Source organism: Moschus berezovskii, chromosome 3, assembly GCF_049115385.1.
Source record: "Moschus berezovskii isolate FMDL1 chromosome 3, NW_MosBer_1.0, whole genome shotgun sequence".
In the NCBI taxonomy this organism is placed as follows: Eukaryota; Metazoa; Chordata; class Mammalia; order Artiodactyla; family Moschidae; genus Moschus; species Moschus berezovskii.
In genome coordinates this window covers 7098976-7171064 of record NC_142462.1, presented here as the reverse complement: position 1 = coordinate 7171064, position 72089 = coordinate 7098976, and positions in this window count along the sequence as shown.

Here is a 72089-nt window from a genome sequence, read left to right as displayed (position 1 = left end):
ACAATAGCTACAAATATTGATTGTATGATTCATCATCTCTATTTTGTGATTCTATTTCTTTCTATACAGAAACAAACAAACAAACTGCCCGTTTCTGTAAACAAATGTGATGCTAAGATAACATTCATTTATGTCACTAAATCACAGATCTCCCAAAAACCAATTCCCAAACTTTTAAAGTAAATTTAAAATAAGATTTACAAAAATATCTGATATGGGGGAGAGAAGATGACAGAGGAATAGGATGGGGAGACCATTTTCACTCCACAAATACATCAAAAGAACATTTGAACACTGAGTAAATTCCACAAAACAACTTCTGAATGCCGGCAGAGGACATCAGGCACTTAGCAAAGCAGCCCATTGTCTTCGAAAGGAGGTAGGAAAAAACATAAAAGATAAAAAGAGAGACAAAAGAGGTAGGGACAGATCCCCGTCCCTGGAAGGGAGGCTTAAAAAAGAGAGAAGTTTCCAAACACCAGGAAACACTCATTGGCGAGTCTGTGGCGAGCCTTGGAACATCAGAGGGCAACATAACCGGAAAGAAAAAGAAATAAATAATTAAAACCCACAGTTTACGTGACCAAAGGTAACTCCCAGCAGAGAAGCAGTGCAGACGCCTGCATCCACCATTAGCAAGAAGGGGCTGGGCAGGGAGGAGCCAGCTGCATTGCTTAGAGTAAGGACATGGCCTTAATGCTGTGACTTAATGCAATCTGAGGGAGCTAACTGGAGATAGCAAAGCAGTCTGTCGGATAACTACGGAATTAAAAGGTGAAAAGCCCTAACCTAAGACACTGCCAGACCCGCTCACACAACAGAGGACTGAGCAGAGCTAGCCAGCTGTGGATAGTCCATCTCCCACCGAGATAGGAAGGGGAGGGCAACCAGAGCCGGAAGGGGGCAATCGCGGCCACAGAGAGGCATCCGATACAAAAATACAAGCAGGCTTCTTTGCTAACCAAGACTTTTTTGGGTTTCTGGCAGGTCATCATCCACCTGAGAAGGTGCGCCAGTTGTACACCTAGAAAACCGAGAGGGAGGGACTGGGAGGAAATAAGTCGCAGTGACCGCGATCGCCAAACACCTGGTCACCTGAGCCGCTTAGATCACAGAAGGGCACAAAAGGCAGGTGCAACCAAGTCTGTGCCTTTGTGGAGTACCTGAGTACCTGAACCTGAGCGACTTAGACCTGGGATGTGCATGCAACGCAACGCTGGCCTCAGACAGTTCCTGGCATTGCAACCTAGAGCCTGTGCAGTGTAGACTGGGATAGCACACACGCCATGAACGGGGGCAAACCCAGTGTGGCTGAGACACTGTGAGCACTCCCCACAGATGCCAGAGTAATTTGTATGCAGCGTTCCTCCCTCCCCACAGAATGACTGAACAAGTGAGACTTAAAAAGTGTCCACACACACACACACCCCAGTGTCAGGGCAGAAAATAGACACTGAAGAGACCATCAAACTGAGAAGCTAAAACAGAGGGAACCAACTTGGAAGTGAAAGATGGAGAAGTCTTGAGGCTACTGCAAGAATAAGACTGAAAACCAGAGGAAGGAGGCTTAAGTCCAAATCCTGAGAACACCAGAGATCTCCTGACTCCAGGGAACATTAATCGATAGGAGCTCATCAAATGCCTCCATAACTACACTGAAACCAAGCACCACCCAAGGGTCAACAATTTCCAGAGGAAGACATACCACCCAAATTTTCCAGCAACACAGGAAAATAGCCATGAGCTTCAATATACAGGCTGCTGAAAGTCACTCCAAACCCATTGACATCCCATAACTCATTGCTGGACACTTCATTGCACTCCAGAGAGAAGAAATCCAGCTCCACCCACCAAAACACTGACACAAGCTTCCCTAATCAGGGAACCTTGAAAAGCCACCCGTCCAACCTCACCCACAGTAAGGAAACTCCACAATAAAGAGAACTCCACAAACTGCCAAAAGACAGAAAGGCCGTCCCAAACACAACAATGTAAGCAGGATGAAGAGGCAGAAAAATATGCAGCAAATAATTGAACAGGATAAATGCCCACCAAACCAAACAAAAGAGGAAGAGATAGGGAAGCTTCCTGATAAAGAATTCCAAATAATGATAGTGAAAATGATCCAAAATCTTGAAAATAAATTGGAGTAACAGATAAATAACTTGGAGACAAAGATAAAGAAGATGCAAGAAAAATTTAATAAGGATCTAGAAGAAATAAAAAAGAGTCAATATACAAGGAATACTGCAATAGATGAGATTAAAAAAACTCTGGAGGGAACCAACAGTAGAATAACGGAGGCAGAAGATAGAGTAAGTGAGTTAGAAGATAGAACGGTAGAAATAAATATAACAGAAAGAAAAACGAAAAACGAATTAAAAGAAATGAGAACAATCTCAGAGACCTCTGGACAATGTTAAACGTCCCAACATTTGAATCATAGGAGTCCCAGGAGAATAAGACAAAAAGAAATACCATGAGAAAATACTTGAGGAGATAATAGTTGAAAATTTCCCTTAAATGGGGAAGGAAATAATCACCCAAGTCCAAGAATTCCAGAGATTCCAAAACAGGAAAAACTCAAGGTGAAATACTCCATGACACATAATAATCAAATTAACAAAGATCAAACACAAAGAACAAATATTAAAAGCAGCAAGGGAAAAGCAACAAATAACACACAAGGGGATCCCCATAAGGATAACAGATGATCTTTCAATAGAAACTCTTCAGGCCAGGAGGAATGGCAGGGCATACTTAAGGTGTTGAAAGAAAATAACCTACAGCCCAGATTACTGTAACAAGTAAGGATCTCTTTCAAATATGAAGGAGAAATCAAAAGCTTTACAGACAAGCAAAAGCTGAGAGAATTCAGCATCACCAAACCAGCTCTCCAACAAATGCTAAAGGACCTTCTCTAGACAGGAAAAACAGAAAGAGTCTATAAACTCAAACCCAAAACAATAAAGTAAATGGCAATGGGATCATACTTATCAATAATTACCTTAAATGTAAATGGGTTGAATGCCCTAGCCAAAAGACAAAGACTGACTGAATGGATCCAAAAACAAGACCCCTATATATGTTGTCTACAAGAGACCTACCTCAAAATGAGGGACACATACAGACTGAAAATGAAGGGCTGGAAAAAGATATTTCATGCAAATAGAGACCAAAAGAAAGCAGGAGTAGTGATATTCATATCGGATAAAATAGACTTTAACACAAAGACTGTGAAAAGAGAGAAAGAAGGACACTACATAACGATCAAAGGATCAATCCAAGAATAAAATATAACATTTATAAATATATATGAACCCAACATAGAAGCACCCCAATATGTAAGACAAATGCTAACAAGTATGAAAGAGGAAATTAACAATAAAACAATAATAGTGGCAGACTTTAATACCCCACTCACACCTATGGATAGATCAGCTAAAAAGAAAATAGACAAGGAAACATAAATGTTAAATGATGCAATAGACCAGTTAGACCTAATTGTTATCTATAGGACATTTTACCCCAAAACAATGAATTTTACCTTCTTCTCAAGTGCGCAGGAAACCTTCTCCAGGATAGATCACATCCTGGGCCATAAATCTAGCCTTGGTAAATTCAAAAAAATTGAAATCATTCCAAGCATCTTTTCTGACCACAATACATTAAGACTAGATCTCAATTACAGGAGAAAAACTGTGAAACATTCCAACATATGCAGGCTGAACATTCTGCTGAATAACCAACAAATCATAGAAGAAATAAAAAGTAAATCAAAATATGCATAGAAACTAATGAAAATGAAAACACAACAACCCAAAACCTCTGGGACACTGTAAAAGCAGTGTTAAAGGGAAAGTTTATAGACTGCAGGCATACCTCAAGAAACAAGGAAAAAAATCAACTAAATAACCTAACTCTACACCTAAAGCAAGTAGAAAAGGAAGAAATGAAGAACCCCAGGGTTAGTAGAAGGAAAGAATTCTTAAAAATTAGGGTAGAAATAAATGCAAAAGAAATAAAAGAGACCATAGCAAAAATCAACAAAGCCAAAAGCTGGTTCTTTGAGAGGGTAAATAAAATTGACAAACTCATCAAGAAACAAAGGGACAAAAACCAAATCAATAAAATTAGAAATGAAAATAGAGGGATCATAAAGACAACACAGAAATACAATGGATCATAAGAGACTACTATCAGCAGTTATATGGCAATAAAATGGACAATTTGGGAGAAATGGACAAATTCTTAGAAAAGTACAACTTTCCAAAACTGAACCAGGAAGAAATAGAAAATCTTAACAGACCCATCACAAGCAAGGAAATTGAAACTGTAATCAGATTTCTTCCAGCAAACAAAAGCCCAAGTCCAAATGGATTCACAGCTGAATTCTACCAAAAATTTAGAGAAGAGCTAACACCTACTCAAACTCTTCCAGAAAATTGCAGAGGATGGTAAACTTCCAGATTCATTCTATGAGGCCACCAACAACCCTAATACTAAAACCTGACAAAGATGTCACAATAAAAGAGAACTACAGGCCAATATCACTGATGAACATAAATGCAAAAATCCTTAACAAAATTCTAGCAATCAGAACCCAAATACACATTAAAAAGATCATACATCATGACCAAGGGGCCTTTATCCCAGGGATGCAAGGATTCTTCAATATCGACAAATCAATATTATGCACCACATTAACAAAATGAAAAATAAAAACCATATGATTTTCTCAATAGATGCAGTGAAAGCCTTTGACAAAATTCTACATCCATTTATGATCAAAACCTCCAGAAGGCGGGTATAGAAGGAACATTCCTCAACATAATAAAAGCTACATATGACAAACCCACAGTACACATTATCCTCAATGGTAAAAAATTGAAAGCATTTCCCCTAAAGTTAAGAACAAGACAAGGGTGTCCACTCTCACCACTACTATTCAACATAGTTTTGGAAGTTTTGGCCACAGCAATCAGAGCAGAAAAAGACATAAAAGGAATCCAAATTGGAAAAGAAGGAAAACTCTCACTGTTTGCAGATAACATGATCTTCTACATGGAAAACCCTAAAGACTCTACCAGAAAACTACTAGAGCTAATCAATGAATGCAGTAAAGTTGCAGGATATAAAATCAACACACAGAAATCCCTTGCATTCCTATACACTAATAATGAGAAAATAGAAAGAGAAATTAAGGAAACAATTCCATTCACCGTTGCAACGAAAAGAAGAAAATATTTCGGAATATATCTACCTAAAGGAACAAAAGACCTATATATAGAAAACTATAAAACACTAGTGAAAGAAATCAAAGAGGACACATAGATGGAGAAATATACCGGATTCATGGATTGGAAGAACAAATATTTGAAAATGAATATATTACCCAAAGTAATTTATAGATTCAATTCAATCCCTATCAAGCTACTAACAATATTTTTCAGAGAGCTAGAACAAATAATTTCACAATTTGTATGGAAATAAAAAAAACCTCGAATAGCCAAAGCAATCTTGAGAAAGAAGAATGAAACTGGGGGAATCAACCTGCCGGACTTCAGGCTCTACTACAAAGCCAGTTATCAAGACAGTATTGTACTGGCATAAAGTCAGAAATATAGATCAATGGAACAAAATAGAAAGTCCAGAGATAAATCCATGGACCTATGGACACCTTATCTTTGACAAAGGAGGCAAGAATATACAATGGAGAAAAGACAATTTATTTAACAAGTGGTGTTGGGAAAAAAAAAAAAAATTGGAGAAGGAAATGGCAACCCACTCCAGCATTCTTGCCTGGAGAATCCCAGAGACGGGGGAGCGTGGTGGGCTGCCGTTTGTGTGGTGGCACCGAGTTGGACACGACTGAAGTGACTTGGCGGCGGCGGCGGTGGCGGCTGGGAAAATTGGTCAAACACTTGTAAATGAATGAAACTAGAACACTCCCTAACACCACACACACCAAAATAAACTCAAAATGGATTAAAGATCTAAATGTAAGACCAGAAACTATAAATCTCCTAGAGGAGACCATAGGCAAAATACTGTCTGACATAAATCATAGCAGGATCCTCCATGACCCAACACCCAGAATATTGGAAATAAAAGCAAACATAAACAAATGGGACCTAATTAAAATTAAAAGCTTCTACACAGCAAAGGAAACTATAAGCAAGGTGAAAAGACAGCCTTCACAATTGGAGAAAATAATAGCAAATGAATCAACTGACAAAGGATTAATCTAAAACATATACAAGCAACTCCTACAGCTCAATTCCAGAAAAATAAACGACCCAATCAAAAAGTGGGCCAAAGAACTAAACAGACGTTTCTCCAAAGGAGACATAGAGATGGCTAACAAACACATGAAAAGATGCTCAACATCACTCATTATCAGAGAAATGCAAATCAAAACCACAATGAGGTACAATTTCACGCCAACCAGAATGGTTGCTATGCAAAAGTCTACAAGCAATAAATGCTGGAGAGGGTGTGGAGAAAAGGGTACCCTTTTACACTGTTGGTGGAAATGCAAACTAGTAATACCACTAAGGAAAACAGTGTGGAAATTCCTTAAAAAACTGGAAATAGAACTGCCATATGACCCAGCAATCTCACTCCTGGGCATACAAACCAAGGAAACCGGATTTGACAGAGACACATGTACTCTAATGTTTATCGCATCAGTGTTTATAAAAGCCAGGACATGGAAGCAACCTAGATGTTCATCTGCAGACGAATGGATAAGAAGGCAATGGTACATATACACAATGGAGTATTTCTCAGCCATTAAAAAGAATACCTTTGAATCAGTTCTAATGAGGTGGATGAAACTGGAGCCTATTGTACAGAGTGAAGTAAGCCAGATAGAAAAATAGCAATACAGTATACTAATGCATATATGTGGAATTTAGAAAGATGGTAACAATAACCCTGTATATGAGACAGCAAAAGAGACACAGATGTATAGAACAGTCTTTTGGACTCTGTGGGAGAGGGTGAGGGTGGGATGATTTGGGAAAATGGCATTGAAACCTGTATATTATCATATGTGAAACGAATCGCCTGTCCAGGTCCAAAGCATGATACAGGATGCTTGGGGCTGGTCTACTCGGATGACCCAGAGGGATGAAATGGGGTGGAAGGTGGGAGGGGGCTTTAAAATGGGGAACACATGTACACCGGGGCATATTCATGTCAGTGTATGGTAAAACCAATGCAATAATGTAAAGTAAAAATAAATAAATAAATAAATATCTCACATAGTACCTTTGAATTGTTTAATAAATATCCAAAATATTATTTTCATCTAATTAATTGGATAAACCTATTTCAATTATATTTTGGAAGTACCTATTTTTTTAATTTAAAGCATTGGATTAAAAGCTGGCATCATTTAACTATCAGTATTAGTGAAATTCTTATTTTACTAAGAAAAATAAGATACTAGAGAGGGCAGAATGTCAGACCAAATTCACAAGCATCAGACTTTTTACTCACTATCAAATTTTACTAACAATTCAAATGACACAGATAGCTATAAGATACAGAGTAATTTTGGAGCAGTCTAGAGCTACGTTAAACAGCTCTGTTTTTGGGGACCATGATAGTGCACAGCTCAGCTTTATTATGGAAAGCAGGGTTGACCTAGGCAGTCTCCCTTCTGACTTTGTCGCTCTGTTTACATTGAATTCACTTTTCTCACATTGACTCTTCTCAACCAATGACTGAGTGTGTCAGGGATGCTCATAACGGCCTGTCTTGGCAAGATGGAAGACACCTCTGGGCAGTAATTACCCAGTGAGCCCCCCATCAGCATAAGTGAACATTTTGCCTGTAGCCTTAGACACTTTTCAATTAATCTGTCTGCCTATCTTGTTTTCACAAATGTTAGATCTGCATAAGGAGTAGGAAGTCTTCCACTTCTCTGACTCCCTCCTCTTTTTCTTAGGCATGATTTCATTAAAATCCTGCATACTTAATTTGATATTAGTGCCTGCTTTTCAGAAAACTCTGACTAATACATATAACAGATGTCAGTAGTTATCTAAGAAATGGTAAGATGGGCTTGTGACTCACTCCCTGTCCAGGGGACAAAGAAGATACCTCCCAGAAGTGTAAGTGGAGCATGAAGATCCCCTGTTCCAGGCAACAGGACAATTGGTATTATTTCACCACTAGTAACTTAGGAAAAAAACTCCTGTAAAGCATAATACACTGGATGATGTAATGATTCAAACATTTGACCCAGTGGGACAACAACATAAGGATATTGGTCACTGATTTCAGGGATGCACTGCAGACAGCTAATCAGAAACTGGTGACCATGCACAGTTAAATAAATGCACAAGAGCCGTGGATCCTCTTTTGTTGCTTAAAAAAGGAATCTCTTATATCTGACAGAGGTCAGAAGAAAATTGGAGACCTGATAGGATCAGAAAGCTACACAGATATAATGCTGAGACAAGACACATTAGGCACTTGAGGTCCTACTTGGGAAAACTCACAAGGTTGGGACATTTGATACTTAGGATGAGAGCACCTGAATAGATTTTTGTGATGGCATTGACTGCACAAACCAGTAGATAGATCGTGCAGACTTAAAACTAATAAGAAAACATTAGAATTAATCTAAATTTTAGACTAGATGGAACTGACAGACATACACAGACAATTTCACCAATAAAGCAACAGAATACACCTTCTTATCAAGAGCACGTGGGACATTTTTTCTGAATAAATATTATGTTGCCACAAAAAAGTCTGATCAAAATTAAGAAGAAATTGAAATTATATAAAACATCTGTTGTGACGAGAAGAGTATAAAACTGGAAAGGGAGGAAGAGAGGGAAACTGAAAATACCGCACATATGAAGAGATTAAAATAACATGTTTAAGAACAGTCAATAGTATGATGAAGAATTCAAAAAGGGAAATAAAAAATATTCTCAGATAAATGAAAATTAAAACACAACATATGAAAACAGAATGCAACATGAATATTTCTAATAGAAACTGTAAAGTGATAAATGCTTAGATTTTAAATTATCTCAAATAAACAATTTAACTTTACACCTCAAGAAGTGGAAAGAAGAATAACTATCTAAGCTTGAATTTAAAAGAAGAAAGAAAATAACAAAGATCAGAACGGGAGTAAATGAAATGGAGACTAGCGACAATAAAAAAGATCAGGGACAAGTAAGAAGTAATTTTTAAAAGATAAACTTAACAAATCTATAGTTAGACTAATTATGAAAAAAGACTCAAAAATATCAGAAATGAAATAAGAGACAATACAACCAATAACAAAGAAATACTAAGGATCATAAGAAAATACTATGAACAATTGTATACCAACAAATTAGATAACCTAAAAGAAATGAATAAATTCTTAAAAGCATACAACCAACCAAGACTGAAGAAACAGAACATCTGTACATATCAACTACTAGCAAAGATATTGAATCAGTGAACTAAAATTGCCAACGAAGAAAGTTTCAGGGACAAATGGCTTTATTGGTGAATTCTACTAAACATTTAAGGAGTTAACACTGACACTTTTTAACTCATTTTCAAAAAATTAAGAAATAAGGGACTAATTCCAAATTAATTTTGCAAAACCAGCAATACTCTGATTCTTACACAAATCTGTAACCAAATATTAGCAAAGGTAATTCAACAATACATTAAGAGGATGCACCATGATTCAGTTCAGTTCAGTTCAGTCGCTCAGTCGTGTCCGACTCTCCGCGACCCCATGAACCACAGCACGCCAGGCCTCCCTGTCCATCACCAACTCCCGGAGTTCACTCAAACTCATGTCCACAGAGTCGGTGATGCCATCCAGCCATCTCATTCTCCGTCATCCCCTTCTCCTCCCGCCCCCAACCTTTCCCAGCCTCAGAGTCTTTTCCAGTGAGTCAACTCGTCGCATGAGGTGGCCAAAGTATTGCAGTTTCAGCTTTAGCATCAGTCCCTCCAATGAACATCCAGGATTGATCTCCTTTAGAATGGACTGGTTGGATCTCCTTGCAGTCCAAGGGAGTCTCAAGAGTCTTCTCCAACACCACAGTTCAAAAGCATCGATTCTTCAGCGATCAGCTTTCTTCACAGTCCAACTCTCACATCCATACATGACCATGGGAAAAACCATAGCCTTGACTAGATGGACCTTGGTTGGCAAAGTAATGTCTCTGCTTTTTAATATACTATCAAGGTTGGTCATAACTTTCCTTCCAAGGAGCAAGCGTCTTTTAATTTCATGGCTGCAATCAGTATCTGCAGTGATTTTGGAGCCCCAAAAATAAAGTCTGACACTGTTTCCACTGTTTTTCCATCTATTTCCCACGAAGTGATGGGACCAGATGCCATGATCTTTGTTTTCTGAATGTTGAGCTTCAAGCCAACCTTTTCACTCTCCTCTTTCACTTTCATCAAGAGACTGTTGAGTTCCTCTTCACTTTCTGCCATAAGGGTGGTGTCATCTGCATATCTGAGGTTATTGATATTTCTCCCAGCAATCTTGATTCCAGCTTGTGCTTCTTCCAGCCCAGCACCATGATTAAGAAGACTATATTTCTGAGATTCAAAGATGATTCAAAACACACAAATCAATATATGCACTGTATTAACAAAATGAAGTTGATAAAATTCATATGATCATCTCAATAGACACAAAAATGACAAAATTCATCATTTATGATACAAATTCTAAAAAAAAATACGATATAGAAAATGTGAACCTCAGTACACTAAAAACAATCTATAATAAGCCCAGTCTAGTATCAAACTCAATGGTGAAACATTGAAAGGTTTTCCACTAAAATAAAAAACAGGACAAGGATGTCTATTCTTACTATTTTTATTCAAAATAGTATTGAAAGCCCGTCCGAGCAATTAAGCAAGAAAAACAATAATAAAAGGGAACCAAATCAGAAAGGAAGAAATAAAATCAATTTTTGTTTACAGATGATATGTTCATATAGGTACAATACCCTAGTGATCTAACAAAAAAAACATTAGAACTGATAAACAAATTCAATAATGTTGCACAATAAAAAGCCCACATAAAAAATATCTTGGATTCTGTGGAAGAGGGCGAGGGTGGGATGATTTGGGAAAATGGCATTGAAACCTATATGTTATCATATGAGAAAAAAATCGCCAGTCCAGGTTCTTTGCATGATATAGGATGCTCGGGGCTGGTGTACTGGGATGAACCAGAGGGATGGGATGGGGATGGAGGTGGGAGAGGTGTTCAAGATGGGGAACACATATACACCTGGGGCAGATTCACGTCAATGTATGGCAAAGCTAATACAATAATGTAAAGTAATTAACCTGAATTAAAATAAATAAATTTAAAAAATTAAGTCACATTTCAAAAATATCAGTCACAATCAATGAACTGAAAAAGAAATTAAGTAAACTATGTCAATCACAATTGTTACTTAAAATTAAAAAAAAAAAATTAGGAACAAAGATAACCAAAGAAATATGCTGAAAACTTTAAACCATCTGAAGGGAATTATAGAAGACATGGACAAGTGAAAAGGAATTCCATCTTTATGGACTGGAATGATTAATATTGTTAAAATATCCATAGGACCCAAAGATATATGCAAATTCAATGCAATTCCTATCAATAACCTAACAGTAATTTTTCACAGAAATGAAACAAACAAACAAAAAATACCTTTAAAGTCACAGATCTGCAGAATATCCTGAATAGCTAAAGCTATCTTGAAAACAGACATCAGACTTCCTAATTTCAAAATACAATGCGAAGTTTTAGTAATTATAACAGTATGTATTTGGCATAAAGATGAATGTATATACCAATGATACAGAATAGTAGTAGTTTAGTCACTAAGTTGTGTCAGACTCTTGTGACTCTATGCACTATAGCCTGCTAGGCTCCTCTGTCCATGGAATTCTCCAGGCAAGAATACTGGAATGGGTTGCAATTTCCTTGTTCAATGATACAGAATAGACAGCCCCAAAGTAAATCCATGAATCTGCGGCCAATTGATCTTCAATATTGATGCCAATAATACACAATAGTGAATAAATTGTCTCTTCAATAAATGATGTTGGGAAAATAGATGTCCATATGAAGAAGAATGAGACTGGATTCTTATTTCATACTAGATACAAAAATCAACTCAAATTATTCAATAGATTAAAGTCTTATGCATTAGGCATGAAATTCTAAATAACCAGAAGAAAACATAGGGAAAAATTTCTTGGCTTTGATCTTAGCCATTTTTTTTTTCACTTGATAGCAATAGCATGTAAAAATGGACAAATGAAATCACATCAAATTTAAAACCTCCACACAGCAAAGGAAACAATAACAGAAAATGCAACATACAGAGTTGGAGAAAATATCTGAAAACCATACATCTGAAAAGAGTTTGCACATTTAAAGTATCTGGGAAACTCAAATGACTCAGTAGAAAACAAACAAGAAAATGATTTCCTTTAAAAATGGGATAAAGACCTGAATAGACATTTCTCAGAAGAAGGCATTGTTTTATTTAATGCAAACTTTTAATTTTATTTTTAAAAAATGTGTAAAGAATTTAATTTCTGAAAACATATTTGAAAGGAGCAATTTTATAGGTCTATCAGTAAAAAACCCTTATGGAATACAACCTTGTACTGGTGAAGGTGCTTGCATAACTCAATGAAGCTATGAAAGATGCCATGCCACGCTGCCCAAGACTAGTGAGTCATGGAGAAGAGTTCTGACAAGATGTGTTCCACATGAGGAAGAAATGGCAACCCACTCCAGCATTTGTGCCACAATAAACCCATCAGTCAGTTCAGTTCAGTTCAGTCGCTCAGTCGTGTCCGACTCTCCGCGACCCCATGAATCACAGCACGCCAGGCCTCCCTGTCCATCACCAACTCCCGGAGTACACTCAAACTCATGTCCACAGAGTCGGTGATGCCATCCAGCCATCTCATTCTCCGTCGTCCCCTTCTCCTCCCGCCCCCAACCTTTCCCAGCATCAGAGTCTTTTCCAGTGAGTCAACTCGTCGCATCAGGTGGCCAAAGTATTGGAGTTTCAGCTTTAGCATCAGTCCCTCCAATGAACATCCAGGATTGATCTCCTTTAGAATGGACTGGTTGGATCTCCTTGCAGTATAAGGGACTCTCAAGAGTCTTCTCCAACACCACAGTTCAAAAGCATCGATTCTTCGGCGATCAGCTTTCTTCACAGTCCAACTCTCACATCCATACATGACCACGGGAAAAACCATTGCCTTGACTAGACGGACCTTGGTCGGCAAAGTAATGTCTCTGCTTTTTAATATACTATCAAGGTTGGTCATAACTTTCCTTCCAAGGAGCAAGCGTCTTTTAATTTCATGGCTGCAATCAGCATCTGCAGTGATTTTGGAGCCCAAAAAAACAAAGTCTGACACTGTTTCCACTGTTTTTCCATCTATTTCCCATGAAGTGATGGGACCAGATGCCATGATCTTTGTTTTCTGAATGTTGAGCTTCAAGCCAACCATTTCACTCTCCTCTTTCACTTTCATCAAGAGGCTTTTGAGTTCCTCTTCACTTTCTGCCATAAGGGTAGTGTCATCTGCATATCTGAGGTTATTGATATTTCTCCCAGCAATCTTGATTCCAGCTTGTGCTTCTTCCAGCCCAGCGTTCCTCATGATGTACTCTGCATATAAGTTAAATAAGCAAGGTGACAATATACAACCTTGACGCACTCCTTTTCCTATTTGGAACCAGTCTGTTGTTCCATGACCGGTTCTAACTGTTGCTTCCTGACCTGCATACAGGTTTCTCAAGAGGCAGGTCAGGTGGTCTGGGATTCCCATCTCTTTCAGAATGTTCCACAGTTTATTGTGATCCACACAGTCAAAGGCTTTGGCATAGTCAATGAAGCAGAAATAGATGTTTTTCTGAAACTCTCTTGCTTTCTCCATGATCCAGCGGATGTTGGCAATTTGATAATTTGATCTCTGGTGCCTCTGCCTTTTCTAAAACCTGCTTGAACATCTGGGAGTTCACGGTTTACATACTGCTGAAGCCTGGCTTGGAGAATTTTGAGCATGACTTTACTAGTGTGTGAGATGAGTGCAATTGTGCGGTAGTTTGAGCATTCTTTGGCATTGCCTTTCTTTGGGATTGGAATGAAGACTGACCTCTTCCAGTCCTGTGGCCACTGCTGAGTTTTCCAAATCTGCTGGCATATTGAGTGCAGCACTTTCACAGCATCATCTTTGAAGAGTTGAAATAGCTCAACTGGAATTCCATCACCACCACTAGCTTTGTTCATAGTGATGCTTTCTAAGGCCCACTTGACTTCACATTCCAAGATGTCTGGCTCTAGGTCAGTGATCACATTATCGTGACTATCTTGGTCGTGAAGATCTTTTTTGTACAGTTCTTCTGTGTATTCCTGCCACCTCTTCTTAATATCTTCTGCTTCTGTTAGGTCCATACCATTTCTGTCCTTTATCGAGCCCATCTTTGCATGAAAAGTTCCCTTGGAATCTCTAATTTTCTTGAAGAGGTCTCTTGTTTTTCCTATTCTGTTGTTTTCCTCTATTTCTTTGCATTGATCACTGAGGAAGGCTTTCTTATCTCTCCTTGCTCAAACCCATAAACAGTATAAAAAAGCAAAAAGATATGACACCGGAAGATGAGTTGCTCATGTCAGAAGGTGTCCAATATGTTACCAGGGAAGAGCAAGTGCAATTACAAATAGATACAGAAAGACTGGAGTGGCCGGGCCAAAGTGAGAACGATGCCCAGCTGTGGATGTGTCTGGTGCTGAAAGTAAACTCCAATGCTGAAAAGAACAATGTTGCACAGGAACACGGTCCATGAATTAGGGTAAGCTAGACATGGCCAAGCAGGAGATGGCATAATTAAACAGTCACATCTTAAGAATCATTATGCTCTTTGAAGCTGAAAATGGAGAACTTCTACACAATCAACAACAACAAAAAGACCTGGAGATGACTGTGGCTCAGAGCATCAGCCCCTTACTGCAAAATGCAGACTTAGATTGAAGAAAGTAGGGAAAATCACTAGTCCATTCAGGTAGGATCTAAATCAAATACCTTATGATTATATAGTGGAGGTGACAAACAGATTCAAGGGACTAGATCTGGCAGACAGAATGCCTGCAGAACTATGGACTGAAGTTCATAATATTGTACGGGAGGCATTGACCAAAACCATCCCAAAGGGGGAAAATAATGAAAGAAGGCAAAGTGGCTGTCTGAGGGGGCTTTACAAATAGCCGAACAAAGAAGAGAAGAGAAAGGAAAGGGAGAACAGGAAAGATACCTCCAACTGAATACAGAGCTCCAGAGAAGAGCAAGGAGAGATAAGAAGGTTTCTTAAATGAACAATGCAAAGAAACAGAAGAAAACAGTAAAATAAAAAAGACTAGATATCTCAAGAAAATTGATGATATCATGGGAATATTAAATGCAAGAATGAGCAAGAAAAAGGACAGAAACTGTAAGGACCTATGAGAAGCAGAAGAGATTAAGAAGATGTGGCAAGAATACACAGAACTATATAAAAAAAAAAAAAAAAAGTTCTTAAAGATCCAGATAACCGTGATGGTGTGGTCACTCACCGAGACCCAGATATCCTGGGTGTGAAGTCAAATGTGCCAAAGGAAGCATTTCTAGGAACAACAGTAATGGAGGTGATGGAATTCTTGCTAAACCATTTAAAATCCTAGAAGACGATCCTGTTAAAATGCTGCACTCAATATGCCAACAAATTTGGAAAACTCAGCAGTGGCCACATGATTGGAAAAGGACAGTCTTCATCCCAATCACAAAGAAGGGCAATGCTAAAGAATGTTCAAACTACCATACTATCATGTTCATTTCACATGCTATCAAAGTTATGCTCAAAATCCTTCAAGCTAGGATTCAACCGTATGTGAATCAAGAACTTCCAAATATAAAAGAAGGGTTTAGAAAAGGCAGAGGAGTCAGACATAAAATATCCAATATTCATTGGATCATGGAGAAAGCAAAGGGATTTCTGAAAATCTCTAGTTCTACTTCATTGACCATGCAAAATCCTTAGACTCTGTGGATCACAACTAACTGAAAAATTCTTAAAGAGATGGGAGTACAAGACCATTTTAATGACTCCTGAGAAACCTGTATGTTAGTCAAGATGCAACAAGAAGTGAACATGGAACAATCGACTGGTTTAAAATTGGGAAAGATATACAAGAAGGCTGTATATTTTCACCCTGCTTATTTAATTTATATGTAGACTAGATCATGCAAAATGCCCAGTTGGATGAATCCCAAGCTAGAATCAAGATTACCTGGAGAAATATCAACAATCTCAGATAAACATATAATACCGCTCTAACAGAAGCATGTAAGGAGGAACTAAAGAGCCTCTTAATGAGGATGAAAGAGAAGAGTGAAAAAGCTGGGTTAAAACCCAACATTCAAAAAACAAAGATCATGGCATCCAGTCCCAACACTTCATGACAAATATAAGGGGGAAAAGTGGAATCAATGACAGATTTTCTTTTCTTGGACTCCAAAATCACTGTGGATGGTAACTGCAGCTGTGAAGTTAAAAGATGCTTGCTCCTTGGAAGGAATGTTATGATGAACCTAGACAGTGTATTAAAAAGCAGACACATCACTTTGCCAAGAAACATCCCCATAGTCAAAACTATGGGCCTTCTTGGATCACTAAAGGGTTAAGAATCCACTTGCAATAGAGCAGACACAGGTTCCATCCCTGTGTAGGAAAGATTCCCTGGAGAAGGAAATGGCAACCTACTCCAGTATTCTTGCCTGAAAAATCTCATGGACAGAGGAACTGGCAGGCTATAGTCCCAAGGGTGGCAAAGAGTCAGACATGACTTAGCAACTAAGAAGAAGCACAAGAGTGGTTTTTCCAGGAGTCAGGTACAAATGTGAGAGTTGGTCCATAAAGAAGATTGAGCATCAAAATTTGATACTTTTGAATTGTGGTGCTGGAGAAGACTCTTGAGTGTCCCTTGGACTGCAAGAAGTTCAAACCAGTCAATGTTAAGGGAAATCAACCCTGAATATTAATTGGAAGAACGGATACTGAAGCGGAAGTTCCAATACTTTTCCCATCTGATGCAAACAGCCAGCTCATTGGAAAAGACCCTGATGCTGGAAATTATCGAAGACGAAAAAGGGAGTGACAGAGAAGTTAGATAGCATCATTAGAGCAAATTTTGGGAGGTAGCGGAAGACAGAGGAGCCTGGCATGCTTCCAACGCGTGGGACATGGCTTAAAGAATACACAACAACTATTTTATATAATACTTTTTAAAATGACATTTGGAACACAATGTTAGCATATTTGTGGCACTTTTTTAGAATCAAAACTTTTGAAATTTCATGTAATTTTTATCTGTTTAATTTTAAGGAATTGTATAATTAGTGACACTATATGCAGGCTATCCAGTAACCAGAAAGAAACTAAATTTCAGGAGAAAACATATGTTATTCAAATTCACAGTCAAAGCCCTCAGGTAACTTTGTCTGATTGTGGCCATCTGGTCGGCTGAAGAAAAAAGATGAGAACAGCGGGGTCTTCAGTACTGTTCCTCCAATCTAAACTCCCACTGATGAAATCACATTATTTTCTCTGTCCTAATTGCTATAACACACTGTTCTCTCTGCACATGGTGTTAACATATTAGATCTCATACAAAATAGTGAATGTTCTTTTTGTGCATTTACTTATAAGGCTAGTATAAACTTCAGCCAACCAGTGACCAGAAGATGGTGAATGCACTTTATTTAGGGGGAGAACATTAAAAAAAAAAAAAAAAAGTGGCCCTTTTACTTTACCAATATTCTCAACTTAGCTTCAAAATATGCAAGTAAGCCATTTCACAAGACTTTTCTAGTTTAACATCATTTTAGAATATAACACACATACACAGCTTCCCTGGTAGCTCAGCTGGTAAAGAATCGCCTGCAATGTAGAAGATTCCAGATCAATTCCTGGGTAGGAAGATTCCCTGGAGAAGGGACAAGACACCGACCCCAGTGTTCTTAGGTTTTCCTAGTGTCGAAACTGGTAAAGAATCCACCTGTAATGTGGGAGACCAGAGTTCAACCTCTGGGTTGGGAAGATTTCCTGGGGAAGTGAATGTCTACCCACTTCAGTATTCTGGCCTGGAGAATTCCATATGGTCTGTATAGTCCATGGGGTCACAAAGAGTCAGACACGACGGGGCAATTTTCACTATGTCAATAGTGAAATATTTTCAGGGCTTCCTTCATAGCTCAGTCGGTAAAGATTCTGACTGCATTGCTGGAGACCTGGGTTTGTTTCCTGGATCGGGAAGATCCGCTAGAGAAAGAAATGATAACCCACTCCAGTATCCTTGCCTGGAGAATCCTAGGGGCAGAGGATCCTGGCCAGCTACAGTTCATGGGGCCGCAGAGTCGGCCATGACTTATCAAATAAACAACCACCAAACAGTTTTAATTTTCACCTACAGAAATTTATTAGGGGTAATGGGAGAATTATTGATGGAAACAAATATTTTTAGAAACATAGATAAAGTTCTGTTTACTTTTTAATCAGAGATGATTTATAAGTGACCTAAAACTATATTTTATAATATGCATAATGTACATATACAAGTATGAATATGCATGTATACATATATAAATATTAAACAAAATAGTTATATTTTATTCTATATTTAGGGAAGACTCGAATATATTTTATAAATGTAATTATATAATGACAAACATATTTGAAGTCATGAGATAAATTTTCAAATTTATAAGTAAGTGTAAATATTAAGATTGATTATCTTATCAGCTGAATATTTTAGATCATAGGAAGGAAAAACAAAAGCATGTATTTGTTTGTGGAGAGTTTTAAATAACATCCACCAAGTCTTTGTCATTTGTCCCATTGAGAGGTGGAGTCTGTGGTTATTTGACCAATAGAACATGGTAAATATTACACTGACATTTTATGCTTGTGGTTTGAAGAATTAGTCATCTTCAGCTTCCTCTTTCTTGATATGCTTTCTTGTGTCCTAGTGATCATAGCCAGAGGAACCCCAAACAGCCATGGACATAGTGCCAGAGATGCTCCAGGCCCTTTTTCAAAACCCATCAACATTAACCTTTAGCAGAAGCTAGCACACATCTTTAAGTTAAAGGGTCCAGAATAAGAAAGGAAATGGAACCAACTGGATCAAGATAGCAAAAAACCTTACCACCAACAGACCCTGAGTCTAATTATATATTGATTTTGTATGCTATTACAATAGCATAATGAATGACACATCTACAGGTGGCCTGCTTATTTAACTTATATGAAGAGTACATCATGAGAAATGCCAGGTTGGATGAACCACAAGCTGGAATCAAGATTGCCAGGAGAAATATCAATAACCTCAGATGTGCAGATGGCACCACCCTTATGGCAGAAAGCATAAAGGAACTAAAGAGCCTCTTGATGAAAGTGAAAGAAGAGAGTGAAAAAGCTACCTTAAAACTCAACATTCAAAAAAACTAAGATTATGCCATCTGGTCCCATCTCTTCATGGCAAATAGAAGAGGAAACAATGGAAACAGTGACAGACTTTATTTTCTTGGACTCCAAAATAACTGTAGATGGAAATTGCAGCCATGGAATTAAAAAAAAAAAAAATGCTTCCTTCTTAGAAGAAGCTATGAAAAACTTAGACAGTATGTTAAAAAAGCAGAGACGTTACTTTGCCAACAAAAGTTCATCTAGTAAAAACTATTTTTTTTTTTAGTAGTCATGTATGGATGTGAGTTGGAGCATAAAGAAACCTGAGCGCCAAAGAATTGATGCTATTGAACTGCGGTGTTGGAGAAGACTCTTGAGAGTCTGTTTTACTGCAAGGAGATCAAACCAATCAATCCTAAAAGGAATCAGTCCTGAATATATATTGGAAGGACTGATTCTGAAGTTGAAGTTCCAATACTTTGGCCACCTGATGCAAAGAGCTGACTCATTGGAAAAGACCCTGATGCAGGGAAAGATTGAAGGCAGGAGAAGGGGATGACAGGAGATAAGACGAGTCGATGGCAACACTGACTCAATGGACATGAGTTTGAACAAAATGTGGGAGTTGGTTAAGGACAGGTAATCCTGAAGTGCTGCACTTCATGGGATTGTAAAGAGTCAGACATAACTTAGCAACACAATAACAATGACAAGTGACCATTACTGAACATGTAGGGCCAAAAAGGAGAGAAAGGAGGTGGCATCCCACTCCCTCCAAAAACCCTCCTCCTTTCTCTGTAAACTAATTATATTCTTTCACATCATTAGCCTCATTCCCCTTCCCATTGTCTTTATTCTTTCAAATTAAATCCTTCTTGCCAGATGGGTGAGAAGCTGATCTGTGAACTTAGCTTCCACTTCTCCATTGTTTGACCATTAAATAAAACATCTTCTGTTTCAGTTTCACCCTCAGTTTGTGCTATGGCTTTAAGCTTCTCCAGTCCAAACCCAGTGATGATCCAGGGTTGATTCCCAGCAGTAATCATGAACCTCCAGTCATGTGTGCTAGGTTCTTGAAAGTGGGTGTTCCATCCTCCACTATAGCTGCCGTAGAGAAAGCTTTATGAAGCAGAACCTGACATTTGTGAGTGAAATAAATTATATTTTTTGTTTGTTTCAGGCTACCAAATTTAAGAGTGGATTTTATTCAGAAATAGTAACTGGAAACAACTTTTGATGCTGAAATATAACACAGGATGGCAATATTTTTGAAGCCTTTTTGGAAAATACAAGTCTACTACAGCTTATATTAACTGGATCAATCATTAAATATTCATATGAGAGGTTATAATTCTTATTTTACAGATAAGGGAACAGCCACAGTCCCAAGGAGAGAAAGCTAGGAGGTCACAGTACTGAGATATGAGTATTGCACTCTGGTTTCAAAGCTCATGTTTTTAGTTCTGATCCATTGTTATTTTTGATAAGTCTCCTCAGAGTTGTTGAGAAAATGTTCAAAAAAGTTGACTGATAACAAATCTTCAAATAAAAATCTTTCATAGAGATGGCACTCTTGAAGTTTCACAGTATTGTCTATGTGAAAAAATGGGAGAAAAGTGCCCTAGAAGGAGGGTGAATGATATGGTATGAAAAATGAGAATAATTTCAGAATAAACAATGAGAAGTGGAGTTAAATACATGGAGTGTGGATTAGGAAATCACTCCTACAATGAGAAAATAAAGACAAGTAAGTAGAAACGTTATCAGTAATAAAAGAGTACAATTACTTATTGCTAAGAACTAGTCCAAGTACTTTAAATACACTAATTTTTATGCTAGTCCTTGAAGTGTATGGTCATTATACTGTCATGTACTATCACAGTTGTTGTTGTTCAATCACTAAGTTATGTCTGATTTTTCATGACTTCATAGACTGTAGCATGCCAAGCTTTCCTGTCCTTCACTATCTTCTGGAGTCTGCTGAAACTTATGTCAATTGAGTCAGTGATGCCATCCATCCATCTCCTCCTCTGTTTTTCCCTTCTCTTCCTGCCTTCAATCCTTCCTGGCATCAGGGTTTATTCCAGTGAGTCTGATCCTTGTATCAGGTGGCCAAAATATTGCAGTTTCAGCATCAGTCCTTCCAATGAGTATTCAGGGTTGATCTTCTTTAGGATTGACGGGTTTGAGCTCCTTACTATTCAATGGGCTCTCAAGAGTCTTCTCCAAAATCACAGTTGAAAAGTATCTATTCCTAAGCACTCAGCCTTCTTTATAGTCCAACTCCCACATCCACACATGATTACTAGAAACCAAAATATTGACTATATGGAACTTTGTCAGCAAAATGATGTCTCATACACTGTCTAAAGTGGCAAGAATACACAGAAGAATGTAAAAAAAGATCTTCACGACAAACTTAATCACATTGGCGTGAACACTCACCTGGAGCCAGACATCTTGGAATGTGAAGTCAAGTGGGCCTTAGAGAGCATCACTACGGACAAAACTAGTGGAGGTGATGGAATTCCAATTGAGCTATTTCAAATCCTGAAAGATGATGCTGTGAAAGTGCTGCACTCAATATGCCAGCAAATTTGGAAAACTCAGCAGTGGCCACAGGACTGGAAAAGTCAGTCTTCATTCCAATCCCAAAGAAAGGGAATGCCAAAGAATGCTCCAACTACCACACAATTGCACTCATCTAACATGCTAGTAAAGTCATGCTCAAAATTCTCCAAGCCAGGCTTCAGCAGTATGTGAACTGTGAGCTTCCAGATGTTCAAGCAGGTTTTAGAGAAGGCAGAGGCAAGAGAGAGCAAATTGCCAACATCGGCTTGATCATGGAGAAAGCAACAGAGTTCCAGAAAAACATCTATTTCTGCTTCATTGACTATGCCAAAGCCTTTGACTGTGTCAATCACAATAAACTGTGGAATATTCTGAAAGAGATGGGAATCCCAGACCACCTGACCTACCTCTTGAGAAACCTGTATGCAGGTCAGGAAGCAACAGTTAGAACTGGACATGGAACAACAGACTGGTTCCAAATAGGAAAAGGAGTACGTCCAGGTTGGATATTGTCACCCTGCCTATTCAACTTATATGCAGATTACATCATGAGGAATGCTGGGCTGGCAGGTGCACAGGCTGGAATCAAGATTGCCGGGAGAAAAATCAATAACCTCAGATATGCAAATGACACCACCCTTATGGCAGAAAGTGAAGAGGAACTCAAAAGCCTCTTGACGAAAGTGAAATAGGAGAGTGAAAAGTTTGGGTTGAAGCTCAACATTCAGAAAACGAAGATCATGGCATTTTGTCCAATCACTTCATGGGAAATAGATGGGGAAACAGTGGAAACAGTGTCAGACTTTATTTTTGGGGGCTCCAAAATCTCTGCAGATGCTGATTGAAGCCAGGAAATTAAAAGACGCTTACGCCTTGGAAGGAAAATTATGACCAACCTCGATAGCATATTAAAAAGCAGAGACATTATTTTGCCAACCAAGGTCCGTCTAGTCAGTTCAGTTCAGTTCAGTTCAGTCGCTCAGTCGTGTCCGACTCTCTGCGACCCCATGAATCACAGCACACCAGGCCTCCCTGTCCATCACCAACTCCCGGAGTTCACTCAAACTCATGTCCACAGAGTCGGTGATACCATCCAGCCATCTAATTTTCGGTCGTCCCCTTCTCCTCCCACCCCCAACCCTTCCCAGCATCAGAGTCTTTTCCAGTGAGTCAACTCGTCGCATGAGGTGGCCAAAGTATTGCAGTTTCAGCTTTAGCATCAGTCCTTCTAGTGAACACCCAGAATCGATCTCCCTTAGAATGGACTGGTTGGATCTCCTTGTGGTACAAGGGACTCTCAAGAGTCTTCTCCAACACCACAGTTCAAAAGCATCAATTCTTCGGCGATGAGCTTTCTTCACAGTCCAACTCTCACATCCATACATGACCACGGAAAAAACCATAGCCTTGACTAGACGGACCTTTGTTGGCAAAGTAATGTCTCTGTTTTTTAATATATTATCAAGGTTGATCATAACTTTCCTTCCAAGGAGTAAGCGTCTTTTAATTTCATGGCTTCAATCACCATCTGCAGTGATTTTGGAGCCCAAAAAAATAAAGTCTGACACTGTTTTTCCATCTACTTCCCATGAAGTCTAGTCATGGCTAGGGTTTTTCCTGTGGTCATGTGTGGATGTGAGAGTTGGACTGTGAAGAAAGCTGATCACCGAAGAATTGATGCTTTTGAACTGTGGTGCTGGAGAAGACTCTTGAGAGTCCCTTGGACTTCAAGGAGGTCCAATCAATCCATTCTAAAGGAGATCAGTCCTGGGTGTTCATTGGAAGGACTGATGCTAAAGCTGAAACTCCATTACTTTGACCACCTCCTGTGACGAGTTGACTCACTGGAAAAGACTCTGATGCTCGGAGGGATTGGGTGTGGGAGGAGACGGGTACAACAAAGAATGAGATGACTGGATGGCATCACCGACACGATGGACATGAGTTTGAGTGAACTCCTGGAGTTGGTGATGGACAGGGTGGCCTGGTGTGCTGTGATTCATGGGGTCGCAAAGAGTCAGACACGACTGAGCGACTGAACTGAACTGAACTGCGTTTAGTCATAACTATTCTTCCAAGGAGCAGGTGTCTTTTCATTTTGCGGCTGCAGTCCTTTCCACAGTGATTTTGGAGCCCAGGAAAATTAAATCTGTCACTATTTCCACTGTTTCCGTAACTATTTGCCGTGAAGTGACGGGGCCAGATGTCATGATCTTACTTTTTTGAATGCTTAGTTTTAAGCTGGCTTTTTCACTCTATTCTTTCACCCTCATCAAGAGGCTCTTTAGTTCCTCTTCACTTTCTGCCACTAGAGTGGTATTTTCTGCATATCTGAGATTGTTGATATTTCTCCCAGCAATCTTGATTCCAACTTGTGATTCAATATCACTAATATTTTATCTCATAAGGAAGTAATGAGTTATGCAGAGAGATGAAATAAAAGGCCTAATGTCACAAATCGGGAGAGTGGTAAAATCTGGATTCCAACTCAAGCAGTCTAGTCTTGATTCTATACTCTTAAACATTATCCTGTGTTATGCTAAGCAACATACTGCAAATAAAACAAATATCAAAAACATTTTAATGAATACAATAGTAAATATAACAAAATACATTATAACACTCAAACAAATAAAAAAAACCTCTCCTGCATCCATTTTTTTTTTTTCCTGTCTGTTTCCAATTCTGATTTGTCCCTGAAACTTAGGCTTATCCTTCCACTTATGCGTCACTCCACTTAAAAACTTTCATTTCAAAAGAGTACTCTTTTTCTTATAAGCACACCAGGTTATTTCCAAATAAAACAAAGAATTAAGTCAAACTGGACTTAAGCAATAAAAAAAAAAAAAAGAACAAGCAACACTAAATCAAATTAAAATACAGTTATTGCTTACTGATTTCTGGTTGTTATCACCCACCATTTCCTTCACAACTAGGTTTCTTGAAGAAATACTTAATACTCATGGCTTCCATTAATACATCAAGTATAATCAATCTTATTTTGCGTCATGGTAGTGATTAAGAAATCAGAAACAACTTACTGTAGTGAAATCCCTTCACTGGGCACTTAAGTCCTTATCTCCACCCCATAGGTCAGTGCTTACTCCTTGCTTCTTTCCTGGAGTCGTCTTTTGCAGTAGGCAGTGCTATTGTGTTCTCCCTCCCTCTTCAGTCTACATAGGCTTCTCTCTGTGCCTACCTGTGCTGCCCTCTGTGGCTCCCTTCACTCTGCATACTTTCTCTCATAAGTCATTCTATCCTCACCCCAACTGTTGATCAATAACATCTGTTAATTAATCACCTTCCATCACAAATAAAAGCTATAAAGCAGACATCATAATCCCAATTTTATATATAAGAAGACTAAACCATGGAAATGTAAGACAACAAAGTCAAATCACATTACCCCATAAACAGCAGAGTCATACCTTGAGTTCCTATTCACCAGAACTTGTAGAATTATGTTGGAAGATAGAAAATCAAAATGTGTATTTCAAAGTCTCAGAATAAAAAATACAATAAAATTCAACTTCCCTCGAAATTTCCAGCTTTAAATTTGGTGTCATTATGCTAGTTCTAAAGATAAACTGTGAACCAGAGAATGTAAAGGCTTTATACAAGTGCACACAATCAGAAAGAGACTAAACTAGAATTCAGAGTCAAGTCTTTCTGGCTCCAAATGTGAGCTCTCACCATCGTCCTGATCTTCTGAGCTTCATTCTTGTACTTGATCTAAACACAGAATGATTCTCATTGTTCTGTCACTATATTTTTAATAACTTGCATCCTTCCTAATGACTTTTAAAATGCAAAATGTCTAGACTCATTCCCATTATTTATACTCTTCCATATTTATTTCTTTTATGATAACATCCAACATTTTTAGAACAGGAATTTAAAGGAAAGTTAATCAAACACAAAAGCTCCCTTCTAGAACGTGGACAAGATTAGACCTTGGCACTGTCAACACAAATGCAAGCTGATGAAAGCAACGCAAATGGAAGATGATGAAAGAGGTGTAATCTGAGGGGGACAAAACATCTTAAAGAAGACAAAACAAACTGTAAATGACAGCAGTAAACATACCCTTAAGGGAGTAGCATAATTTCAGATAGCATTTCTGTTTAGCAAAGCACTTTGCTGAACCAGATCAGTTTTTCTAAAAAAAAAAAAAAGAATGATGCAATAGAGAAAAATTGAAAGACTAATAAAGAGATTATTTCCTAGAGACCAAAGTTCTAATTGATAGACTTTATGTATGTGCTTCCCAGGTGGTATATAACAAAATACATTCGGAGAAGGCAATGGCAAGCCACTCCAGTACTCTTGCCTAGAAAATCCCATGGATGGAGGAGCCTGGTAGGCTGCAGTCTGTAGGGTCGCTAAGGGTCAGACACGACTGAGCGACTTTACTTTCACTTTTCACTTTCACACATTGGAGAAGGAAATGGCAACCCACTCCAGTGTTCTTGCCTGGAGAATCCCAGGGAAGGGGGAGCCTGGTGGGCTTCCGTCTATGGGGTCACACAGAGTCTGACACGACTGAAGTGACTTAGCAGCTTAGCTTAGCATGTATGTGCTTCCCAGGTGGTATAGTGGTAAAGAATCTGCTTGCCATTGCAAGAGACAAGAATTTAATCCTTGAGTCAGGAAGATCCCCTGGAGTAAGAAATGGCAACCCACTCTTGTATTTCTTGCCTAGAAAATTTCATGGACTTGGGAATCTGGTGCACCACAATCTAAACAGTCACAAAGAGTGGGACATGGCTGAGTGACTGAGCATACATGTACAATAAAAACTATTTTCCAGAGATCAAAATTTTAATCACTGTCCTTAGAGGTAACTAGTGGGGCTTCCGTGGTGCCTCAGATGGTAAAGAATCCACCTGCAATGTGGGAGACCTGGGTTCAATCCCTGGGTTGGGAAGATCCCCTGGAGAAGGAAATGGCAACCCACTTCAGTATTCTTGCCTGGAGAATACCCATGAACAGAGAAGCCTTTCGGGCTATAGCCAATAGGATCACAAAGAGTTGGACACGACTGAGCACAGCACAGCATAGGTTACTAGTAATCAAAGGGAGTTAGATTAAATAATGAAGCAAATATAGGAATCCTCCCTTTGAGGTGTTTTGCAGAATTGCACTATAGAAACTGGAGAATTTAGCATTATGACTCTGTAGTAAAAAGTATCTTCAAATAACTGCATCTGGCAGTATGTTTTTTCCTACACTTGTTGGCTCAAGTCTCAACAAGTATAAGGTAAATGATGCAAAAACTTCAGCCTCTGTGCACTGGTGCTGAATTAAATCTTAGAGACAGTTTTGGATGAAAAAGATAGTTGTATTACTTTGCCAGGCAAAAAGGGGCACAGTGAGCTCATTTCCCCCAAAAAAGTGTGTTCACCAACCCAGGAGGATTTGGTGTGGAGCTTGATAACAATGGTTCCAGGATAGGTTTGCAGACAGGATTAGGGTATGTGCAGAACCTGCACTGCTCTTCTCTGGAATGAAAAATGCTGACACATGTCAGGGTTTTAGTTTTTTTAAAGAGCCCAGAGTTTTTGTTATGTGTATCCCTTGCAGTGAAACCAAGACCCTGCCCTAAGGTTTTTCTTGGCTCTCCTCCCTTGTCTTTGTATCCCTTCCCTTCCCTGATTAGCAACTGTTTGAATCTGCCTTTTGGAACTCAGGGAAGGTCATGGGGTCTCCAGTCTATTCCCTACAAACAAGGGATTGGGAACACAGAAAGTCTTCTGTGCCCAGGAACCCCACAGTATCCTTCTTAATTTCATAAGCATTACTCCACTAATAATTTGAATAGCTTTTTCTGTAGTTTCTAAAACATAATTAGTAGGCAGCCAGAGTGTGTACAGTGTTGTGCTAAAAATTTTGAGAAAACACCAAAATAACATGTTTATGAATTTTATGGTCTCTCTGACCAGAAATTCTCCAAAATTTTGTTAAACTAGCAATCTGTGGTTCTATGTGCTCTTTAATTATTTCTACAATCTAATTTACAATAAATATTATTTCCAGATGGTCAAGAATCAGGGGTTGCATGGAAGAAAAAATGGGCTTTGGTAATTATAACTATTTCATTAGTAAATTATATATAAAAGTAACAAAAGCAATTTTAAATTTTCTACATATGTTACTTCTATGTAGAAATTAAATAAATGAATTTATGCTTTTCAAGATGTTGTTTGAAATATAATTCTTTTACAGAGATATTTTGTTATCTATTTGGTTGACATGTTCTAGAAGGCCCCAAAAAGGATAATTCAGCTGAAAATATCTTTAGAAATCCTTAAGAAACAACAAAATGCCTTTTCCTGTTACACCAGATTTTTCCAGGTCTGAATTTTGAAACTTTAAAAAGATGTGTATTAGATGAAACTTAACCATACTACCTAAAAATGAATTATTGGCACTGCTTCTTTCAGCTCTGGATGTATAATTTACTCCCAAAGAACTTAGACGTCAATCAAATTAAATTATCTAAACCTGAAAAGCAGATTAACAATTATCTTATTCACTGACTTTTTTCCCCTTAATAAAATATATCCATGCCTTTATTTGGCAGAGATTTTTGTCATACCCTCTGAAATATCCTTTCCCACAAAGGGGAAAAAAATAGTGTTTTCCTCTTTTGTAGTATCTCTTGTTTTTGCTTACTAATGGTGTTTTTCATTTGTCTATTGCTTACTCACAGTAGGGATAGAATATAGAGTCAAGCTACCTTACAATTATGTTCAGCAGAAACATACTTTCCAGGTGCACTTACATCCTCTGGGACATATGACCTAGCTACTGAACTCAACTTTCTATTAGTTCGTATGAATTAAGAAAACTATACTAAATAATAAATAATGCAGGTCCACAGGAGACAACATTTAATGTTAAAAGGAGCCTTGTCTACAGGAACTACACTATTCTGGCTACAGCTGTAATGCCCTCTGGGGCTCAGCCACAGGGGCAGCTTGTTCTGGCACTGACCTGAGAATTAGCTCCTATTCCCACAGTAAGGCCATGGTAGTCAGGGCTGTCATGCAGGTGGAACAAACACTAGTGGATCTAAGGCTGACTATGCAGAAGAGGAATAATAAAACTGGAATGCCAAAAATTAGGACGATGCACATACATCTCTTTTACATCACTGGACGAAAAATCCTGTGCTGTCACAGTTGCCTCATGAAAAAATAACTAATTACACAGCCAACTTTTCACCATTCAGAAAAGCTTTTTATACTATATTATTTTTCCCTATAGCACACAGAATCATGGATTCACAGCCTATCTGAGCATTGCCGTAGTTTCTCCAACTGCCAAAATATCAATTTGTCTTCCTCATTTGAGCTTAAATGTTGATTTTGCCTTAATAACTCTGTGATTCTGGCAAGTTATGTGACCTTTAATGCAAATAAGTGCTTATCTATAAAATTAGAATAGTCAACCTCACAACGTTGATTTTTGGGATAATTTTGTGGCACAACACAAGTTAACATTTTCTCAAAGTGTCTGCCATATAGTAAACAACAATATAAGTTAACTGCTTTTATTATTTTCATTGTTAAAGTCACCACGATGAAATTTATTCTTAACTAATAACTTCAAAAATTCTCTTGATCTCTTTCATAATATCCATTTTCACTATTCCTGTTTCTTCACACTTTACTAAAACCACTTTAGTTCCATAGAAACTCATCAGCAGAACATAAGAATTTCCAAAGATCTTAAGAAACTCTCCCTGAAAGTGAACCAATCAAGATTTGGAGTATTGAGGAAAGACAGAAAGACAGATACCAGAGTGAGAGTTTTCATTTTCTGCCCAAATACCATGAAAAAAAAATTTTTTTAAACATATATAGAAGCGAGCCAGAGCCTTTTAAGTTTAGAACAATAACCCCTCTGATGTATAGTCTACTTCACAACAATTAGGCAAACAATACATTTTTGTTCCCTTTACTGCTTTTTTCCACTCTTGATTAATGACCAAGCTTATATTTATTTTTTATTGACTTCACAACTTAATCAATGACCAAAGTTTCACATTTTCTTTCAAAGTTAACTGATTGGAGATTCAGAATCTCTACCCATGCTGTTCCTATATATCACATAACCATCTCATGTCACAAATGCCAAAGAATGAGCAGAGTCTAAAATAAATTTTCTGGCAGTGTGGAGTATTATGCAATTGATGAGAGGAAATTGAAGAATGGAAAAAGCCATTGTTTCTATCTAAAAAGTTTACTGATGGTTTTACAGAGAATAGTTTTGGTAGTCAGGATAGAATAATAAGATCTTGGTTGAAAGGATATAAGATATGAAATCAGTGAAGGAATTTGGAAGATAGAATTATATATCTCTATAACAGGGAAAATAAAATATATTAGGACAGGGAAGAATACTTGGAAATTATATCTAGGTAAAGGATAGATAGTAAGGCAAACATGGAACAAAAGTGACAGTTTACAAAAGGAATACATGATGAAAAAAGGGTTTCAGGAGTTAGAATTATATTTATTAAATACACAACGGAGTGATGTCATCAAGATGGTAACACTGGTTGTTCCTGAATTTGCACACCTTCAAAAGAAAAAATAACAATTGTTCAAATAAAAGACACCACTGAGTATCCGAGAATAATGGGGGTGAGGCTGATTCACACGGAGACCAAGATGATTACATTAGAAGGATAAGAGAAACAGCAACTACATGCTGACCACATTACCCTTACCCTAGTCTAGCACAGTTCCATGCAGAGAGGTCTCCCTTGAGGCTCTGGTTCCTCTTTGGGGAAAGAGAAGGGAAAGGAGACAACCTACTCTCCTCATTAACATTTCTGTTTGCTTTATGGGAACCCCTACTTCGACCTTGCACCATTGGGATTATAGGGTTATCTATGGGCTCAACCACTGTGAATTTGATTGCCCCACCTTCTGTGGCGAGTGTCTTCCAGCACTGTGTGATCAAAAGGGCTGGTTACAGTTTCTGTAAACAATGTGGCCCAGCAATGACTGAGGTGAGAGTCAAGCAGGCAGAACAGATAGACCCCAGAACAAAACCAGTGAGAACATGCAGTGTCCCAATGCAACGCACAGGCAGAGAGATAATTCATAGGCAAGGCTAAGAGTAACCCTTGATCCCTGTAAAATAGAGAAACTGGAAAACTGAGGGGAACCTGGAGCAGCTCTTCCCCTGCTATTCAGGCAGGGAACTAAGACATAGTCCCATTTACTGAAAGAGTGTTTAAATTTCACCGGATAATTCGGACAACACTGGAGCCCATAAGTTCAGTTCAGTTCAGTTCATTTCAGTCGCTCAGTCGTGTCCGACTCTTTGTGACCCCATGAATCACAGCACGCCAGGCTTCCCTGTCCATCACCAGCTCCTGGAGTTCATTCAAACTCACGTCCATCGAGCCGGTGATGCCATCCAGCCAACTCATCCTCTGTCATCCCCTTCTCCTCCTGCCCCCAATCCCTTCTGGCATCAGAGTCTTTTCTAGTGAGTCAACTCTTCGCATGAGGTGGCCAAAGTATTGGAGTTTCAGCCTCAGTCCTTCCAATGAACACCCAGGACTCATTTCCTTTAGAATGGACTGGTTGGATCTTCTTACAGTCCAAGGGACTCTCAAGAGTCTTCTCCAACACCACAGTTCAAAAGCATCAATTCTTCAGCTCTCAGCTTTCTTCATAGACTCTCACATCCATACATGACCACTGGAAAAACCATAGCCTTGACTAGACGGACCTTGGTTGGCAAAGTAATGTCTCTGCTTTTTACTATGCTATCTAGGTTGGTCATAACTTTCCTTCCAAGGATTAAGAGTCTTTTAATTTCATGGCTGCAATCAGCATCCACAGTGATTGTGGAACCCCAAAAAATGAAGTTTAACACTGTTTCCACTGTTTCTCCATCATTTCCCATGAAGTGATGGGACAAGATGCCATGATATTAGTTTTCTGAATGTTGAGTTTTAAGTCAATTTTTTCACTCTCCTCTTTTACTTTCATCAAGAGGCTTTTTAGTTCTTCTTCACTTTCTGCCATAAGGGTGGTGTCATCTGCATCAGTTAAGTTCAGTTCAGTTGCTCAGTCGTGTCCGACTCTCTGAGACCCCATGAATCACTGCACGCCAGGCCTCCCTGTCCATCACCAAATCCCGGAGTTCACGCAAACTCATATCCACAGAGTAGGTGATGCCATCCAGCCATCTCATTCTCTGTTGTCCCCTTCTCCTCCTGACCCCAACCTTTCCCCGCATCAGAGTCCTTTCCAGTGAGTCAACTCGTCGCATGAGGTGGCCAAAGTATTGGAGTTTCAGCCTCAGCATCAGTCCTTCCAATGAACACCCAGGATTGATCTCCTCTAGAATGGACTGGTTGGATCTCCTTGCAGTATAAGGGAATCTCAAGAGTCTTCTCCAACACCACAGTTCAAAAGCATCAATTCTTCAGTAATCAGCTTTCTTCACAGTCCAACTCTCACATCCATACATGACCACGGGAAAAACCATAGCCTTGACTAGACGGACCTTGGTTGGCAAAGTAATGTCTCTGCTTTTTAATATACTATCAAGGTTGGTCATAACTTTCCTTCCAAGGAGCAAGCGTCTTTTAATTTCATGGCTGCAATCAGCATCTGCAGTGACTTTGTAGCCCAAAAAAATAAAGTTTGACACTGTTTCCACTGTTTTTCCATCTATTTCCCATGAAGTGATGGGACCAGATGCCATTATCTTTGTTTTCTGAATGTTGAGCTTCAAGCCAACCTTTTCACTGTCTTTAGTTCCTCTTCACTTTCTGCCATAGATCGACATAGTTAAATCTAAAATTTAAAAAAGTAAAAATGAACTTATTTATAAAATGGGAAGAGACTCACAGATGTAGGGAACCAATTTATGAATATCAAAGGGGAAATACGTTAAAGGGAAGGATAAATTAGGAACACGGGATTAACATACAGACACCACTATTCATAAACTAGACAACCAAAAAAGACGTGCTGTAAAACAAAGGGCACTCCTCTCAGTACTCTATAATGATATATAAGGGGAAAAAATCTGAAAAAAATAAATGTATCTGTATAACTGAATCTGGGCTTCCCTGGTATCTCAGCTGGTTAAGAATCTGCCTGCAATGCAGGGGATCCCATTTCAGTTCCTGGGTCAGGAAGATACCCTGGAGAAAGGATAGACAACGTACTGTAGTATTCATGGGCTTCTGTGGTGGCTCAGATGGTAAAGAATCCACCTGCAATGCCATAGATGTCGGTTTGATCCCTGGGTTGGGAAGATTCCCCTGGAGGTGGGCTTGGCAACCCACTGCAGTATTCTTGCCTGGAAAAAACCCTTTGGAAGAGGAGCCTGGTGGGCTACAGTTCAAGTATCACAAAGGGCTGGATGTGACTGAGTGACTAAGCACACACAGCAACTGGAACTATGCTGTACACCTGGAACAAGCACAATGTTACACATCAACTATACTCCACAAAATTAATTAAAAAATAAAATGGATAAGCATTTTTAAAAAATAAAAAAAAGTAAATTCCAAATAAAGAAAATAGTGGTCAGAATTCAAAAGTTAGGAGGAGGTCAGCTCAGTGGGTAAAGGGTCTATAAACTGGAATGTGATTTATTTGTCTTTTACCAAACACCATAGTCTGTTAGGTTTGCATTGATGTGCATTTTCAAAATCTAAAATGCAATAAACTAAACATTCAAAGAGTTTTTAAAAGTACAATATATTTTATGTTGGCCCAGAGTAATCACAAGGGATAATTCTGTACTAATTACACACATCCCCACACACATAAACAACTCACAATAAATTAAAGCACACTGATACCACAAGACATTATATCGCATTATATTAGCAATCAATAACAAGGGAAAAAGTTGGAAATACCTAATTAAACAAAAGTTTCCTGAATAATCCAGGGATCAAAGAAGACATTGAAATGGAAATTAAAAAGTCTCTCAAAGCAAAATTGGAAACACAACATACCAAAACTTGTGGGATACAGCAAAAACAGTTTCTAAGGGGGGGAGTTCATAGCAATAAATGCCTTACTCAAAAACAAGTATAATTTCAAATAAATAACCTAATTATGCATTTTTGCTGTTGTTATTCAGTCACTAAGTCCTGTCTGACTCTGTAACTCCATGGACAGGAGTTATATTTGGACAAGCATACCAGGCTTTCCTGTCCTTCACTATCTCCTAGAATTTGCTTAGAGTCATATATATTGAGTCAGTGATGTTATCTAACCATCTCATCCTCTACTGCCCTCTTCTCCTTCTGTGAATAATCTTTCCCAGCATCAGGGTCTTTTCCAATGAGTTGACTCTTCGCATCATGTGGACAAAGTGTTGGAGCCTCAGCTTCAGCATCAGTCCTTTCAATGAATATTCAGGGTTGATTTCCCTTAGGATGGACTGGTTTGATATTCTTTCTTTCTAAGGGACTCTCAAGAGTATTCTCCATCAGTGCAATTCAAAGGCATATATTCTTCAGTACTTAGTCTTCTTTTTGGTTCAACTCTCATAAGGAACTAGGAAAATAGAAACAAATTGAACTCAGAGATATCATGAAAAGGAAAGAGTAAGCAGCAGAGGAGAAACAGAGAACAACAACAATAAATAAGAAATAGAAAATATTGATCGAACTAAAAGTTAGTTATATGAAAATACAAAATTATCTAACCATTAGCTGGACTAAGCAAGGAAGAAAGAGGATGCAAATTAGCAAAATTATAAATAAATGGGAGACATTATAACTGATGTCACAGAAATTTCAAGGATCATAAGAGACTATTATGAACAATTATATGCTAACAAATTGGATAATCTGAAAGCAGTGCAAAAAATCTTAAAAATAATCAACTCAAATCCCTTATGATTATACAGTGGAAGTAAGAAATAGATTTAAGGGTCGAGATCTGATAGATAGAATGCCTGATGAACTCTGGACGGAGGTTCGTGACATTGTACAGGAGACAGGGTCCAAGAACATTCCCATGGAAAAAAATGCAAAAAAGCAAAATGGCTGTCTGAGGAGGCCTTACAAATAGCTGTAAAAAGAAGAGAAGTGAAAAGCAAAGGAGGAAAGAAAGATACAAGCATATGAATGCAGAGTTCCAAAGAATAGCAAGGAGAGATAAGAAAGCTTTCCTAAGTGATCAATGCAAAGAAATAGAGGAAAACAACAGAATAGGAAAAACAAGAGATCTTTTCAAGAAAAGTAGAGATATCAAGGGAACATTTCATCCAAAGATGGGCTCGATAAAGGACAGAAATGGTATGGACCTAACAAAAGCAGAAGATATTAAGAAGAGGTGGCAAGAAAACACAGAAGAACTGTACAAAAAAGAGCTTCATGACGAATAGAATCACGATGGCGTGATCACTCACCTGGAGCCAGACATCTTGGAATGTGAAGTCAAGTGGGCCTTAGAGAGCATCACTACGGACAAAGCTAGTGGAGGTGATGGAATTCCAATTGAGGTATTTCAAATTCTGAAAGATGATGCTGTGAAAGTGCTGCACTGAATATGCCAGCAAATTTGGAAATCTCAGCAGTGGCCACAGGACTGGAAAAGCTCAGTCTTCATTCCAATCCCAAAGAAAGGGAATGCCAAAGAATGCTCAAACTATTGCACAATTGCACTCATCTCACACGCTAGCAAAGTCATGCTCAAATTCTCCAAGCCAGGCTTCAGTAGTATGTGAACTGTGAGCTTCCAGATGTTCAAGCAGGTTTTAGAGAAGGCAGAGGCAAGAGAGAGCAAATTGCCAACATCGGCTTGATCATGGAGAAAGCAAGAGATTTCCAGGAAAACATCTATTTCTGCTTCATTGACTATGCCAAAGCCTTTGACTGTGTGGATCACAATAAACTGTGGAACATTCTGAAAGAGATGGGAATCCCAGACCACCAGACCTGCCTCTTGAGAAACCTGTATGCAGGTCAGGAAGCAACAGTTAGAACTGGACATGGAACAACAGACTGGTTCCAAATAGGAAAAGGAGTACGTCCAGGTTGGATATTGTCACCCTGCTTATTTAACTTATATTCAGAGTACATCATGAGGAATGCTGGGCTGGAAGAAGCACAAGCTGAAATCAAGATTGCCGGGAGAAATATCAGAAAACTCAGATATGCAGATGACACGACCCTTATGGCAGAAAGTGAAGAGGAACTCAAAAGCCTCTTGACGAAAGTGAAAGAGGAGAGTGAAAATTTTGGGTTGAAGCTCAACATTCAGAAAACGAAGATCATGGCATCTGGTCCTATCACTTCATGGGAAATAGATGGAAAAACAGTGGAAATAGTATCAGACTTTATTTTTTGGGGGGCTCCAAAATCTCTGCAGATGCTAATTGCAGCCAGGAAATTAAAAGACGCTTACTCCTTGGAAGGAAAGTTATGACCAACCTAGATAACATGTTAAAAAGCAGAGACATTGCTTTGCCAACAAAGGTCCGTCTAGTCAAGGCTATGGTTTTTCCCGTGGTGTCGTGTGGATGTGAGAGTTGGACTGTGAAGAAAGGTGATCGCCAAAGAATTGATGCTTTTGAACTGTGGTGTTGGAGAAGACTCTTGAGAGTCCCGTGGACTTCAAGGAGATCCAAAAAGTCCATTCTAAAGGAGATCAATCCTGGGTGTTCACTGGAAGGACTGATGCTGAGGCTGAAACTCCAATACTTTGGCCACCTCATGCATCGTGTTGACTCACTGGAAAAGAGTCTGATGCTTGGAGGGAGGAGGAGACAGGGACGACAGAGAATGAGATGGCTGGATGGCATCACCAACTCGATGGACATGAGTTTGCGTGAACTCCGGGAGTTGGTGATGGACAGGGAGGCCTGGTGTGCTGTTATTCATGGGGTTGCGGAGAGTCGGACACGACTAAGTGACTGGACTGAACTGAAATGAACTGAACTGAACGGAATCTCTAGATAGCATCAGGATTGGGTCTGGCTTCCAGAGCAGTCAACCATGTGATTAGAGAATAGGAACTTTCTCCTTAACTCTGACTTCTGGGAAGGAGAGACAAGGTTGGGATTGAGCTAATCATGAATGGCTAAGGCTTTAATCATTCATGACTACCTAATTAAATCTTCATCAAAACCTTGAATGAAAAATTTGGAGGTCTTCTAGATTAGTGAACAGTCTCATGCTGGGAGGGGCGTGCATGCTACACTTCATGGAAACAGATACAACTAGACACTTCCTGATCTGTCCTGTACCCGTTCATCTGTCTTTCTATTTGTATCTTTTACAAGGTCCTTTATAATAAACTGGTGTTTGTAAGCAAAGTGTTTCCCTGAATTCTATAAGCATTAGAGCAAAATTTTGAAACTGAGGAACAGATCATAGAAACATCCAGTTTTTAGCCAAAACGGACAGAAATCCAGGTAACGGGGGAGCCGCTACTTGCAATTGATATCTAAAGTGAGAAGCAGTCTTATGGGACTGAGTCCTTAACCTGTAAGATCTGTGCTAAGTCCAGGTAATTAGGGTTAAAATAAAATTGACAGACATGCAGCCGGTATCCACAGAGAATGGGAGAGTTGTTTGGTGTGGAAAACCCATATATTTGGTGTCAGAATTGTTGTAAATAGAAACATCACAGCAGCAATACTGTCATATTAATTAATTTTATTTCTGCTTCTTTATATATGGGTTAAATTTTTTATTGGAAGCAAGTGTTCGTGAATTTTACCATATTGTATGTTATATGTCTTGTTTTCCTATAATTTTCCTAAACTTTGTTGTGGGACATAGGGAATTTATTTGAAAATCCTTTGATTTTTTTTAGATTTTACTTTCATGACTTGTTGGACAAGTCCAGAGCAGCACTCAGTTTACAGCTACTTTTTCCCCACCCCTGAAGCAATTGTCTTGAATACAATACCTACGCTAATGAATTTAAGTCTAGCTGATGACTACAGGTGCTATTCCTGATCTGTGTGAGCATGGGAATTTCCTTTCTAATGTTTCAGGGTAGTTCTTTCCTTAATATCATATAGTCTTTTCATATGCACATGGGGAATATTCAGAGAAGACCCTCCTTAGTTTACTAGTCTTCTCTCTACATGTAGCTTTATCTTCCCTGGCATTCTGCCCAGCTAAATCTAGCTGCCATGGTATTCTTAGGGTTTCATTTCTATCTCCCTAGATCAGGGAGTCTGTCAACATGTGTATGGGTTCCTGTTCACAATGGTGAACTGTATATATCAACTTGGTTAAGCTATAGTACCCAGCTCTTTGGTCAAAAATTTATATCAATGTTTCTGTGAAGGTAATATTTTGTACATATGATTAACATTTACAAACAGTTGACCTTCAGTAAAGGACATACTCTTGATGGCTTGAGTGGCCTTCATCTAATCAGCTGAAGGTCTTAAGAGCAAAAATGGAGGTTTCAAAAAAAAAAAAAGATCCTGCTTTAAGATTATAACAGATCTTTACTGGGTAAAAGTCTGCTGACCTGTACTACAGATCTCTGATTTGATATCCTCTTCCACAACTGTATGAGCCATTTACTAACAAAATGGATACACATTTTCATCCTTTGGTTATGTGTCTCTAGAGGACTCTGATTCACACTGCCACATCTATATCCTACTGTCTTCTAAGACGTGAGACTCACCTGATTTGGTTCTCATCTGTCAGCGATCACTGCCTTTTTGCATTACACCCAGTGTCTTTAAACCCACTGTATCATGAGTATTGTCAAATTCAGCTCTTTTCAGAAGAAAGGGTACATGTTTTTGTTGTTATTGTTGTTGTTTTGATTTAGTTTATTTTTGACTGGAGTATAATTGCTTCACAATGTTGCTAGTTTCTGCTGTACAACATTGTGAATCAGCTATAAGTATATATATACATCCCCTTCCTCCTGAGCCCCCCTCCCACTCCCGTCATCCCTTCCATCTAGATCATTACAGAGAATCTAGATGCACCACTTTGTTATTCATCAACTTCCCACTGGCTATCTGTTTTACATATGGTAGTGTATATATGTCAATGCTACTCTCTCAATTTATCCCACTGTCTCCTTCCCCTGCTGTGTATGTAAGTCTCTTCTCTATGTCTGTGTCTCTGTTCCTGCCCTGAAAATAGGTTCATAACTCATTCTTGGAAGTCCCTAGCAAAGTTCCTGATTTTCAGTGTTTTCAGTATAGCTTTTTTTTTTTCCTTTTGGGCTCAAGCAAATATTTAAATTTGACTGAATTTTTCTCTTTTAAGCACTTTTATGGGTATTTTTAAAGTACTTCTCCAGGTAGTCTCTGCTGAGTGTTGTTCACTTCCACATCACGAACGGAACACAATTCCCCCTTGGTGTCTGTTTGCTCCCAACTATCAATACTTGCTGTTTCAATTCCCCCTAAGTTTTAGCTTCAACTATCCAATCTCATAATCATTTAATGCCAATAATCTCCCTTGTTCTTGCATTTTCTCTAGGGAATAATCTATTTTTAAAACATTACAAACCTACATTCCCAAATAGCTTCCTTATCTGATTAACAGGACTTAAAGACTTGGATTATCAGAAATAGCCCTATTCGTTGTCACATACATTTTTCAGCAGGAAGTGGCATTTACTTCAAGGTACATGCCAGGGTGGAAAGAAGAGTGATGAAGATACTTTGTGTTATTTCTGGTATTAACTCTCAGTACAACCTCAGTTCAGTTCAATTCAGTCACTCACTAATATCTGATTATTTGTGACCCCGTGGACTTCAGCACTCTTCCATTCCATCACTGACTCCCAAAGGTTGCTCAAACTCATGCCCACCGAGTCAGTGATCCCATCCAATCATATCTCTGTCATCCCCTTCTCCTCCAACCTTCAGTCTTTCCAGCATCAGGGTCTTTTCCAATGGGTCAGTTCTTTGCATCAGGTGGACAAAGTGTTGGAGCTTCAGCATCAGTCCTTCCAATAAATATTCAGAACTGATATCCTTAATGACTGACTGGTTTGATCTCCTTGCAGTCCAAGGGACTCTCAAAAGTCTTCTCCACCACCACAGTTCAAAAGAATAAAATCTTCAGTGCTCAGCTTTCTTTACGTACCAACTCTCACATCACTACAAACTTGCATACTTTATTTCCGTTGTCTGTGTCTTTTGATGTTCTGGGCTTCCCTGGTAGCTCAGATGGTTAAGAATCCGCCTGCAATGTTGGAGACCTGGGTTCAATTCCTGGGTTGGGAAGACCCCCTTGGAAAGGGAAAGGCTACCAAATTTCTTCTTTACTTTAGTAGACTCTTATAAAGAGGTTATCTGCCATCCATTTATCATCTATTATCATCTAGTTATCATTTATTTCTTTATCTGTCTCTTTATGTATTCATTTGTGTCTATACATAAGGAGTTAAAAATAATTTTAATTTCTTCAAAATTAATCTGCTTGCATTGTAGGGGATAGCTTGGGGATGAATTCAAAAACATTTGAACAACAACAAAAAAAGAGACCCATCTAACCAGCAAGCCAGAGAATAGCATGCTATAGCCAAATTCTGCTAAAACATGTTCTTGGAAGTTTTAAAAGGCCTTTTGATTATGCATAAATATGTTTTGGTTGGCTTAGGTAGTCCTGTTGAACTGGGTTGCCTGTTCTTCCAACCTAATAGAGTATCTCACAGATTCAGTCTTTCTGTACCATTTAAAAATTAATTGAATAGCAGTTTTTGATGCCTTAACAAAGTTTATTTACTTATCAACTAAGTAGTAGGCACCAGTTTCCTAGTAACTTTTCAAGAGTAATATATCGAGATCAGCTTTGAATAGCTTGAGAAATGAGAGTAAGTAAAGAGAAATGTTGGGTCTGCCCTTTCATTTAAAAATATCACTGAGAAAAACATAATTAGGAAGATGAGTGCCACCACAAGCATTTATGAAATGTCTAGAAAACTACTGTAAGGTAACCCTAAGGTCGATGGAATGCATTAAACTATCTTTACATCTAGAAAAAGAAAAGACACAAGATCAAATAAAATCAAACATGTAGTATTTTAAAGAGATGTAATTCATTTAAATCATTTCCCAAGATGCTCTCTTACTTTCAAGGCAAACAGTATAGTTTTGTTAAATTTTAAGTGGAAGCTTATTTTTCCTCATATTTATTTCATACCAAATGTACAGTGGTCTTTGGGCTATTTTATGTGCTATGTATTCCTCTGTTTAAAGTACATGAAGTCTTAAGTACAATAAGTTAACTCAAATACCCTTTTTGTATTTTTTTAATCTAATAATTTTCAATATTTACTATAAGCTTACATGTAATTGCAATGATGAATATATAGTGAAAAATGAACTTCAAATGTAATTTTCTATTCAAGGGAAAATTGTACATTTTATGATTCTTTCTCTAATTGCAATGACAAGGAAAAGGCTGAATGCATATGCAGTGGGGTGAATTGTGTCCCCAAAAGATAATTGTCTACATGGAACTACAGAATGTGACAATATTTAGAAACAGGTTATTTGCAGAAATAATTAGTTAAGATTCAGTTCAGTTCAGTTCAGTCGCTCAGTCGTGTCCGATTCTTTGCGACCCCATGAATCACAGCACGCCAGGCATCCCTGTCCATCACCAACTCCCGGAGTTTACTCAAACTCATCTCCATTGAGTTGGTGATGCCATCCAGCCATCTCTTTCTCTGTCGTCCCCTTCTCTTCCTGCCCCCAATCCCTCCCAGCATCAGAGTCTTTTCCAGTGAGTCAACTCTTCGCATGAGGTGGCCAAAATATTGTAGTTTCAGATTTAGCATCAGTTAAGATTAGGTGAGCCCTAAATCTAATGACTAGTATTCTTTTACAAAGTGCAGAGGACACACAGTAACACACACAGGGAGGAAGGCCACATAAGGCAACCACGAGATGAGAAAGCCGGGGACTCCTGGTGACCACCAGAAGCCAGGAGACAGTCACAGAAGAGACATTCTTCAGAACTTCCAGAAAAAAAATCAACTATGCTGACACCTTGATTTCAGATGTCTGGCCTCCAACACTGCTAAAAAATACCCTTCTGTTGTTTAAAATTCACCAGTTTGTGGTCATTTGTTACAGTAGTCCTAGGAAACTAATATAAAATATTCCAGACTTATTAAGAAAATTAGTAAATTTTACTCTAGCTTTTCTTTTAAAAATTTTGCATATCTAATTTTTAAATCAGTATAAAGAATACTTAAAAATAACCCCTGGAATTGTAGAATACGTGAAAAAGTAATTTCCAAATACTAATATTCAGTGTTCCTGCTGTTTAGTCACTCAGTTGTGTCTGGCTCTTTACAACCACAGGCACTGTAGTCCACCAGGCTCCTCAGTCCATGGGGTTTCCCTTGGCAGAATACTAGAGTGGGTTGTCTTTCCTTCTCCAGAGGATTATCCAGACCCAAGGGTTGACCCCACATCTCCTGCATTGGCAGGTGGATTCTCCACCACTGAGTCACCAGGGAAGCCCACTATTCATGTTAAAAATATTCCTTTCTACATATTTTCCCCATTAGAATCGTACTACACTGGTGCTGGTGGTAAAGAATCTGCCTGCCAATTCAAGAAACACAGGAGAAACAGGTACAGATTTTGGGTCAGGAAGGTCCCCTGGAGTAGGAAATGGCAACCTACTCCAATATTCATGCCTGGAAAATTCCATGGACAAAGAAGCCTGGAGGGCTACGTGTCATGGAGTTGCCAAGAGGCAGACATAACTAAGCAGCAGGGAAGGGTTATTTTCAATGTGATTTTTATGTCAGTTTGTTTTATTGTGTCACTTTTGACAACAGGAGAACCTGTCTTCCAGTTAAATACACAATTTCAATGCAGTGTATGTGATGGTTCCACTCCTAGTATCCCCTAGAGAAGGAGGCATTCATTCCAGAGCTGGTGGAATGGTTGGCACAAGCAGCTCTCAGCTGAGTCCTTCTATGAGACTTCCTCTGCACTGAAGAAAGCCACAGTGTCCCATGGCCAGGCCTCCTCCCAAGGGACAGCCCGCATAGACTGATGACCACTGTAAGAGGATAAAAGCCAACTGCCTCAGCTGGGACACAACTGGAGTGTTCTTTCAGCTTTAGAGTTGCCCCAGAGAAGGATTGGCTGAGGTCATTGTGGGAGGGCCAAGCAGTTCAGTTTCTCTTGTGTTCAATCCTGGCTCCTTCCTGCCCTAAGACACATTCATCCCAAAGCATTTATACATAAACTTCTTGCACATGAACATTTGAACACTGACCTCCTAGTTTGCTTTTCAGGAAACCCAACTGTATCATCTGGGGATGAGGAGAAGTATATTTAAGACCTATTTAGACCACAGTTTGATCATATTTAGACAAAGTCAACAAAATTTCCTCTTATAGCATTTTCCCTTACAAAATGAGAAAGTTATATGTTATTTTGTTTGGGTCCTCTCTAACTCTAAACTACTGAGAAATACTATTGATATCCACATAATTGTCCCCAGAACATACAAGCCCAATATAAGGAAATATGGCAGCTGTTTATGTTAATAATACTCCAGTAATATTTTATTTTCTGATATACAATTGTGTATTATTAAGTTTTTCTTTACAAAGAGAAGTGCTCTTAAGTAAAAGAAAGATAAGCTATATTTTGAGCTAGAAAAAAATATTAACTGAACTGCAAAGCTCTGATGCTGTATAACTTGCCTTGTTGTAAACAGTATTAACACATGACTTAACAGCAAGCAGTGTTAGCACATGAATAGCAAGTAACTAGTCTTTAACAAAGCTTATCTTTTCTTCCCACTTCCCCATTCTAACCTGAAGAAGGTGGGGAAAAAAACAGAAAGGAAAAGACATATACAAGAACTTCTTGCTCACACATTCAATTTTAGACTATAAAATTTTAACTGTAAAATTTTAGGCTGTATAATTTTAGACTGCAAAAATCTATTCATCTATCTGCCTATGAGATGCTGTATTTTGAAAATAAAAATCTATGATCTCAATTTTTCCCTCCAATATATCGCAAGTTTTCCTGAGTAACATTGCACACAGAATACATTGTTGAACATGTGAAATAATTTATTTGATGTAACCCTGGTGCTTAGAAATTGCTAGCTCTAGATGAGAGTTTTGTAACAAGTCTTATACCCACAATTAGCTTTAGGATACCATCTTAAAGGTGACCTTGATTTATTTAACTGATTAGTTAGTAGGTACTTTATAGAGTTCAATATTCTCAAGATTGATCAGAAAAGGAAACTTTTAATGTTCTTAATAGGGTCATTAGTGATATTGCCAAAATAAATTACACTGAAGGACAATATCTACAAACCTTCTGAGGACTATTAGCATACCCCAGGAGAGTTAATGACTAGTGTAAATTGTTGCTTATTTCCTTTATTTCCATTTCTTCATCTGGTTTAGATAGATAACAGATGATTACATTGAATATAAATTAGAAGCATCTCTTGTTTTCTAAACTTGACTCTTATGAAAGTAAATGTATAGACATTTACAAACTCAAGGAGACTTTTATAGATTCTCAATGAAAAAGTTGATACATTTTCCATGGACAACAGAATTTTGAGTTGTGAATAATTACCTTAGATGATGAAGTAACACTTGAGACTCTCAAGTCATCAGGAAATAAAGTTTACCAAACAATGAGATTATGTATAGTTTTTTGTGTTGCCTCCTAAATTAAATGCAATCTATAGTGTTATGGAAAGAACTCAAGAGAGAGTAAGGGATTGCTGATTTTTTGCTGAAACTTTGCCAAGTATTAGGAAACCAAATCATCTGAGTATTATGGTGCTTTTTTTCTTAAGTGGGAAATAATTATACATGTAAAAATCAAACCATACAGGGGATGCTCGGGGCTGGTGTGCAGGGATGACCCAGAGGGAGGATAAAGGGAGGAGGGAGGTGGGAGGGGGGTTCAGGAAGGGCAACTCATGTACACCCGGGGCGGATTCATGTCAATGTATGGCAAAACCAACCAATATAATATTGCAAAATAATTAGCCTCCAATAAAAAATAAAATAAAAATAAAATAAAATCAGGAGAAAAAATCAAACCAGACAACATGTGAAAGTAATATGGAAACTGAAAAAACAATACTGAAACAAAAAAATATTTGAGACATAACACTATTTTGTATTCAGACCTAAATTTATATTGCTCTCCTAAATAGCAGGAAAAATTCTTTGGTTGTCGTGAGCTTTGCTTCTTGTTAAGATAAATGAAACAAACAGGATATGCAAATTTGTCTCAAAGCTAAGATCTGTGAGGTGGGAAATCAATATTAATAGTTTATAATAAGCATGCAGAAAAAAATAGAGATTAGGATGTATAATAATATATGGAATATAAATTTATCATGTAATATACTAAAATGAAAAACAAATGAAAGCTCCAAAAAAATCTATCAGAATTAATAAACTAGTTTGCCAGATCACAAAATATGGGATCAACATACAAAAATCAATCCTATTCACAAGCATTCAAAGAGAATAAATTTATCAAAAGAAGAATAAATTTATCAAAAGTAGAATAAATGTATCAAAAGAAGTATAACCTTTTTACACTGAAAATTGCAAAACTGTTGAGAGAAATTAAAGTTCTAAATAAAATCAAGAGATATTCTATAATCATGGTTGGAAAACGTGATATAGTTGACACCATTTTCTACCCAAATTGATCTAAACAGTTTAAAGAATGCCTATCAAAAAACCCTATAGATATAGTTTTTGAATAAATTGAATGTTTATTAAAAAAGACTTTATATAAAATACAAGATCCAGAAGACAAATAGTTTTATAAAAAGCTAAGTTGGAGGGAAAATACTACCTAATTTCAAAAGTTACTGCAAAGTTATAGTAATCTAGATATTGTGATATAGGCAGAATAATAGGTGTGAGGTCAGTGGAACACAGTTAATAGTTCAGAAATTTATCTTTTTATTTATGATCAATTGATTTTTAACAAAAGTGCCAATGCAATTCAATGAGGAAAGAATTATTATTTTTAACAAAGGGTACCAGGACAAGTACAAATATACTTGGAACAAGAAGAAGGAAAGGAGAAGCAGAAGAAGATTTTTTTTTTTTTTAAAAAGGTGATATTTTGTGGAGGGGGTAGGAAGAAGGAAAATTGGAGGGGAGGATATGGCAGGGAGGAGGAAATTAAGGAAAATCTCCACCCTTACCTCATGCCATACACAGAAAAATATCTCAAAATGTATTGTAGATCTAAATATAGAATCCAACAATACGGAAATTCAAGGAGGAAACATGAGAAAATCTACCTGACCTTAGATTAAACAAAGATTTCTTAGGTGTGACATCATATGCAAAATGCTATACAACATCACATTGAAATATGATTTACCTAGGGAGTGTTAGGCAGGTAAAAGATGGCCAGTTGTTAATAAGGAAATTTTAGAGAAATTTGTGAGCATTCAGTTCAGTTCAATTCCGTCGCTCAGTCGTGTCTGACTCTTTGCAACCCCATGAACCACAGCACGCTAGGCCTCCCTGTCCATCACCAACACCCGGAGTTCACTCAAACCCACGTCCATCGAATCGGTGATGCAATCCAGCCATCTCATTCTCTGTCATCCCCTTCTCCTCCTGCCCCCAATCCCTCCCAGCATCAGACTCTTTTCCAGTGAGTCAACTCTTCGCATAAGGTAGCCAAAGTATTGGAGTTTCAGGTTTAGCATCAGTACTTCCATTGAACACCCAGGATTGATCTCCTTTAGAATGGATGGTTGGATCTCTTGGCAGTCCAAGGGACACTCAAGAGTCTACTCCAACAATAAAGCTCCAAACCATCAATTCTTCTCTGATCAGCTTTCTTCACAGTCCAACTCTCACATCCATACATGACCCACTGGAAAAACCATAGCCTTGACTAGACAGACCTTTGTTGGCAAAGAAATATCTCTACTTTTTATTATGCTGTCTATGTTGGTCATAACTTTCCTTCCAAGGAGTAAGCGTGTTTTAATTTCATGGCTGCAATCAGCATCTGCAGTGATTTTGGAGCCCCAAAAAATGAAGTCCGCCACTGTTTCCACTATTTCCCCACCATTTGTCATGAAGTGATGGGACCAGATGCCATGATCTTAGGTTTCTGAATGTTGAGTTTTAAGACAAATTTTTCACTCTCCTCTTTCACTTTCATCAAGAAACTCTTTAGCTCCTCTTCGCTTTCTGCCATAAGGGTGGTGTCATCTGCATATCTGAGGTTACTGACATTTCTCCATGCAATCTTGATTCCAGCTTGTGGTTCATCCAGCCCAGCGTTCCTCATGACGTACTCTGCATATAAGTTAAATAAGCAGGGTGACAATACACAGCCTTGATGTACTCCTTTTCCTATTTGGAACCAGGATGTTGGTCCATGTCCAGTTCTAACTGTTGCTTCCTGATCTGCATGCAGGTTTCTAAAGAGGTAGGTCAGGTGGTCAGGTATTCCCATCTCTTTCATAATTTTCCACAGTTCATTGTGATAGAATTACCTTATTTAAACAAATACTCGACTGCTTAATCTGTGTTTATAGTATAGTTCAGGCAGTTCAGTTCAGTCTCTCAGTCGTGTCCAACCCCCTGCGACCCCATGATATTACATGTTCAGTTCAGTTCAGTTCAGTTCACTCAGTTGTGTCTGACTCTCTGCGACCCCATGAATCACAGCACTCCAGGTCACCCTGTCCATCACCAACTCCCAGAGGTCACTCAAACTGATTGTCCACAGAGTTGGTGATGCCATCCAGACATCTCATTCTCTGTCGTCCCAGTCTCCTCCCACCCCCAATCCCTCCTAGCATCAGACTCTTTTCCAGTGAGCCAACTCGTCACATGAGGTGGTCAAAGTATTGCAGTTTCAGCTTTAGCATCAGTCCCTCCAATGAACACCCAGGATTGATATCCTTTAGAATGGACTGGTTGGATCTCCTTGCAGTACAAGGGACTCTCAAGAGTTTTATCCAGCACCACAGTTCAAAAGCATCAATTCTTCAGGCGATCAGCTTTCTTCACAGTCCAACTCTCACATCCACACATGACCACAGGAAAAACCATAGCCTTGACTAGACTAACCTTGGTTGGCAAAGTAATGTCTCCGTTCTTCAATATACTATCAAGATTGGTCATAACTTTCCTTCTAAGGTGTAATCGTCTTTTAATTTCATGGCTACAGTGATTTTGGAGCCCAAAAAATTAAAGTCTGACACTGTTTCCACTGTTTTTCCATCTATTTCCCATGAAGTGATGGGACCAGATGCCATGATCTTTGTTTTCTGAGTGTTGAGCTTCAAGCCAACCTTTTCACTCTCCTCTTTCACGTTCATCAAGAGGCTTTTGAGTTCCTCTTCACTTTCTGCCATAAGGGTAGTGTCATCTTCATATTTGAGGTTATTGATATTTCTTCCAGCAATCTTGATTCCATTTGTGCTTCTTCCAGCCCAGTGTTCCTCATGATGTATTCTGCATATAAGTTAAATAAGCAAGGTGACAATATACAGCCTTGAAGTACTCTTTTTTCCTATTTGGAACCAGTCTGTTGTTCCATGTACAGTTCTGACTGTTGCTTCCTGACCTGCATACAGGTTTCTCAAGAGGCAGGTCAGGTGGTCTGGGATTCCCATCTCTTTCAGAACGTTCCACAGTTTATTGTGATCGACACAGTCAAAGGCTTTGGCATAGTCAATGAAGCAGAAATAGATGTTTTCCTGGAACTCTCTTGCTGTCTCCATGATCCAGCGGATGTTGGCAATTTGATCTCTGGTGCCTCTGCCTTTTCTAAAACCTGCTTGAACATCTCGGAGTTCGTGGTTCACATATTCCTGAAGCCTGGCTTGGAGAATTTTGAGCATGACTTTACTAGCATGTGAGATGAGTGCAATTGCGCTGTAGTTTGAGCATTCTTTGGCATTGCCTTTCTTTGGGATTGGAATGAAGATTGACCTTTTCATGTTCTGTGGCCACTGCTGAGTTTTCCAAATTTGCTGGCATATTGAGTGCAGCACTTTCACAGCATCATCTTTAAAGATTTGAAATAGCTCAACTGGAATTCCATCACTTCCACTAGCTTTGCTCGTAGTGATGCTTTCTAAGGCCCACTTGACTTCACATTCCAAGATGTCTGACTCTATGTCAGTGATCACATTATCACATTATCGTGACTATCTTGGTCGTGAAGATCTTTTTTGTGCAGTTCTTCTGTGTATTCTTGCCACCTCTTCTTAATATCTTCTGCTTCTGTTAGATCCATTGCATTTCTGTCCTTTATCAAATATTAGGAGCATTTAAAAGATGACTTTGATTGACTCCACATGCAGTGCCTTTCCTAATGTAAGGCTCTGCAGGCTCTGTCTGTCACCCCTCAACAGCCAATAAATTGAGAGTCAAGCATGTATGCAGAAGAAAGATACTTTATTCAGAAAAGCAGGCAATCTGGGCGGATAGTGAACTTATATCCAGAGTCCAACACTGACATAAGTCAGCCATGCCAATTTTTAAAGGGAAAAAAAGGGAAATAATCTCAGGTAATCATTGAGGCAGGCAGTCTTCATCTTTCTGTTGCATGCAGACCTGCTGACTTCTTCTGGTCTTCCATGGGACATTGTCTTACTCACAGTGTCTTCCTGCAATACGTGTTCTATTGGCTGTGTGGTCCACATATGACCATGAGATCCAGTAACTTTAGTAAAGAGAAGCTAGAGGTAGAGGGTTGGTAAATCTTTAACTGCTAAATCCTTCATTCTTACTCCTTCTAATGCAGGAAATGAATCAGCATGTTAAAGTGTTCAGTATATTTGGTAAAGGAGAAATCAGGAGCTAAGTTACATGCTGCTTAGTGATCTTCTCTTTATGATTAATGTCTAAAACAAACAAAGAGGGCTGATCAAACAAAAAAGAGGTATTATCTACTCAGTATTGCAAGCACTGTATTGCATTAGAGAAACAGAGATAAATGTCATTCCCTAATCTGAAATAGCTCCTAGTCTAAGGCTGAGATAGGCAAGTTGAAGAACAGTTACAATAACATCATGCAAATTCAATACCTGTTAGAAACATGGAAGTGAGGGAAAGTTTCCTAAAACAGGTTACACCTGAGCTGAATTGTTAAGAATAAATGCAACTTCACCAGACCAAGAAAGGAGGATTATATGGTATAGACAAAGGGAGGTTCAAGTGCAGTGTTTGAGTCCATGCTAGGTCGCATCAGTTATGTCGAGCTCTTTGTGATCCTATGGGCTGTAGCCCCCCAGGCTCCTCTGTTCATGGGATTCTTCAGGCAAGAATACTGGAGTGGGTCATGCCCTTCTCCAGGAGATCTTCCAACCCAGGGATTGAACTGGCATCTCTTTGGTCTCCTTCATTGGCTAGCGGGTTCTTTACCACTAGTGTCACCTGAGAAGAAATACAGAGAGGTACCCTCAAATTCACAGATACTTGCTTAGCACTATGTGATAAATTCTGTTGTAGATGCTGGAAATAAAACAGTGAACACAACGATATATATATATATATATATATAAAATATGTTTAGAGTTTGAAAACAAATACTAAAGGAGAAATAAAGCAGAAAATGGATGCTTGGAATAGACTGAGAAAGAGGGCCAATACTTTAGTTGGGGTAAGCTGGGATGGTCCCACTGAGGTGACATTGAGTGACTTGGAGGAAACAGTGAGCTGTTGTTCTGGGAGAAATGAAGTGTAGGTAAAAGGTGTAACACATGCAAATCCCTGAGCACAAGTGAACCTGGGAAGTCCAGGAATGAGGAGTCCAGTGTGGCTGGACAATTTAAATAGAAAATTGAAAATGAGATCAAAGAAGCAATAATTTTATCTAAAAAGACAGATCACAAGGGCTTATATAAATTTGAGAAAATCCCTCTTAGGGTACAATACCCATTTAGTGTAGCCAGAACATAAAGAATAAAAGGATGAGATTTATAAAAGATAAACTCAAGTGTAGCAAGCATGACTAGTTCCTGAAAATCCCGCACATCTCTTTTCACTACAAGGAGTTCCAGGGGACTCCAATTGTCCTAAAGTAATTCTTAGTAAAACCATATTTTACTCTCAAAAAAATACTGCTTTGGTGACAAAATGTTATTGTGCCCCACCACATGAAGTATATACTTTTTAATCTATAAGGAGGGATACATGTCATTATCCCTGGTGAGACTGAGAAAGAACACATGAGTACATTATGGAGATCATTTGTTCAAGGGTAGGTTAGAGGCTGGGAAGCCATTTTTGTGATGTCAGAGAAGGCTGCTGAAGGTTAGAATTGGTGCAGCCACCTAGGTCAATAGGTTGATGGGAGAACCAGAAGCAGAGAAGTGTATACTCAAGGGTCTTGTTCTATTATCCTTTGTAGTTTTCATTCCTCAGAACCTTGGTGTGTGTCTCAGTGGGGGGAGTTGGGTGACTATACTGTCACACATTGGTAAGTCTAAATGGGCAGTTACTTTTTCACCTTAAAAAGGGAATTGTTTGTTATCTAAATGGTACTGTGGAGTATTCCTTAGGATCCCCCTTCAGAATGTGAGCAATAGGACTGTCCTCAAAATTCACAACATTAAGATATTAATAAATGGTTTGCTTGAGTATTTTAGAATACTACACAAATACAAAGAATCCTACTCAAAAGTCCTTAAATCTGCTGAAAGCCCCTGAAATGTTGCATAACTCATTATTAACATTATAGATTTAAGCCACAGTGTCTGTTATGTAAGTAACTTCAATCTCTTTAAAAAATTCACAGGCAACAATACTACTTTAATTCTAAGGAACACCACCAGATAGCTGAATTCACTAAATAGGCAAAGTGTCTGGCTTCTTTAGCAATTTTAAAATCAAATAAATCTTAATTTTGTGTTTAAACTACATTTGAGAAGATTGTTAATCATGTTCAGGACAAGAGAAAGAATTAACGTGAATTAGGCACCTGTAATATGTCAGAAGATCTAATACTTTGGCCACCTGATTTGAAGAGCTGACTCATTGGAAAAGACCCTGATGCTGGGAAAGATTGAAGACAGGAGGAGATGGGGCAACTGAGGATGAGATGTTGGATGCCATCATTGACTCAATGGATATAAGTTTGAGCAAACTCTGGGAGATAGTGAAGGACAGGGAAGTTTGGCGTGTTACAATCCATGGGGTTGCAAAGAGTTGGACACAACTGAGCAACTGAACAGTAAAAATATGTCAGACAGTATTTGAGGGTTAGCCATGTTTATCATTCTGATGACCACAGAATATATGTTTTAACTAATTTCCCAAAGGAATAAACAGAGGGTTACAGTGCTTAAGCAACTTTCACAAAACCACTCAGATAGTTAAGTGTCACAAATTCAATACAAAACAAGTGTACCAGATTCTAAAGCCCCAATTAAATTTCTAAAACCAAATCTATGTCACTATTTAGAAAAACATCCCACTGCATCAGTTCAGTTTAGTCACTCAGTAGTGTCTTACTCTTTGTGACCCCGTGAATCACAGCACACCAGGCCTCTCTGTCCATCACCAACTCCCAGAGTCCACCCAAACTCATGTCCGGCGAGTCAGTGATACCATCCAGCCATCTCATCCTCTGTCGTCCCCTTCTCCTCCTGCCCCCAATCCCTCCCAGCATCAGAGTCTTCATATGAGGTGGCCAAAGTATTGGAGTTTCAGCTTCAGCATCATCCTTCCAATGAACACCCAGGACTGATCTCCTTTAGGATGGACTGGTTGGATCTCCTTTCAGTCCAAGGTATTCTCAAGAGTCTTCTCCAACACCAGAGTTCAAAAGCATCAATTCTTTTGTGTTCAGCTTTCTCCACAGTCCAACTCTCACACCCATACATGACCACTGGAAAAACCATAGCCTTGACAAGATGAACTTTTGTTAGCAAAGTAATGTCTCTGCTTTTTAATATGCTATCTAGGTTGGTCATAATTTTCCTTCCAAGGAATAAGTGTCTTTTAATTTCATGGCTGCAATCTCACTGCATAGTCAGCAATAAATAATTAAAAGTTAAAAATAAAAGAAAAAAGAGAGAAATATTTCATTAAACGAATTGGTATTTGTTATGTGTTGAGGGTTGCATTCATTTTATATGCACCTGTCTGGACTCTGAGCCTGGTATGATGGACCTATTTCACAAAATAGAATGGTAATAAGACTAAATGACATCTCCTTTTTTATATCCCAGTCATCTGCTTATAAATTAACTCATTTAATTTTCTTAATGATTCTATAAGGTAGCTAATATTACTGGCACTGTTTGCAAATGAAGTAAATGAGGCATTGTGATTCAAAGAGCAGAATTATCTGGAAATGATTCAGGGTGACACATGGCTTGCCCTGGAAATGTGTGAGCTGAAACCATTTTCTCAAGATTGTAACTGAACTAGAACTCACTTATATCCCTCTTGATGTGTGCATTCTTCTTTCCAGTCATAGTGCTCTAACACGCCAACATCTCCGTGGTCTTTAGGGCCAAGACGATCATGTTCCCATAAAACTCCATTATGTGATGTTAACTCAGGTTCAGCTGCTTGCCACTTGAAAGCAAATAATCAAGGAGAAAGAGTTGGTAGAAAGAAAAGATGTCTTTTTTTTTTTTAGAAGAACCAGCAATCTGGGAAGAAAGTAGACTTGTGTCCAGAGACCAACTCTGACAATTTTGCTCAATCATGACAAGTTTTAAGGGGAAACATTCTCAGTTAATCATTAGACAGTAGGTCAGATTCTTTGTTATTTTTCCATTGCATTCAGATGTACTGACTTCTGATTTTCCTTGGGGCACTGTCTTGCTCATGTGGACTGCCTGGAATTGGATGTTCTCTTGCCCACAATGTCTTCCTGCACCCATGAGATCCACTTGCAAATTTACTAAGGGATAACTAGGAATAAAGAGTCAGTCATTCTTTATCTACTTAATTCTTACTCCTTCTAATCTATAAAAGGAATAAATAGGTTAGGTAAGGTGTTGTGCACATTAGTAAAGCAGGAATCAGGAACTAGGTTAAAAGTTGCCTGGTGATCTCATCTTTATGATTAAGCTCTGAGGAAAACAGATACACAAACAAAAAAGTGTCAAAGGAGCTGCTTCTAGTAGTACCTCAAAACAACATTGCTTACCAATAAACAGTCCATTATTTCTTCTACTGCAAAGCTGCTTTCACACGTGCCATATGAGAGCAAGAGATCTGAAGGATTACAGTTCCTCCACTGGTAGGTCAGCTGCAATGCAGATTTCTGTGAAAGGAGGGAAGTTGGGAAACCCATTTCTTCTAGTCTCTGCTGACTCAACTTCAGAACTTTACTCTTTTCTCAATACAACTTGTTTTTATTTAGTTTGCTTTCATTTAAAAAATTCTGTCTCTTTCATTGCACAGTATATTCTGAACCTTGGTGTGTGTCCATGGGTAATGGTTCTTGTATAACAGACACAGTATCATGTGGTTAATTGGTGAAGCACAGACTCAGAACAAAGTTTTAACCACAATCAAAGTATATTCTATTAATTAAGGACAAATTAAAATAAACTGATGTAAAAATATCAAATATATCTTTTTTGGACTCCTAATTTTCATTTTTTACTGTTTAAGATGAGACTGATAGGTATTACCAATGTTGACAACTGAGAATTCAGAACAAAAGGTGATTTATTTAATATTTGAGAAATTGAAATGAGGCCAGAGGTAGAAATTTTTATGGCATGGACAAATCAATAGAGCATCAAATTCTCTTGGAGGAAGACACTGGTATCTGAAAGTTGATCATTAAGTCAGGGGAGACAGATGGTGGTTTAGTTAGGTTGATCTCAGAATCATCACTTCAACTCTAAGTAATTGTATGAATCTGGTCATTAAAAAGAAAAAAAAAAAAAAAACTAATTGCCATTTTGGCTTCCACGGTGGCTCAGACAGTAAAGAATCCACGTGCAAAATCCTGTTTGTTTCCAAAGCGAGAAAAAAATGCCATTTACTTCATAAGGTAGTTGGGTGGATTGAAGAAAAACATGGTGCAGAAAAGGAAAACAATATGTGCAAAAAAGCTATCAAGGCTGGCATGTTATGTACTCACTTTCCTTGTAAGTATATTCATTCTAGCCAGGTAAAATCAAGGAATCATACAGTCCACTATAAGAATTTCTACTAATTAGTGACTCAGGTCAAGATTGATGAAATTAATTTTACATTTGGACTTGAAATATAAAGTTTTTTTTTAATATTTTAAGTATGCTGTAACAAATTAAACAATTTAGAAAGCAATTTTTGAGTGCACATACAGATTCAAGTAACAGAATAACTTGAATGACATAGTATTTAAAAACAAACTAATGATTTATTTAGATATCATTCTACCTAATGAAATTCAGGAGAAATATAGTTTAAATAAATGCCACACGTGTTGTAAAATATAATATCTATAGATTGAAATAATTATTTTTAGAAAATGCCTGAGGTGTTTCTCACAGGAAGAGACCATGTGGTATCATGGTCTTTCAAGTTATGCTTTCACTAATAGTTGTTTCAGTTAGATGTAACTTAGCTGAGAAGCAAGATGCTTCACCTGTATAAATTAAAAATCTTATCTAGGCTTAATATGAAAATTGGTTCAAAAAGAATAACATATCTAAAAATAAATGACGTTGGAAGTGAAAACTGGAAATTTAACTTTCTGCATTAGAAGAGACAACACCACAGATATTCAAGAAACAGAGAAAATAATGGTGATATTAATGCATTATTTTAGATTATTTTGCTATATTTCACAAGTTTATGCAACACAACAAACTGAATATTGAATTTTCATCTAGAACACAGTATATTTATTTGTAATTTCTATAGTGTTTCAGATATTATTAGACTAACCTATTTGTTTCCATAGTTGATTGTATTAAAAAACCTTGAGAGAGTCCATAGAAATCAAAGTCGATAAGGACAAAATATCAAGCAAATTTCTTTATTTTGTTATTACTATATTGGAAAATTTTCAGATTTCTAGATAGAAAGGCTTCATTTACTGCATATAAAATGTATATGAATATGAATTGTCTTTGCTGTTGGTCCTCAGTCTATGTAACTGATATCTCATTTCAATTAAAAGAGTTTATGGAACAGTGAATGGAATACTTTCCTTAATTTCTCTTTCTATTTTCTCATTATTAGTGTATAGGAATGCAAGGGATTTCTGTGTGTTGATTTTATATCCTGCCACTTTACTGTAATCATTGATTAGCTCTAGTAGTTAGTTTTCTGGTAGAGTCTTTAGGGTTTTCTGTGTAGAGGATCATGTCATCAGTGAACAGTGAAAGTTTTACTTCTTCTTTTCCAACTTGGATTCCTTTTATGTCTTTTTCTGCTCTGATTGCTGTAGCCAAAACTTCCAGAACTATGTTGAATAGTAGTAGTGAGAGTTGGCATGCTTGTCTTGTTCCTGACTTTAGAGGAAATGCTTTCAGTTTTTCAGCATTGAGAATAATGTTTGCTGTGGGTTTGTCATATATAGCTTTTATTATGTTGAGAAATGTCCCTTCTATTCCCACTTTCTGGAGGGTTTTTATCATAAATGGATGTTGAATTTTGTCGAAGGCTTTCTGTGCATCTATTGAGATAATCATATGATTTTTATTTTTCAGTTTGTTAATGTGGTGTATTACGTTGATTGATTTGTGGATATTGACGAATCCTTGCATTCCTGGGATAAAACCCACTTGGTCATGATGTAAGATCTTCTTAATGTGTTTTTGGATTCTGATTGCTAGAATTTTGTTAAGGATTTTTGCATCTATGTTCTTCAGTGATATTGGCCTGTAGTTTTCCTTTTTTGTGGGATCTTTACCAGGTTTTGGGATTAGGGTGATGGTGGCCTCATAGAATGAGTTTGGAAGTTTCCCTTCCTCAGCAATTTTCTGAAAGAGTTTGAGTAGAATAGGTGTTAGCTATTCTCTAAATTTTTGGTAGAATTCAGCTGTGAAGCCGTCCGGACCTGGGCTTTTGTTTACTGGAAGATTTCTGATTACAGCCACTAGTTCTGTGCTTGTGATGGGTCTGTTCAGATTTTCTATTTCTTCCTGGTTCAGTTTTGGCAAGGTGTACTTTTCTAGGAATTTGTCCATTTCTTCCAGGTTATTCATTTTATTGCCATTTAATTGCTGATAGTATTCTCTAATAATCCTTTGTATTTCTGTGTTGTCGGTTGTGATCTCTCCATTTTCATTTCTAATTTTATTGATTTGGTTCTTCTCCCTTTGTTTCTTGATGAGTCTGGCTAGTGATTTGTCAATTTTATTTACCTTCTCAAAGAACCAGGTTTTGGCTTTGTTGATTTTTGCTATGGTTTCCTTTGTTTCTTTTGCATTTATTTCTGCCCTAATTTTTACTATTTCTTTCCTTCTACTGACCCTGGGGTTCTTCATTTCTTCCTTTTCTAGTTTCTTTAGATGTAGAGTTAGGTTATTTACTTGACTTTTTTCTTGTTTCTTGAGGTGTGCCTGTATTGCTATGAACTTCCCCCTTAGCACTGCTTTTACAGTGTCCCAGAGATTTTCGGTTGTTGTGTTTTCATTTTCATTCATTTCTATGCATATTTTGATTTCTCTTTTGGTTTCTTCTATGATTTGTTCATTATTCAGCAGCGTGTTGTTAAGCCTCCATATGTTGGCATTTTTAATAATTTTTCTCGTGTAATTGAGATCTAATCTTACTGCATTGTGGTCAGAAAAGATGCTTGGAATGATTTCAATTTTTTTTAATTTACCAAGGCTAGATTTATGGCCCAGGATGTGATCTATCCTGGAAAAGGTTCCGTGTGCGCTTGAGAAAAAGGTGAAATTCATTGTTTTGTGGTGAAATGTCCTATAGATATCTATTAGGTCTAACTGGTCTATTGTATCATTTAAAGTTTGTGTTTTCTTGCAACGAAAAGAATTAAATACTTGGGAATATATCTAGCTAAGGAAACAAAAGACTTGTACATAGAAAACTATAAAACACTAGTGAAAGTAATCAAAGAGGACACTAATAAATGGATAATATATCGTGTTCGTGGATTGGAAGAATAAATATTGTAAAAATAAGTATACTACCCAAAGTAATTTATACATTCAATGCAATCCCTGTCAAGCTACCAACGATATTTTTCACAGAACTAGAACAAATAATCTCACAATTTGTATGGAAATACAAAAAACCTCGAATAGCCAAAACAATCTTGAGGAAGAAAAATGGAACTGGGGGAATTAACCTGCCGGACTTCAGGCTCTACTACAAATCCACAGTCATCAAGACAGTATGGTGCTGGCATAAAGGCAGAAATATAGATCAATGGAACAAAATAGAAAGCCCAGAGGTAAATCCACGCACCTATGGACACCTTATCTTTGACAAAGGAGGCAAGAATATAAAATGGACAAAAGACAATCTCTTTAACAAGTCGTACTGGGAAAACTGGTCAGCCACTTGTAAAAGAATGAAACTAGAGCACTTCCTAGCACCATACACCAAATTAAACGCAAAATGGATTAGAGACCTAAATGTAATACCAGAAACTATAAAACTCCTAGAGGAGAACGTAGGCAAAACACTCTCTGACATAAACCACAGAAGGATCCTCCAAGACCTACCTCCCAGAATATTGGAAATAAAAGCAAAAATAAACAAATGGGACCTAATTAAAATCAAAAGCTTCTGCACAGCAAAGGAAACTATAAGCAAGGTGAAAAGATAGCCTTCAAAATGGGAAAAAATAATAGCAAATGAAGCAACTGATAAAGGATTAATATCCAAAATATACAGGCAACACCTGCAGCTCAATTCCAGAAAAATAAATGACCCACTCAAAAAATGGGCCAAAGAACTAAACAGACATTTCTCCAAAGATGACATAAAGATGGCTAACAAACACATGAAAAAATGCTCAATATCCCTCATAATCAAAGAAATGTAAATCAAAACCACAATGAGGTACCATTTCACACCAGTCAGAATGGCTGCTATCCAAAAGTCTACATGCAATAAATGCTGGAGAGGGTGTGGAGAGAAGGGAACCGTCTTACACTGTTGGTGGGAATGCAAACTAGTACAGGAACTATGGAGAACAGTGTGGAGATTCCTGAAAAAACTGGCAATAGAATTTCCATATGATCCTGCAATCGCACTCCTGGGCATACACACCGAGGAAACCAGAATTGAAAGAGACACATGTACTCCAATGTTCATTGCAGCACTGTTTATAATAGCCAGGACACGGAAGCAACCTAGATGTCCATCTGCAGACGAATGGATAAGAAAGCTGTGGTACATATACACAATGGAGTATTACTCAGTCATTAAAAAGAATGCATTTGAATCAGTTCTAATGAGGTGGATGAAACTGCAGCCTATTATACAGAGTGAAGTAAGCCAGAAATAAAAACATCAATACAGTATACTAACGCATATATATGGAATTTAGAAAGATGCAAATGATAACCCTGTATACGAGACAGTAAAAGAGATACAGATGTATAGAACAGTCTTTGGGACTCTGTGGGAGAGGGTGAGGGTGGGATGATTTGAGAGAATGGCATTGGAACATATATGTTGTCATATGTGAAACGAATCACCACTTCAGGGTCGATGCATGTTACAGGATGCTCGGGGCTGGTGTGTGGGGATGACCCAGAGGGAAGGGGGGTTAAGGAGGGGGAACTCATGTACACCCAGGGTGAATTCATGTCAATGTATGGCAAAACCAACCAATATAATATTGTAAAATAATTAGCCTCCAATAAAAAATAAATAAATAATAAATAAATAAAAGACTTTATGGATAGAAAAGACTACACATTTAGCACACATAAAAATCTTTTACATTTAACCTTTATTGATCTGAAAATGCTAGAAATAATATTTAGCAACATTATCAACTACAGAAGCAGAGCAATGGTGGAAGAATATGTGAAGAATTATCTATGGCAACCCACTCCAGTACTCTTGCCTGGAATATCCCAGGGTCAGAGGAGCCTGGTAGGCTGCAGTCCATGTGGTTGCTGGGAGTCGGACACGACTGAGCAACTTCACTTTCAATTTTCACTTTCACACATTGGAGAAGGAAATGACAACCCACTCCAGTGTTCTTGCCTGGAGAGTCCCAGCGACGGGGGAGCCTGGTGGGTTGCCGTCTATCGGGTCTCACAAGGTCGGACATGAAGCGACTTAGCAGCAATAGCAACAGCATGGATTTTAGCAGAAAGAGCAATGATAGATGTTTAATCCTTAAAATCTAATACACTTTGCAACTCCCACTATAATTTTATACTAATTTTATTAAAAATGCTGCTATCGAATACCTTTGTAACAACAGAAAATTATTCAGAACATTGTGCTTTATAAACTACAGTTTTATCTAAAATATATAAATAAAAATATGAACTGATTTTAGCAAAATGTTCTGAGGAACAATTAAAACAATATGTAGAAAATTATTTGTTAAACTATAAAGTTTAATGCTAAAAATACTGTTGATGTATGAGTCAAAAAATTATCTCTTTATTCTTAAAATCACTCATGAGTTATTCCATCAGGTCGAAGGCAGGAGGAGAATGGGACAACAGAGGGCGAGATGATTGAATGGTATCACCGACTCAATTGACATGAATTTGAGCAAGCTCTGGGAGATGGTGAAGGACAGGGAAGCCTGGTGTGCTGCAGTCCACTGGGTCACAAAGAGTCAGACACGACTGAGCGACTGAAAAACAACAACAAATTCCATTAAATCAAATTATATGAGTACCTTGCTCATATAAAATAGAGCTGAACATTTCTGATTTGTATTTTCATGATCCCATCAATCATATCATTTCCTGTATAGCCACACACACACACACACACACACACACAAACACACAATGCTACTGAATACTGTCACTTATCTATGCATTGCAAACAGTTTTGTTTCGACAAGTTCTTTATCTGAGTAACTGTGCACATCCTCACTCTACATTGCACATTTAAACTTGAACCATGATCCCAATTCAATTAGTTGTGGGCATCATGACTATGACTGCTACTTTGGCTACTCTAACAAACAGATGAGAGCTCTGAAAACCCCATATGCTGGATGTAAAATAGGATGTCAAGTGAAGCAGTTGAAAATGCTCAGGAGTTGGCAACAATGGATCAGTTCTATTAATAAGTGGTTCATTTGTTTTTTATTCCTTAGTGTTGGGTGAGGGCACAACTCTATTTTATTTACCCCTTGGAACCGGCTATCATATTTTCTCCCCTAAGATTAATCTCAAAAATTACTTTTTGGTTTAACAGTTTGTTAAGAACATGTATGCCATCCTTCTTCCTTGTAAAACAATTTGAAAGTGAAAGTGAAGTCGCTCAGTCGTGTCTGACTCTTTGTGACCCCATGGACTATAGCCTACCAGGCTTCTCTGCACACTGGATTTTCCAGAAAGAGTACCAGAGTGGGTTGCCATTTCCTTCTCCAGGGGATCTTCCTGACCCAGCGAACGAACCCTGGTCTCCTACATTACAGGCAGACGCTTTACCCTTTGAGCCACCAAGGAAGTGGTGCAAAACAACTTACTTATGTTATATGAAGATTAGATGTAATTTGAATTTAAAGTTGCTTCTGTTAAAGATGACATGTATTAATAGATACAAACATAACAAAATGTGCACATATTTTAAATAAAATTGCCAAATTTTATGAAGACACATAAAATGACTCAAATCAATAAGAATACCTATGATTCATACAATTTCTGATATACAAGACTATATATATATATATTATATATATAAGACTACCTAAAAGTCAGACTCAACAGTGAAAAAATGTCTATAGAAATGTGTTTATACTTGCTGATAATTTGATATATTTTAATTGAAAAAATAAATAACTACAAATAGCCAGAAAAAAGACTAGAAAAAAAAGTTTGATTAAAATCAGCCCTATCAAATATTTTAATGAATTGTGAAATGATAAAGACTAAAAGCTTGTGGTACAGAAGAAAAAGGTAGAAAATCTGAAGATATTTTAAGGAGATTTAATACAATGTGGCATTTATAATCAGAAGGAAATTGTGTTTTCTTGGTAAATGCTAGTGGGATACTGGATACCAATTTGAAAAATTCTGAGTCTATTTCTCCCTAATTATTTCAAACTAAGTCTCATGGATCCAATGATTGAAATAAATAAACCTTTAGTCATTAAAGTAGCCAGAAAAAAATTAAAGATTTTTTAAAGAGTGATAGTTTTGATAGTATAAGGAAAAAAATTACAGCCTTTATATGTTTCTAACATATGGAGGAAAAGGTATTCAAATTCATATACAAAGAATAACATTTTTGAGCTATTTTTCACTTACTGAAATAATGAATATAGTTAATTCTCAATATCTGTGAGGCATTGGATCTAGGACCTACCATGACCACCAATATTTACCTCAGCAGTGGCCACAGAACTGGAAAAGGTCAGTTTTAATTTCAATCCCAAAGAAAGGCAATGCCAAAGAATGCTCAAACTACTGCACAATTGCACTCATTTCACAAGCTAGTAAAGTCATGATCAACATTTTCCAAGCCAGGCTTCAGCAATATGTGACCGATGAATTTCCAGATGTTCAAGCTGGTTTTGGAAAAGGCAGAAGAACCAGAGATAAAATTGCCAACATCTGCTGGATCATCGAAAAAGCAAGAGAGTTCCAGAAAAACATATATTTCTGCTTTATTGACTATGCCAAAGCCTTTGACGGTGTGGATCACAATAAACTGTGGAACATTCTGAAAGAGATGGGCATACGAGAACACCTGACCTGCCTCTTGAGAAACCTATATGCAGGTCAGGAAGCGGCAGTTAGAACTGGACATGGAACAACAGACTGGTTCCAAATAGGAAAAGGAGTATGTCAAGGCTGTATATTGTCACCCTGCTTATTTAACTTTTATGTAGAGTACATCATGAGAAATGCTGGACTGGAAGAAGCACAAGCTGGAATCAAGATTTTCAAGAACAATATCAATAACCTCAGATACGCAGATGACACAACCCTTATGGCAGAGAGTGAAGAGGAACTAAAAAGCCTCTTGAAGAAAGAGAAAGAACAGTAAAAAAGTTGGCTTGAAGCTCAACATTCAGAAAACCAAGATCATGGCATCTGGTCCCACCACTTCATGGCAAATAGATGGGGACACAGTGTCAGACTTTATTTTTTGGGCTCCAAAATCAGTGCAGATACTGATTGCAACCATGAAATTAAAAGACATTTACTCTTTGGAAGGAAAATTATGACCAATCTAGATAACATATTAAAAAGCAAAGACATTACTATGTTAAAAAAGTCTAGTCAAGGCTATGGCTTTTCCAGTGGTCATACATGGATATGAGAGTTGGACTGTGAAGAAAGTTGAGAACAAAAGAATTGCTGCTTTTGAACTGTGGTGTTGGAGAGTCCCATGGACTACAACGAGATCCAACCAGTCCATCCTAAAGGAGATCAGTCCTGGGTGTTCATTGGAAGGACTGATGCTAAAGCTGAAACTCCAATATTTTGGCTACCTCATGTGAAGAGCTGACTCATTGGAAAAGACCCTGATGCTGGGAGGGATTGGGGGCAGGAGGAGTAGGTGATGACAGAGAATGATATGGCTGGATGGCACCACCAACTCGATGGACATGAGTTTCGGTAAGCTCCAGGAGTTTGTGTTGGACAGGGAGGCCTGGCATACTACGATTCTTGGTGTTGCAAAGAGTCGGACACGGCTGAATGACTGAACTGAACTCTACTGAACATTCCAAACATGGCCCTCAATATCTGTAGTTTCCACATCCCTGGATACAACCAACTGTCCACTCCAACGGAGTAAACAGTATTCTTTGGAAAAGAAAAAAAAAAAAAAAAAAAAGATACCTTTAAGTGCATCAGTACAGTTCAAACCCATGTTGTTCAGGGATCAACTATGATTTTTGTGTTCATATGTGTGTATATGTATGTGTTGTTGAATATATAAGAATAACGAATTGCCAGTCCAGGTTCAATGCATGATACAGGACGCTTGGGGCTGGTGTATTGGGATGAACCAGAGTGATGGGATGGGGAGGGAGGTGGGAGGATGGTTCAAGATGAGGAACACATGTACACCCAGGGCAGATTCATGTCAATGTATAGCAAAACAAATACAGTAATGTAAAGTAATTAGCCTCCAATTAAAATAATAAATTAAAAAAAATTACATATGTGAAAAAAAGGAAGTCCTGCAAAAGATTCAGTTCAGTTCAGTTCAGTTGCTCAGTCGTGTCCAACTCTTTGTGACCCCACGAATCACAGCACACCAGGCCTCCCTGTCCATCACCAATTCCCAGAGTTCACTCAAACCCACCTCCATTGATTCGGTGATGACATCCAGCCATCTCATTCTCTGTCATCCCCTTCTCCTCCTGCCCCCAATCCCTCCCAGAATCAGAGTCTTTTCCAGTGAGTCAACTCTTCTCATGAGGTGGCCAAAGCAAAAGATTCTGAGAATGTAATTGATAGCACATCCATGCTGTGGAATTTTTAGTAAGAATTAATATTTTGAGTATAGTATATAATTACAATGGAGAAGGAAATGGCAACCCACTCCAGCGTTCTTGCCTGGAGAATCCCAGGGATGGCGGAGCCTGGTGGGCTGCCATCTATGGGGTCGCACAGGGTCGAACACGACTGAAGTGACTTAGCAGTAGCAGCAGCATATAATTACAAATGATTTATGTTTTAAAATGTCTTGTTTTTATATACCCCAAAATTTGTAAAATTATTGAACATGTAAGAGAGGGTGTTCACAGTTTAATATGGAAAATTAAATTATAATTTTATATTTCTTAGGAAATAGGAAAGCAATGCCTAAAAGTATCTTCTATTATATTTACATTTTTTATAATTAGTTTCCAACTAGTTAAAATTTTAACAAAATTATTGGCTGGTAATAAATGAAGTTTATATGACTCAAACATGGTTGATATTTGGAAACACACATTTCTTAAAGCAAAAAAAAGCAAAGGAGAAAAGCAAAAGATATATCCATTTGAATACAGAGTTCCAAAGAATAGCAAGGAGAGATAAGAGAGCCTTCCTCAGTGATCAATGCTAAGAAATAGAGGAAAACAAAAGAATGGGAAAGACTAGAGGTCTCTCAAGAAAATTAGAGATACCAAATGGATATTTCATGCAAAGATGGGCACAATAACGGACAGAAATGGTATGGATCTAACTGAATCAGAAGATATTAAGAAGAGGTGGTAAGAATACACAGAAGAACTATACAAAAAAGATCTTAATGACCCTGATAATAATGAGGGTACGATCACTCACCTAGAGCCAGACATCCTGGATTTCAAAGTAAAGTAGGCCTTAGGAAGCTTCACTACAAACAAAGCTAGTGGAGGTGATGGAATTCCAGTTGAGCTATTTCAAATCCTAAAAGATGATGCTGTGAAAGTGTTGCACTTAATATGCCAGAAAATTTGGAAAAGTCAGCAGTGGCCACAGGACTGGAAAAGGTCAGTTATCGTGTCCATCCCAAAGAAAGGCAATGCTAAAAATGTTCAAACTACTGCACAATTGCACTCATCTCACAAGCTAGTAAAGTGAAATCACTCAGTCGTGTCCGAGTCTTTGTGACCCCATGGACTCTAGCCTACCAGGCTCCTCTGTCCATGGGATTATCTAGGCAAGAATACTGGATTGGGTTGCCTTTTCCTTCTCCAGGGGATCTTCCTGACCCAGGGATCAAAACGGGGTCTTCCACATTGCAGGCAGACATCTTACACTCTGAGCTACCAGGGAAGTCCAAAGCTAGTAAAGTAATGCTCAAAATTCTCCAAGCTAGACTTCAAAAAGACATGGACTAAGAACTTCCAGATGTTCAAATTGGTTTTAGAAAAGGCAGAAAAACCAGAGATCAAATTGTCAACATCCATTGGATCATCGAAAAGGCAAGAGAGTTCCAGAAAATCATCTATTTCTGCTTTATTGACTATGCCAAAGTCTTTGACTGTGTGGATCACAATAAACTGTGGAAAATTCTACAAGCAATGGGAACACCAGACCACCTAGCCTGCCTCTTGAGAAATCTGTATGAGGGTTAGGAAGCAATAGAGCTGGGCATGGAACAATAGACAGTTTCCAAATCAGGAAAAGAGTACGTCTAGGCTGTATATTGTCACCCTGCTTATTTAACTTATATGCAGAGTACATCATGAGAAATTCTGGGATGGGTGAAGCACAAGCTGAAATCAACATTGCCAGGCAAAATATCAACAACCTCAGATATGCAGAAGACACCACCCTTTTGGGGGAGAGCAGAGAAGAATTCAAGAGCCTCTTAATGAATGTGAAGGAGGAGAGTAAAAAGTTGGCTTAAAGCTCAACATTCAGAAAACTAAGATCATGGCATCTGGTCCCATCACTTCATGGGAAATTGATGGGGAAACAGTGGAAACGGTGACAGACTTTATTTTTCTGAGTTCCAAAATCACTGCAGATGGTGACTGCACCCATGAAATTAAAAGATGCTTACTCTTTGGAAAAAAAGTTATGACCATGATAGACAGCATATTAAAAACCAGAGAGATTAAATGCTGACAAAGGTCCTTCTAATCAAAGCTATGTTTTTCTGGTAGTCATGTATGGGTTTGAGCATTGGACTATGAAGAAAGATGAGTGCTGAAGAATTGACGCTTTTGAACTGTGGTGTTGGAGAAGACTCTTGAGAGTCCCTTGAACAGCAAAGAGATACAACCAGTCCATCCTAAAGGGAATCAGTCCTGAATATTCATTGGAAGGACTGATGCTGAAGCTGAAACTCCAATATTTTGGCCACCTGATGTGAAGAGCTGACTCATTGGAAAAAATTCTGATGCTGAGAAATATTGAAAGCAGGGGTAGAAGAGGACAACGATGAATGAAATGTTTGAATGGCATCACCAACTCAATAGACCTGAGTTTGAGCAATCTCCAGGAGTTGGTGATGGACAGGGAAGCCTGGCAAGCCGCAGTCCATGGGGTCACAAAGAGTTGGACGCAATTGAGCAACTGAATGTCAGACATTTTTATTAACTTTTGTATCCTAGATCTTTTGGTTTATTTTCTAGTTATTTATTTCATGTATTATATCATTGTACGGAGACATTGTAATTTACTAATCAGTGCAGCTATTAATTGGTATTCTAATTGTTTACAAATTTCAATTGTTAAGGTAAAGGAGGCTATGAATACGTCCTGTAGTGTGCTTAGTCTCTGGTGTCATCTGACTCTTTGTGACCCCATGGATTCTAGCCCACCCTTCCCCTCTGTCCAAGGAATTTTCCAGGTAAGAATACTCAAGTGAGTTGCCATTTCCTTCTCCAGGGTATATTCCAGACCCCAGCATCAAACCTTGTATCTACTGTATTGGCAGGTGAATTCTATACCATCTGAGCCACCAAGGAAGCATATAGAAATATATAAAAAGCATATAAAATTATGAAATAAGATGACAAAGATACTATTCAATTATGAGAATACACTTAGATTAAAATTTTCCATCCTTATTAATTGATCAAATTATTAGATTTCATTAAAGCTAAATTTTTAACACTAAATGCAGTCAACTAGAGAGAGATTGTAGCAGAGTAATCAAAATCCTTAAAAGACATAACAAGCAAATAACATAAAAGAAAAAAATTCAGAAACATTGAATGAGATACAAAATATATTAATTTTTATAAACAAACAAGCTATTCAAATCATGAAGAGGTTTACAAATATATAGAAAATGCAAAATTAACTCACATTGCAATTTAATATCCAATAAAGAATTTAAATGCAATCTTTAATTTAAAGCTATTCCATTTTAGGAAACTGAATAGACTAATTCCTTAACATAATAAAGAATATTTACATCAAATACATTATCTTTTAAGAAAAGTTGAATCATAACTGTTAAAATAAGAATTTATAAGAGTGTTCATCAGCAACACTATACTTGTTGTGGAAGAACATCGAATAATTACAACAATTACCAAAGCCAATTAAGAATAAAGATATAACTATGAGAAGGGAAAATTAAATGTTATTTATTTATATTTGACATCATTCTGGATCGTGAAGAACTTTTTTTACAGTGCCGGAGAATTGATGCTCTTGAACTGTGGTGTTGGAGAAAACTCTTGAGAGTTCCTTGGACTACAAGAAGATCCAACCAGTCCATCGTAAAGGAAATTAGCCCTGAATATTCGTTGGCAGGACTGATGCTAAGGCTAAAACTCCAGTGTTTGGCCACCTGATGTGAAGAATTGAGTAATTTGAAAAGACCCTGATGCTGGGAAAGATTGAAGGTGGGAAGAGAAGGGGACGACAGAGGATGAGGTAGTTAGATGGCATCACCGACTCAATGGTTGTGAGTTTGAGTAAGCTCTGTGAGTTAGTGATGGACAGTGAGGCCTGGCGTGCTGCAGTCCATGGGGTCACAAAGAGTCAGACACGACTGAGCTACTGAATTGAACTGATTTTTATTTTGTATATAACTTTTAGACTTCATGAGTATCTGAAAATCTACAAAAAGTAACATAAGGACTCAGTGAGTTGATTAATGGCAAAAATAAATTAATATTTTATGATATAATAGATTCCTTATACTCGAGTAGTAAAGAATCTGCCTGCAATTCAGGAGTCCCCAGTTCGATCCCCTGGGTCATAAAGATTCCCTGTAGAATGGAATGGCTACCCACTCTAGTATTCTGGTCTGGAGGATTCCATGGACTGAGGAGCATGCGGTCACACAAAGTTGAACACGACTGAGTGACTATCACTTTCACTTACTTCCATTAGTGAATAGTAGAATGGGGCAAATAGGCAGAGATAAATGGTACAAGGGTGAATTAAAAGACAAAGTAACTTTCTATAGAAATAAAAATTGAATTGTTTAGTTAATTAATGGCACTCAGCAAAGTGATTAATATTTTGGAAATAAGCGAAATTAGAGCTTTTGTATATTACATATTATTTTAATTTAATAAAATAATATAAAATGAATAAAACTATGAAAGGAATTTTTATAGACTTACGTGATTGTGTGCTAAGCAATATTTTTTTTTTCATATGCTATGGCAAAAATCATATTGAAAGCTTTAATAGACCTTTGAAGACTTTGATTCTTTTTGAAACTGACTGAATAGAATGTTAAAAATTCTGTGTAAAAAAACCCAGAGAGTAGTTTAAATTAAAAAAAAAAAAAAAAAAAGATGAACTTAGAAACAAACATTTGCACAAAACTCAATATATTGCCTCAAGAGTCTAGCAAAGCACTGAGAATAAGTTAAAAATCTATAGGATAATTGATAACGGATGTAGCACAGCAATTCACAAGGAAACGGAATAAAATTAAAGCACACACATACATAACTGTCAGTGAGAAGGAAGAGGAGGAGTTAGAAAAAAGTGGTGGCTAAGGATAAAGGGATGGAGGAAGAAGTCATAAACTTGCAAATGTAAAAACAAGCAACAAAATACCCCCAGCATGTCATATTGCCACTGATCATTCACTTACATATTTATTCATACATCCATTCAACAATGACTTCAAGAATGTTTGGGCTGCTAGTATATTGCCAGTCCTGGGCTAACATACAAATTTTTAAAGTAAAACAAACAAAACAACAACAACAACAAATGGGGGGTGCGGGGAAACAGACTTCTTGGTTTACAAATTTTTCAGTGAGTCTTGTTACACCATTCTGGTCCTCATTTTTTATTAAATAATATGCTTTGAGATCCTTTAGAGAGTGGTTGTATCTTCTTCAACCCAGTAGCCAGAAAGGAGCTGAAATATATTGGGAAGCCAATAAATATTTTCTGGATTAACAAATGGATACAATGGTGAGGGTAAGAGAAAAGTGGTAACAACTTTAATAGTTAACTACATGAAAAATAAGGAAATATTCAAAGAATGGAGGCATATCAAAATATTAAAAATTATTTTCACAAATTTCTAAGTGTAAAAAGATAGGGACAATGTTGATAAAATATTGATTAATGCAGTGCTATATCATAATGTTGAAAAAATTATGTGTGTTTACAATAATAGGAAGAGCTACTTACAGAAAAGAGCATTTGTTACTATTGTTGTTCAGTCCTAAATCCTGAATGACTTTTGTGACTCCATGGGATGTAGCATGCCAGGCCTCTTTGTTCTCCAGTGTCTCCTGGAGTTAGCTCACAGTCATATCCATTGAGTGAGTGATGTTCTATAACCATCTCATCCTCTGCATCCATCATCTTCTTCTTTTGTCCTCAGTCTTTCCAAGCATCAGGGTCTTTTCCAATGAGTTTGCTCTTCACATTAAGTGTCTAAAGTATTAGAGCTTCAACTTCAGCAATAGTCCTTTCAATTCATATTCAAGGTTGAATTCTTTAGGAGTGACTGGTTTGATCTTGCTGTCCAAGGGACTCTCAAGAGTCTTCTCCAGCACCACAATTCGAAAGGATCAATTTTTTGGCACTCAGATTCCTTTATGGTTCACCTCTCACATCTGTACATGACTACTGGGAAAAACCGTAGCTTTGAATATATGAACATTTGTCAGCAATGTGATGTCTCTGCTTTTTAATATGCTGTTTAGGTTTGTCATAGCTTTCCTTCCAAAGAGCAAGCGTATTTTAATTTCATGGCTGCAGTCACCATCCACAGTGATTTTGGACTAAGAAAATAAAATCTGTCACTGCTTCCAATTTATATTATTATTAATCTTTTAATGTTGAATTTCAAATTAGCTTTTTCACTCTCTTCTTTCACCATCATCAAGAGTATTTTTAGTTCCTCTTCACTTTTGGCCACTGGAATGTTATCATCTGCGTATTTGAGGTTGTTGACATTTTTCCCGGCAAACTTGATTCCAGCTTGTTTCACATGAAGTACTCTGCACATAAGATGAATAAGCAGGGTGACAATGTACTGGGTCTTGTTATGATGGGTCTTGTTCAGATGGGTAGGGTCATGTTCAGTAAACATTTAATCCAATTTTCTGTTGATGAGTGGGGATGTGTTCCCTCCCTATTATTTACCTTAGGCCAAACTATGGTGGAGGTGATGAAGATAATGGCAACTTCCTTCAAAAGGTCCCATGCATGCACTTCTACACTCAGTGCTCCCACCCTGCAGCAGGCCACCACAACCCAAGCCTCTACCAGAAACTCCTGGACACTCACAGGCAAGTCTGGGTTAGTTTCTTGTGGGGACACTGCTCCTTTCTCCTGGGTCCTGCTACACACAAGGTCCTGTTTGTGCCCTCCAAGAGTGTTTCCCCAGGCCAGTGTAAGTTCTGGTGGCTCTCTGGTCCGGCTAATGGCGACCTCCTCCTAGAGGACTGATGCCATACCCAGGCCTACTGCAGCCTTCCCCTCCTGACCCGTGCCTCTGCAGGAAACTCAGACCCAGTTCTGTCCCAGTCTCTGGGTCTTGGTGTGCACCAGGTTTGTCTGAGTGCTCTGAGCGTCTCTGGAACGTATGGGGTTTGATTATGAACCCCATGTCACCCCTTGTACTGTTTTCCTGTGGCTTCTCCCTGTCCCCTGGAAGTGAGGTATCTCCACAAAGTTGCTCCAGTGCCACACAGCCACTGCTTCAGCACCTACAGTCGTGCTCTGCACTTGGACATAGGGTTTATCCTAACATCTGCTCCAGGGCCACACAGCCACTGCTCCAGCACCTGCCATTTCCCTCTCAATCAGACTCTTCCATCAGGAAGCTTCCATAAATATCTTACCCTTCTCCATCAAAGGGTAGACAGATTGAAAACCACAATCACAGAAAACTAACCAATCTGATCACATAGACAACAGCCTTGGCTAAATCAATGAAACTATGACCATGCCATGTAGGGCCATCCAAGACAGATGGTTCATGGTGGAGATTTCTGACAAAACGTAGTTCACTGGAGAAGCAAATGGCAAAACACTTCAGTATTCTTGCTGTGACAAATCCCATGAACA